The 60,948-nt window shown below is 36.5% G+C and overlaps 4 protein-coding genes across 9 annotated transcripts; 2 read left to right on the plus strand and 2 right to left on the minus strand.

Moving 5' to 3' along the window:
- Nucleotides 1-3,975: 3,975 nt before the first annotated feature.
- On the minus strand, nucleotides 3,976-6,588 carry LOC149940776 (repulsive guidance molecule A-like). Its single transcript, XM_090178492.1, has 3 exons — nucleotides 6,214-6,588; nucleotides 5,654-6,150; nucleotides 3,976-5,578 (listed from the first exon to the last, which is right to left on the minus strand). The coding sequence occupies exons 1-3, from the start codon at nucleotides 6,305-6,307 to the stop codon at nucleotides 4,907-4,909; spliced, it is 1,263 nt and encodes a 420-aa protein (XP_090034618.1). The 5' UTR covers nucleotides 6,308-6,588; the 3' UTR covers nucleotides 3,976-4,906.
- A 188-nt stretch (nucleotides 6,589-6,776) lies between these two features.
- Nucleotides 6,777-9,514, plus strand: ERp60 (disulfide-isomerase A3). Its single transcript, XM_090177239.1, has 10 exons — nucleotides 6,777-7,023; nucleotides 7,088-7,105; nucleotides 7,446-7,515; nucleotides 7,575-7,806; nucleotides 7,877-8,000; nucleotides 8,073-8,186; nucleotides 8,248-8,644; nucleotides 8,709-8,837; nucleotides 8,899-9,036; nucleotides 9,107-9,514. The coding sequence occupies exons 1-10, from the start codon at nucleotides 6,875-6,877 to the stop codon at nucleotides 9,215-9,217; spliced, it is 1,482 nt and encodes a 493-aa protein (XP_090033365.1). The 5' UTR covers nucleotides 6,777-6,874; the 3' UTR covers nucleotides 9,218-9,514.
- LOC149940778 (non-canonical pre-mRNAs endonuclease FASTKD5, mitochondrial) lies at nucleotides 9,187-11,080 on the minus strand. The gene has a single exon (XM_090177240.1). The coding sequence runs from the start codon at nucleotides 10,990-10,992 to the stop codon at nucleotides 9,544-9,546; it is 1,449 nt and encodes a 482-aa protein (XP_090033366.1). The 5' UTR covers nucleotides 10,993-11,080; the 3' UTR covers nucleotides 9,187-9,543.
- A 3,075-nt stretch (nucleotides 11,081-14,155) lies between these two features.
- On the plus strand, nucleotides 14,156-59,317 carry LOC149940779 (aquaporin-9-like). 6 transcript variants are annotated; one of them, XM_090178125.1, is made up of 9 exons: nucleotides 14,156-14,277; nucleotides 48,373-48,540; nucleotides 53,755-53,881; nucleotides 53,962-54,099; nucleotides 54,191-54,312; nucleotides 54,392-54,518; nucleotides 55,530-55,620; nucleotides 57,312-57,508; nucleotides 58,341-59,316. In XM_090178125.1, exons 2-9 carry the CDS (start codon nucleotides 48,436-48,438, stop codon nucleotides 58,358-58,360), a joined length of 927 nt encoding a protein of 308 aa, XP_090034251.1. In that variant the 5' UTR covers nucleotides 14,156-14,277; nucleotides 48,373-48,435; the 3' UTR covers nucleotides 58,361-59,316. The 6 variants fall into 6 exon arrangements, with proteins under 6 accessions (XP_090034251.1, XP_090034247.1, XP_090034250.1 ...); XM_090178121.1 differs by lacking the exon at nucleotides 14,156-14,277 and adding an exon at nucleotides 18,203-18,306 and having other exon boundaries at nucleotides 58,341-59,317; XM_090178124.1 differs by lacking the exon at nucleotides 14,156-14,277 and adding an exon at nucleotides 32,147-32,233.
- Nucleotides 59,318-60,948: the final 1,631 nt, after the last annotated feature.

A 60,948-nucleotide genomic window follows, 5' to 3' on the forward strand; every position in this document is an offset into this window, starting at 1 on the left:
CAATTTCGATTTTCTCATTCATAATAGTCTCAATTCTTTTCTTGACGTAAAGCAATAAATAGATAAACTTAATATTAAAATTTTAGTTTTATGGTGGTTTTATAAATGAAGGGGGTTAGGGTAATTAGGAATGGGGGTCTTTCCATTGTCAATTTTTTGGGTTACGTAATTTGTGAATCAAGAATGCATTCCGGTACAGTCCAGATTAATTTTCTGGCCGTTTTCTCTGGGCAGCCCTTTTGTTTCTAATTTATGTAGAGAACCGATTGTAGGCTTTTTGGAAAGAATACCTTCACGAAATGCGCTAGCACCATTTGGGCGTGAGCAAAAGAACTCTAAAATGACATCACGAAAAAATGAATAAATTACATCGTGCCTACACTTGTTCGACGCGTGATTACACTCAGAATCCAAATTTAGTTACAATTCGAACTTTTAAAGTTATTAACGAAATAGTGACGACGAGAAACATGAAAATTAACCCTAATTTCATTTCATGTGCCCAAGGAAAGTAGAGATTCTAAAAGCATTCTAGCACGCACTTTAAATTTCATCCTTCGTTTATATTAAAATATTAAAAAATAGTGCCGTCATAGTTTTAAAAGTATTTCGTGATACTATTTTTTAACATTAAAAATATTTATTATAGCATTTACGTGGATTTGGAATTAAGGTAGCCATGTGGTCATATTTCGTCGCTTGAAAGCAGAAACCACGTAACGTTTGGCGGGTATTTTGAAAAATATTGATTTAATTATTTGAAAGAATGGAGTATAGTGAACACACGTGGGTCATAAGTAGTTGAATATTTATTATTATAAATTTTATATTTCAGAAAAAAATTGCGGTTTCCGCCACTGGTAAATTAATCGAATTATTTAAATGACTTTCGATAACCAAAATCTCGTAATTCATGTTACGTGGTTTTCCTTTCCGTCGACGATTTTCAACTTCAAGCTTGGATTAGTGTAATAACACTATTATTAAACCAAGCTCTAAGTTTGCCAACAGTGTATTTCTGGTATTTAAGACCTAAACTAACATAATAACAATAAGTATGACAATTACAATTGTTTTAATGCAAATTTTTTTCATCGATCCTATTTTAAACACTGACACTCTCGCCTAGCTCCACCTTGGACTTGCAACTGAACAGAGTAGTACCTTATCGTCCTTGGTGTTAGACGAAAAAGGCATACGACGATATTATCAAAAGTAACCTCCTAATAGTTATTTTTAAAGTCGATAGTTCGAAGTACGATTACCGAAACTCGATTATTAACGTACTTCGTGTCGCTCCCTCTACCGACGGATGCGAGAAAATGTCAAAAATGAGCGATGGCTCTTTCGCGCCGTTATGACTATTTTTTTGGCGATAGAGGGTAGGGCTACCAAATGTTTTGGAGCTTTCCACCACCCTCCTACTCATTCTAGCTTGGTTCCCTGATTAAAAGTCGCAAAATATGACTTGGGCCTAGCTGATTTTTATTATTAATTCTATAAAACTAAAACGTTCCAGAACGAAGTACATTTATAAAGTGTTTAATATAACCTTTTGAAAATCGCGCCATTACCTGGGAATTTATTGCTCAGGGTTCGTACAAAATTTTCGGAATTAAATTCCCTGACATTTCCAGGTTTTAACTGACCATTTTTGTAGAATAAATGAATGGTTTGAGGTAGTGTTGTAAGTCGGAAAATTTTCCGTATTTTTCCGAAAAAAATTAAAAAAGTTTTCATTCCATGATTAGTCTAGTATATTGTTTGCAAATTTAAATAAAGCGACATTTTCGCCTAATGTTTTTCGAATCTGAAAGTAAAACTAAACCTCTAGACTAGTTTAAACTGATTAACAATGTAACACTATTAATGTTTTGTAGTATGTTTACTGATATTAGACATTTTATATTGATAAAAAGTTAAAAACATTAAAAAGTAATTTTGGTTTAAATTTTTTATTTTTCCGATTTGCGGAAACTTTTTACGCATTTTATTTTTGCTGAAAATTAACAACACTAGTTTGAGGTAAAAAATATTTTCTTTCAAAAATGAATTTGTCTGATTTTTTTTGGGGTCATTTTAAAATTCCCTTACTTTTTGGACCATATTCAAATTCCTTGACTTTTCCCTGACATTTTGGAATAATTTTAAAATTCCCCGACTTTTCCCTTTTACCAGGGAGTGTACAAACCCTGTTGCTTTCTATGAACAAATAATATTGGTGCCGTCAACCTATGTTCCACCCTGGACACACTAAACGAAAAGCAATCGCTATTTTTAAACACAATATTACCATTAGCATACTTGGAAAATAAAGAAAACGGCTGTATTCCAAAGCTGAGAACCATTTTACCCTCCAGCGACGAGCTTGTTTTTTTGGAATGTCTTTTAGGGTCTAAGCCAATTCAAAGACGTGCCAAGCTCCCAAAATCAATTATTACGAGTCGACAAGTGGCCTGGCCCGGTCATTAATCAAAATATGTTCGCGGAGCAAAATAACGCGGCTGCAGTCTTATATGATACATGTATTCTGTAAACGATATAAAACGCGTCAGTCATTCAGGATGTTTAAGTCAAGGCTTTTCTCGGTGGCGTCGTGCTAACATGGGATAGAAAGTTTCGCTGTAGCGAGTTGTTTGGCAAAAAGGAAACGACCAAATTGCGTAAAATATATGTAGACGTTTTTGGGGGGTTAAGCCAGTTAGGGTTCGGTTGACTATTTTTTTAGCTGTATAAAAAGCGCGACTTTCCGACGCCCATTCGTACAAACATCGCCATTTCGCCCCGTCGAGTTTGTTCTCAGGTACCACAAAAATAAAAATCTTTTTCGCATTTCCCTCTTTATTTGGATTTTCGTGTTTAAACGGATTTCCTTCTATTTTCGTACCGGCGGCGGCTGCAGGGAGAGGTGTAAGAAAATAAAGCTTTTTGGCAAACTTCTTCTCGTTCAATGAAAATATCCGATGCATTCCCCAATTTTCGTCCCTTCGTCTCTCTTCGTGTAGGCACAGGTGGGGATGGAGACTGTAACGGGGGGGAGGGCTGAGCCCGCTTTTTTCTCGGAACCTTTACTCTGCCCTCCGTAAGATTGGGAGGGGCGATTTTTATAAAACGAACCCACACACTCTTTTGCTAAAGCTCAGGGTCAGAATTCCCTCTCTTTTATATTCTCGCCCATACCCCGCGTTGTGCGAATCTAGACTTGTTTTTTATCATCCTTAATAAAGAAAACCGTTTGCAACGAGTTTCAATCCACGGGGTTCTTTTCTGGAGGTTCGGCGCCCGTTTTCCAAGTGTGAAATATATATATATATAGACGTTCCTACCCAGGTGTATCAAATTATATGGCAGATTCAGGTGTTCATGCCCAAGTTTCATGAATTTGTAAATGCCTTTATAAGGGCTTTGTGGAAGTTTCTTTCTGAGCTTATATCCTGAATTTATTTCACGAAATAAATATATTAACCTTTTAAGTAAATATAGGGATGCCACAATATATTCAGTTTAAAATTCCCTGACATTTTTAAGGCCAAAATTAGACAATTTTTATCTTATCTTTTACATTTATCAGACATTAATAAATATCATTCAATTTATATTCTACTATAAAGATTATTTTTGAACCCAAAACGTTTATTGAAAATTTTAAAAACTGATCAGAACTTTTAAGGAGCTACATAATCCCAGGATTTGAAATTACTTTCAAAACATTTTCATGATAAAATTGGATAGACTTTTTAGGTATTTTTTTTTGCAAATTCCCTGATATGTGGCAACGCTGAAATATGGGATGAGAGGACTGAACATGTTGGAGGTTATTAATCATATGGAGGCCCAGATTCCCCCCCAAAATAAAAAACCATTTTGACATTTCCATCAAAATAACACCTTTTTTGTGACCTTTAAATGAATATTAAAAAAATTCACTGTAATTAGTTGAAAACTTTATTACAAAGATTGTAAATTTGCTGGGTATGCCTAAAAATGTTACGAAATGATATTTGAGTTAGGCATGACAATTAAATTATGGCAAAAAAGTACAATCTAAAATATTGGTATAATATAAAACTATGTTACCTAACACACGCAATTTACATTTTCCATATCTAAGTTGTTTTAATAGGTTCAATATAATTATAAAATCATCTAAAAATAATCTAAAAAATGAAATAATACTATACTGTTATCTACACTATCATATGATAGGCTTATGACACTATACAAAAGTGCCTATAGCGGGCACTATGCAAAAAAATGACAAATTTACAATGAACTCTCAACAAGCACAAAAATCTAATTCGTACTCTATTCACACAGGGCAAACTGGGGTTAAAACTGCGGTACAAAACGAGTACCAATAAATAGGGGTGGTATAAACTTTGTTAGTAGTTAGCCTAATAGTTATAGGCTGATCTAGAGTCAGTTTTGAATGACAAAGAACGAAACTGGAGAAATCACTTATAAATTAAGAGCATTAGCAAATTATGGTCTTATAAAACGCTTGATTACCTTTCAAAATTAGGCTTGTTTGATTTTGAAATTGTGACTATTTACAATGATAGTAATACTAAAAGCCCTATAGTTTTGTTTTTAATGAAAGGAGTGAGAAACGAAAGCCATCTTTGTACTTGTCTATCTTCTAAAATATTTGTACAAAGTGGCTACGAGCTAAATGGAGTATCTGACAGATCTGTTAACTAAGGAAAGTCTCTACGAATATATATATATAGGCTACGAGATATAAGTTAAGATACCCCTTCGAATTTAGAAATGCGTGTCACACAAAAACCATTAAATTTTTGTATAATCCAAATACTAGAACGATATCTGAGGAAGAATATTACACGCAATTGTAAAATGTTTGAAGGGAGAGGAGGAAAACATACAAAACACAACTACCGGGTGATCAAATCCAAATTTGATTGGCGAAAGAGGCTAGAATTACCAGTATGGCAAAAACCCAAGGCCTCCCAGGAGCTCCGTTTTCAATTGCGCGATATTTATCACCGTTTCTCGGGAATACAGGAGGTATTCGAGTTCTGTTGCTACCCGTTGGAGAATGACCAAGACTTATAGCATCTCTCATGGCGTGTCTCGATGCGTATATGATGTTCTCATTACCAGTTGTAAGGAGATCATATACGCAAGCGTCAAAGTAAACGTCAGTTAGGTTGTGAAACCTACAAGCAGCCTCTGCTGAACTTATTGAGTGGGTTCCAATGTGCATTGAATGACTTTCTCCAGAAAAAACTTGGTTAGGGTCTATTATTTCCCTTTTGGGACATCCTTTGGCGCACAATTCTAAAGATTCACCGCTTGAACCTAACATAGCGACTTCTTGTGGCATTCGTATGGCAAACGTTAGATAGCTTCCTACTTGTCGTATAATCATACGAGTATCAATATGACGTATAGTTATTTCTATATGGGCTCCTGGTTCTTCCTCTATAATTTTCACATCCCTACTAGTTCCACTAATATTACTTCCATCGACAAAATATCCTGGAAGATCATTAGTTTGAGCCTCATATGTTTTTTCTGTTGTACAAGGACTATGATCTCTCACTATAACAGTAACCTGCAAAGAGAAAAAATAAACCTTAAGAGATCGTGGGCATCACTAGTATTGGCAGTTAAATCAAACACAACCAACCTTGCTAATCGCTGTTGCATCAGTGTTGGGATTCACTATATCATTTGTCACTTGCACGGCCAAATAAGGATTGTCTATGAGTGGCCAGGCACCTTTAACTTTACAAGTTTGAAATTCATTTAGGAACGTTTTGAAATGAGGATCTCCAAAAGCAGCACAGTGACTGAATTTAGAATTAGATCCTCTATAAGAGCATTCTTCGGGAAATGGTTTTGGTCTTGGAGTACGCTCTGTACTGGAAGGTGGGAGAGACGAAGTGCCTGGTCCTTGAGCTATAATATTGCTGCAGTTATATTCGGCTATTCTCTTAACAACATACGACTGTATGTAATGAAAATCTAAATCTCCTCGACACTTTTTAGCAGTAGCTTCTATGCACTCGAAGTATTTCTGTAGGAGTCCGCAATATTTGTAGTTAGCACCGGGTGAAATGTGTTGATGATCAAGTTCATGAGTATATCTCCTTGAACAAAAGTTTACTCTGCAGTGTGATACAGCTACAGAAAGAATAAATTAAAAACTACGTCGAAATATTACTATACACAAGGAAAAAATAATACCTGATACGTTTCTAATGGCTATAAACGCAAAGACAAGGCTTAGACCAAATTGGATGTACGGAAATCGGCCTTCTCCCCGAGGCCACTGCCCCATTACCGCTTACGCAGAAGCGTAGCAGTATCTCGTACTCGTCCGCACAATAAAAAACTATCAACATACTCCATCTTATAGAAGAGCACGACTGTGAAGTTTAACGCGGCATGACGAATAATACCGCATACTAAATGTTCACCATTAATCCATCGTTTCCGATTTCCTGTCGCATGTATCACAAATCATCAAGATTAGGCTTAACACTATTTATTTCCATACTAAAGAATTGACGCAGCGAAAACATGAACGTCCTCACTCTCTGAATTCCAGATCACCGAACACTGCTGCCAGCCTGTCAAAGGTCTTTCTTCAAAATTTCTATCCGAAAATTTTTATATTCGTGGTGCCATCTATAGTCAAAATATTACGTGTGACGTCATATATGTCTTCTTCCAATAAGAGAGCGACAGCACAGCCTCAATGCAAAACGTAATTTTTTAACTGGACAGGGAAGCACACACGTTGGGGTAATTCTGTCTTCATACGTGTAGGTAACATTCTTTCCGAAAAGAGCCGGCGAAGGAAGATCGCGTTATCTATTTAGTGTTCCTCTTTATTTAAAAGACAATGTATCTCAAATTTATTATTTCGGCATCTGTTATTTATTCAATAATTTCTCAGAGTTATTGTGAAGATGTTTTAGATCTTTCGGGATCTGATTTTGAAGACAGAGTGAAGGAACATGATACCGTCTTAATCGAATTTTTTGCTCCCTGGTAAGCTTTTGCTCAAGGCCTAATTTCACTGAGTTATCTCTAATCAGAACTAATTTTCTTTTAGGTGCGGTCATTGTAAGAGGTAAAAGATTTACTTTCATTTAAAATGATCATCTTTTGTGAAATTCAATTCTCTAGACCATAATTTACAACGTCTTTGCGAATGAAAATGCTCCTTGTTTTTCGATATAATTTAACATAAAAGGCAGTTCTTAGAAAATAGTAAAGAATGAATGATGTAATAGAAATCCATGTATTGGTAATAAAATATTTCCTCCTTTTGGTCAAATTCAGTGACATTTTGCCCCATAAGAATTCCTTTCACATAAGAAGTATTGGTCCAAATTTTATTTGAACATGGCGAGTCATTTGTTGAGAATTGGCAAGTATGCCAATAATTTAAATTTTTTATTCCAACCAAGATTGGCACCCGAGTATGAAAAAGCCGCTTCAGTTTTAAAAGATAATGATCCACCAGTGCCATTAGTCAAGGTATAGTCTGAAGCTACGAGAATTTTCACAACATATGTCTAATAGAAATTATTTTCCAGGTTGATTGTACTTCCGATAATGGCAAGGAAACTTGCTCAAAATACGGGGTCTCTGGATACCCCACCCTTAAAATCTTCCGCCATGGAGAGTTCTCTTCCGAATATAATGGGCCCAGGGAAGCTGGGGGTATTGTGAAATATATGAAAGCCCAAGTTGGCCCCAGCTCTAAAGAACTTACTTCAGTTGAGGAGGCCCAAAAGTATTTAACTAAGGAAGAAGTAGTTATTATAGGTAAGGAAAAATGAATGCCATCTTAAAATTCATTTAAATTTAATTATACCCAAATTTACACAATTATTAGGATTTTTCAAGGATCAGTCTAGTTTGAAAGACGCTTTTATGAAAGTTGCTGATAAACAACGCGAAACTGCCACTTTTGGACATTCTTCAGATCCCGAAGTACTTAAAAAATACGGATATTCCGAGTAAGGCGTCTGTAACTGAAAATAATTTAGATAAGAATCAAGTTCATCAACCTATGTTTTCACCCCATGTAGCCAAGTGGTATTATTCAGACCTAAAAGACTTCAAAGCAAATTTGAAGAAAGTGAAGTTCCATTTGAAGGATCCGCAGATTCGAGCAGCCTTGAAACTTTCTATCAGGAAAATTAGTAAGACAAGCGAGAAAGAATAATGGAATTAATATTTTAACACTTTCTCCTTTCTTTAAAGCCACGGTCTTGTCGGATATCGCACCCAAGACAACCACCAACAATTCAAACCTCCAGTTGTTATTGCTTATTACAATGTTGATTACGTCAAAAACACAAAGGGAACCAACTACTGGAGGAATAGAATTCTCAAAGTTGCCAAGGAATTGAAGGGACAAATGGCTTTTGCCATCAGCAACAAGAACGAGTTTGCTGGGGAAATGGACGAATTTGGCCTCGACAGCAAATCTGATAAACCGGTGATTTCAGCCCGTGATGCCAAGAGCAGAAAGTTCCGCATGACTGACCAATTTAGCATTGAGAATCTTGAAAAATTTGTTAAAGATGTATTAGAAGGAAACCTTAAGCCACACTTAAAATCTGAGCCTCTTCCAGATAATAATGATGTCCCTGTTAAGGTTAGATAAGGGTCAAGTTTGATCCATATCGTAGGAATTATTTAACATTGTGGTTAATTTTTAGGTGGCTGTAGCTGAAAACTTTGAATATTTAGTCACTGAAGCTGATGCTGATAGTTTAGTAGAATTTTATGCACCATGGTGTGGACATTGCAAGAAATTAGCACCAACGTTAGAGGATTTGGGCAAAAAGGTGCATTCTTTGACCTTATTCTTTTAAAGTTACCATACTTATATTTGGCTAAAAACTGTAGTTGGAAAATGAAAAAGGAGTACAAATAGTAAAAATGGACGCTACAGCCAATGACGTTCCACCGAATTTCGAAGTTCATGGGTTCCCAACAATATTCTGGGTGCCTGGTAATAATGCGGATAAGCCAAGGAAATACGAAGTACAAAATTTCACCATTAACGATCTTTATCCATTAAGTTTTACGAATCTTATGAAAAATATATTTGCAGGGTGGTCGAGAGGTGGAAGACTTTCTTAAATACATTGCCAAACATGCTACCAAAGAATTGGACGGATTTGATAGGGATGGTAATCCTAAGAAAGAAAAGGAAGAATTATAGTTTTTTTGATACAAATTAAAAAAAAAACGAAGCTAATATTGGGAAACATAAGGGAAACTTGGAAAAACTTTTGAATGAATGTCTATAATTTCTTTCTTGTCCTTTGTGTATTTTCTACTAAATAACATTGTTAGATAGCTCTGTTGTTTAAGAGCTCATTCCATTTTCACCCTTTATATTTTTCTCGTTGCGTGATCTCGGGTGATGCGATCTAATGAAAGATTTTGTTGTGAGAATGTACCTGTATTTTTTGAGAAAAGACTCGTCAATGAAATAAACATGATGTTTCTTTCCGAATTTACTGTTTATTTCTTCTAAAAATATTATCACATTTTCTCTAATTTGTTAATTAAATACTTTGATCTAGTTTGCTTTGTTGCAAAATTGGCATATTCCGACAATTTAATAGGCACGACTTTATAGCCCAATTTTTCAAGTTGTCTGATTTTTGATTTAGCCTGACCTAAAACTTGTTTTCCTTTGGCATAATAAGTTTGTCGACCAATTAGAACCATTGCTATCCATGTTTTGGATGGTGGTCTTAGTATTTCGCCTACAGGGCAATTCAACGCATCTGCCGGAATAGGTTGAAATTCATCATTTTCTTTAACCAGCAGAATATCTGGTGTAGCGTAATGTGGGGTAATATGCGTTATCATGCAACACTCGTTGACTCGTAATGTTTCATCCAAGTTAGTGGCAATTTCCAGAGTGTATCTTTCATTGAATGTTAACTTCTTTGAGTTTTTTTCAGGAATTTTAGACAAACTGTTGAAAAGATATTTGAATCTTTCAGTCTTATTCATTCTGTTTCCTTCATAATCGGGTAGTTCTATTTCAATTGAGCAATCAATGAAACTTAAATCTCTTCCATAAGCATCACCATGTTTCTTTATCAGAGATTTTAAGAATGACGTACTGAAAACAAAATTCAGTAGTTTTTTCGGATATATGTTCTGGGAACAAAGGGCAAACAAGCTCATTACTAAGCATGATGGATACATTAGAATTTCTTCTTTTCTGTCTTCCCTTTCAAATTGTCTAATAACCATGTCTTGATATTCCGAATCAACATGCCCAAAAAATGCCAAAGAATGGGCCACTTGAGATATTTCTTTTATTCTTACATCTTCACTGTGGTCAATTACTGTTTTGGCAACTTCTTTCAATAATGTTGGGTTATAGACAATGAAATTATCAGCGAGATAACATAAATGCATGCCGACTACGGGGTTACAATTTCGAATTTTTTCAGTGCTGATATCAATTAGTTTTTCAATTGTGTTGAATTGATATGCATCTGAGCTTTTGCGAAAATGTTTCACAAAAGAGGCAAAAGAATAGGGGTCTATACAATCAATGTTTTTCATTGCAGTTTCCATTATAGCTTCCAACAAGATATCACTCTTCATTCTGGTTTTGGTTTTGAAAAAAGACATAACTGCAATAGATAACTCTTGCACTGTTAAAGTACTCATTCTTTTGGTTAGCTCAGTTTCAATTTGAAGCAAAAATACCGGGGAACTAACAATTCTTCTTATATTTATGAGAAATAATGTGTATATTAACTGGCTGTTACTTAGTTTTGATCTGTTATCATTTGAGAGCATTGAATTTATGACATGAGAGTTATATTTATTAATTTTTCCCATTGATAAATGATACCATATATCTGCAATTTCTAATTGTTTGTGTAATGAGAAATCTTGAACCCTGCGACAACATTCATTGTCTAGCTGCTTCCAAATACTGAAATAATTCCCATTCTCAAGCATGGTTATTGACCAGAAATTTAGCCCAAATAGAATATTTCTTAGCGAATCATATTGTAATTCTTTCACATTTGATAAAAGAAGTTTTATGGGATTGATATACCTTGGATTTTCTAAATCCAACTTATATTTATAATTCAAATATGATAAGTTTATAAAATCTTCCCAAGAGTTTATATTTCCTTCTGCTAAATCTTTATGCTTTTTTTCATTTGAAAATATACCAATGTGTTCATCTAAAATGATTTTTTTGGGATGTGGTTTCACAAATTCTGAGTAGTTAGAATTATTTTCCATGTAAGAATGGAGAAAAATATTTTCATTTGCAGGAGCATGGTACTTCTTTATGTTTGTTAAATACCTTCCATTCCACACGTTCAATATTGATGACAAACGAATCTTTTTAAATTTATGAAGTATCATCACATTGAACTATTAAAAATATTAATTGAAACGCAAAAATCAAAACATATTCTATTTTTTAAATCAGTAATTTAAGAGTCGGAGTCAGCGTGAGAAACTGTCGAGTGTCGACCATTGATCCACCATTGCCAGGTCGCGAACAATTATCGATTTCAGAGAAAATAAAATTAATGCTTGTAATTTAAATATGTATTTTGACGGAATGTTCGTGTTAACCCTGGTAAAGTATAAAAATCAAAAGCTTAAATCCAGTGAAGCTCATTTAAAAATATACTAAACACAGCTAGATTCGTAAATTATAGTGCCCACAGACCGAATTATCGAATATAACCTATTATCAAGAATTTATTCAGGCGATTCTGTATCAGGTATATTATCGCATGTTTGGCAACTTTGCAATACCCGGTCTTGATCGTAGCTTTTAGCAGACGATAATCGAAAATGCTCCATGCTACCAGATGCTACGGGACAGATTTGGAAATAGCGGCGCATAGAAAGAGTATAAGATTTCTATGAGCGGGCATCCTGGGGCCAATGGCTCTTAAAAAAAAATCATAGGGCCCTTAAAATAAATCATTCGAAAGGGGGTTTTGGGCCAACGGGGCCCTCAAATTTAATAAAAATCTCTATAAAATAAATAAATATTTTTTTTTACGCGGTCTCAGAAACGCTGCTTTCCTACCCTAATCGAGAGCGAAATCTAGCGTTAAAGTTAAAGTTTTGAACTGGCCAGAGACCTTCTATCTAGATAGAAGTTCTCTGCGGAGAGTCAACGAAATAAGCGGCTGGAAGAGCCGGTTATTTTGTTGATAAACGCAATCGTGACGTCGCAGAACGCGGGAAGGCTAGTTGCAGACGACACGACAGACGATATTTTATAAAATTTACAACAATCGTAAAAACACTGAACGTGGCCGCTATAAATGTTAAAGGTTAACGTTCTTAAGTCAATAAATGTTTGCGTAAATAACGTAACCAATTTTTATTCTCGTATTTTCCCTCCCTGTTTTTAAAACTTTCCCCCTATTTCAACCCCCTAGGCCAGTGGCCCTCAATGAAAATAAACTTAAGGGGGGATGGGTGACCGTAGGGCCCCGTTAAAAATATAAGCAGTCCGTGATATAACTATTTCCAAGTCTTAGTCTGCTAGTATCATAGATATAAGAAATGTATATAAAGGTCTAGATAAATTTCGGGGCGTCTAAGCCTAACATAATATACGGAATTGACACCTAGCAGACACCGAGGAAGGCACGTGACCAAGAGCGCGAGCTCTCTTAGCATTTTAATACTAAGCGCTTGACCTTTCCGCAGGCCGTAGTCTTTAGATACCATCTGTTGGTGACTTTTAGTATAATTTTTAAGCAGGAGAAAATGGCTCTCGCGACGATAGCACGAGCTTTCTTACCGATAGATAGCGCCTTATAAGGATAGCCTGCAGAAATTACGCGTTTCTGCTAGCTGTCACCTATCCTTCTAACATATAGGATCCTTGCTATATCTATGGGTAGTCAAGGATCCTATATGTTAGAAGGATAGGTAGCTTTCCGGCCAGCCCGTGTTTTCAAAACGCCGGCAGCGCCGTCGATATTAAGAGAGCCTCTAAACGTGGGACGTAATGTTTCTATTCCCTCAAGGACAAATTTTGGCGGTGCTTCCTCCATGTTTTGTCCTTGACGGAATCTAAAGACTGATTCTCTATCGCGCATGACCCACCGACGGCGCTGCCATTTTTCGTCCCTCGCCTTTTATCCTTCTAACATATAGGATCCTTGGGGTAGTACAGAAAAACTTCAACAGGGTTGCAAAACCACGGCCAACTTTCATCTCCCGCTATAGCGGCCAACCCTTTAGCCAAATTTCCGCAAGCAAGGCTATAACGAGGGTGGCGCTGCACTCATACAGTTTTTTTATATTGGCTTCAATGCAAAACTATTCTAAAAATAATATTCAGCTAGGGGCGTTCAAACCATACAGATATCTTTGGTTCGTAGGTTAACATAGAAACTTCAACGAATGGGTTGGCCACTATAGCGCGAGATCACAGTTGGCCGTGGAATAACAAACCATTTTCTGATAAAAAAATTCGTTGAGATCGTTGGTAACTTGCATGAAGGAATGGTAACTTGGTATCCTTCTGAACGTTCTTAATTCATTGCACTGGGTTGAAGGGGGACAATTAAATTTTGAGGTACTGACATTCCGGGTGCCACCGCTCCCAATCGTCAAAACGAAAATCGTAACCGCGACGGTGACGGGAGAGGGGGATAGTCCAGCTGATGGAAAGCGGGGACACTAACAACGATGCGTACTTGTGGTCCTGTGGACATATAACTTCCTCTTTGAGCCAAGGGCGTATCCAGGATTTTATTTCAGGGGGGGTTTTTGAGGGAAAATTTCAAGGGGTGGGGGGTGCTGAAGGAAGTTTCACTGATTTTTATTAGGCACCCCCCCAGTCAGCATCCCCCCCCTTAAATACGCCCTTGCTTTGAGCGGTGGAGGGTAATTCAAAGTTGGCCGGCCAGCATGTAGTTGGCCCCCTTTCATCTGTTTTTATTTATAAGCCAGATTCTTTACCGAGAAGTTGCTCCCTCTTTCATCTGTTAGACTGTTTCTATTTATAAGCCTGCTTTTTATTCTCAGCGCTCCAATAGTTCTGCGTGTTAAGATCCGACAACCAGGATATTGTGTTTAAAATGTTGACTATAAGAAATACTTGATTTAAAGTTTTTGAAGAGCTTTGCGGAGGAAACCATTATTCTATCGGTGTCATATTGTCAGTGCCGGATTTACGTATGTGTTAAGTGTGTTGCAGCAAAGGGCCCCGAGATTTGAAGGGGCTAGGTTTCCACTCTCCTCCAAAAGGTATTACATTAAATAATATAGCCTTGCCGACTACAAAATGTTTATAGTAATTTGAACAATTTTCCCGGGCCTGCATGATTTTCCTCTCCCCTCCTAGGTAAGTTATACTTTTCAGTATAAAAACTGTAAATTTTTTTAATATATTATTGAATATAAGATTTTAATTCCACTGACACAATCAAGAATAATAAAGAGATAAATCGACAATCTTCACAAAAGGGCAAATCCAATTTAAACAAGCCTTTGACAAGTTTTTTTTTATGTATAAGTTTAAAGACAGTACTATCTTTATCTCGTTCTTTAAACGAATTCAATTCAAATGAATTTGTATTTGTATAGATATAAAAATATTTCATATTATGATTGCCAGTTTAAATAATTGGTTTAAATGTCAACTTAATTTACTTTTACAACATCAGTTTGCCCTTGAGTAATATGTAATTAAATATGTGCCCCACCTTGACCCCACCTACAATTTAAGGTTGGTGACGGCACTGTTCAAAACTGTGCACGCCACACGGCCACAATTAAAATAAATTTAATTATTTAAATAATCAAAATAACAATTTAAAAAAATTGATAAAATCATAATTTTAATAAGTCTATTTAAACATTTTAGTCGTCATTAGTCTTTCTGTATCAAACATTTTTTATAAAAAGTAGTTGTTTCAATTCTGCCTCGCGTTGTAAAGAATGGCGGATAAGTACATTCATTTAAAAGGTGAACGATACTAAATTTTTATAACATATATGATATTGTGTAGATTATTCGGCTTATTCTCGGGGGTTTCCGGCTTAGCGCAATGTAGCTGTAAGTGCTCAAATAATAAATTACTGATTCCCGTGAAACTGAATATTTGATACCAAAACTTTATGGTCTCCATTAATTTTTTTATAAATTATAATTAATAAATTTGGCGTAGCGAAAGTAGCTATAGTATTACAGTACACACGTTTTATAACGTTGGTCTCTACGTTTCTATATAATTGAGTTATTTAAATATTATTACCATAAACTTATGTTAGTACTCAGATCCTACATAGTTTCACGTACAGTTATACCAATCTAAAAGAGCTACATAAAGCAACACGCGACTATTTTCGGGGAATTAAATACGAGTAAATAATGCCGGTTTTTGTAATGTTTAAATTTAAAATAAGCCATTTAACCTCAAAATTACCAGTTTCTAACACTTAATACCGAAACACCTTTTAAAAGCCGCGACTTGCTTTAACGCCGTTGATGATCTATAACTATGGGGGACCTCCATAAGTATTTTAAGCACAGGTCCTCCAGTAGTCTAAACCCGGCACTGCATATTGTATGTTTCAGGTAATTCAGTTTTATCCTTTTAATTGCATTGATTATGTGTTACAATATAAGTATCGCGTACGTTATTGAAGTGTTAGACTATATAGTATTATGCTGCTGGACTTTCTATCTGTTGGTGTGTTAGATTGAGGATGGTTACTTCCTTCAACGTTTTGGCGATTATCGTTCGCAAAAAGATGGAAGGAAGAAGAAAGCGAATGGGGACTCTATTTTTGTAGGACGTAGAAAAATTTTGTAAATACTCATTATAATTATATTATTGTAAAATTTAATTTCTTAAATACAAAGTCTACTGTAGCTCGCCTTAGCCCCGTTTTCAATTACGATAAATTTCAGGCTTTTCTCTTTTGCTTTTTGGACGCGCTTTTATTTCAAAAGAAGCCTATATCAAATACATTTAGATATCTGCTTCTCGTGACAAAAAAGCCGATAGAGAAGCTTCTCCCGGTTGGTTTTGACGCAAAAGCGTGATTTTTGTTCGCTAGGCTATTACCCAAGGCACCACCTTAGGCCTAAGTCATAAATCGACTTTTAAAGCCATTAATTCAAGTGTCCGGGTTACAATGCGTAGGAGGGTGATGGCAAGCCAACAGCTCCCTACACTCACTATTACCGTTAAGTAATTACAAGGCAATTTCAGTTCAAGTGTTAGGGTAATACCTACAGGAAAATCCAGGGACGGCGCCAGAAGATTTTTCTCAATTGTGCCCCTCCTCCCCCCTGTATATTGACTTAAAAATTTAATTTTGCTAATTTTTATGTAGGGGCCTCCTCTAGTCGATTTTTGAGCCCTTAAGTGAAAACAAACGTAAGCTATAGCCTGTCTCGCCTACCCCTAACGCCGCCCCAAATAACTTTTCGCACGCTTCTCAAAGGGTCAAATTGGGGGCCCTAGGCTAGGTGTGCTCCTATTGTGCAGGCCCGGACTGGCTCATTTGGGGGCACTCGGCTAGAGACTGAAGAGGGGCCCCATACCGGGCGGTGTAGGGGTATGGAATAAAAATATAAATGGTTATTTATAGGACAACAAATAACGTTTAAAGTGTACTAGATTCTACGTACACATTAATGCGTCTAAAGGATCTTTAGGAAAATTTAATTTTAACCAATTTGGGGCCCCTTCGGCCGGGGGCCCTCAGCGATCGCCGACCAGCCAACCTGGCCAGTCCGGGCCTGCTAGGAAGCCTAGGCGTAAAAAATCGTTTGAAAAAAATAACGAGGGGCTTAATACATCATATACTATCTAAAACTATTACAGAAGGTATAGTTTTAACATATGAAAATATCCACAGGGAGTGTCATTTTTACATTTTAAAACGTTTGACCAATTTTGACTGGTGTATGCTTCATCGACTTGAAAAGTGAAGCAAGCCGGCTTGATACTTCTCTCACGCCTGATGAAACTCATAAGAAAATAAAAAAAAACGGTCATAATTCCTGGCGCGTTTTTGATTTTGACAATCCATTCGTGACCGAAAACTATCGCTACGCCCTCTTTTGATTGCCGTCGAAAGCTAGATAGGCAGCGTATTCGCAGACGCTTTTAGCATTTGCGTAAGGATTTACGCATATTAGAGGGCTATAATGAATGAAATAGAAGATATAAAAGGTTCATATTTTAATTTATTTTCATTTAGCACCGTTTGGTGTTTCCTCCATGGTAACACAATTTACAGTGACCAAAATAGTTATCGGAATTGCTTTACTTACTAAAAAAATCTAAAACCAGTTTTCGACCCATATCAAAATTTTGTCATTGAAAAATTCGAATAAAGGGCCACAGAATCATATTTGGAACATTCGTTTCGAATTTCAGGTAGACCCCCCCCCATTGCTACATCGTGATAGCGGATAAAACGAATGATAATACGAATTTCTAAGTTAAATTTCCAAATTTTACAAAATGCCGAAGTTGATTGGCAATATCGAAATTAAAATATCGTGTTTACAGAACGGGACTACAGGAGTATTAGTTTATCCGGGACATTTAGAGCTTAGATTCTTGAGATGCAAAACCTGCCATCGTGGGGAACAGAGGATTTCGTCTCCCGCTTCTCAACGATTTTTACCCACAAATAGGTTAAATTCCCTCCTCGGCTAGAAAAAATGATCTAGCCTTAACCCGCCTACCCTAGTGATCAAAATAGTATCCAACTTTGGGTTGCCAGCAGCTATTTCTGTAGTGCCTCTACTCTCTCCGTGCTAGCGACTACCTTTCTTCCGTCTCGTGATACCTACGTTCGCCGACTTTTTAATTTTAATATGGGATAGGGGGTGGAGACACGTGCCCCTTGTCCTAAGCCTCTGTTAACGCAGCTTCCAAATAATGAGGATTAAAAGAAACATCCCAGAAAGCCTCTGATGATTTAGCTGAATTTTTATCGGCTCCTTAATCACTTTGTATTGTATTTATATCGTGATTAAGTTACTCATTTTTGTCGATAAAATTAAAAGATATGCTTGTTGTGATCAGAGTTTTTAATCGCATGACCTGAGATATTGGTACGCGCTTTTATCGATAGCCCATTCGAACTAGCGCGTGTTTTCAATAATGTTATTTTTTAAGAACTTTAAGCCACAAATTTAGAAGTAGTTTTGTTTCGTGATTTATATCAAGAATCAAGTAACTTAAAGGGGCAATGGCGGAAGACAATAACTATAAATTGATGACCGAAGATAGCGAAGAAGAACAAACGGTGACTATAAAACAGTATTTGATAATTTACGATCCTCTACAATCGCATATTGGGGCAATTTCTGGAAATATTTAAATTTCTAACCAACTTTCCGAAAGAAAAAATCAAAACCTTTTTTTTTCTGGGACCTTTAACGCTCAGGAAACAATTTATATAACTTTTGATTTTTACCTGATAAATCAAATACCAATTTATATGCATATGATTTTTCGTTTTTCCTGGGTGTAGTTTACTAAGTATTGTAAAATTAGTTGAGGAATAACTTTCGAATTTCTCGAAGTTCTACTGAAATTTATTACAGGAGCATAAATGTTTAAAGGACATCGCACTACTTCTATGGGATTTGGCTTTCGACAGATGTTAGATTAGCAATGCCAAAGGCTGGGAATCCAAAGATTACGCGTAATCCCATTAGTACAGTCAAAGGTACGGCTCTGTACACCGATTACGCGGAGTGATCAGCCCCTCGGGCCAAAGCCCTCAGAGTGATCTTACCATACGCGATCCGGCAGGATAAGCATTCCAAGTTGAGGTATGGATTCCTGGTTTAAGATATCTCTCAAATCTTTTAAATGAAAATTTCCAATTTCATTCATTTTAACAATAATGTGTTTAGTTAAACTTGGGAAGATGACTACGTACGTTGAGACGATTTTTATCGTTGCTCCCAAACCTACTCATGCTCGAAGAGTAAGGTCCTTCCGAGGGGCTAGTCACTCCGCGTAATTGGTGTACAAGCCCGTAGCTTTGACTGTACTAATGAGCTTACGCGTAATCTTTAGAGTCTGTATCTTTATCAGTGTTAACATATGTAACATAATTACACTTAAGTGTGCCTCTGTATTAAATATTTAAATGAGACCTTGTTTCACAGCCACCAAAGAAAATACGCACTAACGTCGTGTAAAACTGGTTTTAACTTCCTTCCCTCCCCGCCAGAACTAGTTTTGATGACGATAAAACCACTACTCCCTGATAAAACCGTCATCGACTGGGAAGTGACGTCAATTACGTAATATCCTTGCAACAAGGTCTCATTGAGGAAAAGTTCTTTCTGGCACACTTATGAGTAATTATGTTACATATGGTGTTAAGTAAGCGTAATCGGTGTACAGGCCACGTGACAGTGGTTAGCCCTTCGGGTCCTTCCTCCTGAAAAAAATCAAATCAGGCCGGCATCTCATTGGATCCCTAAATCTGACGTCTTCCGATGTGATTGAAGCGTGTTTCCTCCCCCCCTCACTCGTACTGGGGGAAAATTAGTCCATGATGGCCGCCGATCGTCTCCACCGTCATTATTTAAAGAAACATAAGTATCATAATAACCATAAGGATGATACTTCCTATACACTCTTTTTAGAAACGTTTACTGGGCGCCGCCATTATCGTACAGACAACCAACGAGCAAGCGCTCTACCGCAGAAATTTCATCCCCCCAAAACCGGTTTTTTCATCACCCTCCCCGTAAACTGTAATGTAATGGTGGTCGATTGGGGAGGCGCGTTTAAGAGTCTATTGTTTTAAAGAGAGTTTCAAGGGAGAGCTGTGGGGGTTGAAGTCCATTTAAAAATACGTAATTCGGTCGCATTTACAAAGTTACACCAAGAATGTATTTATTTATACTCAGGGAGAATGAATATGTCGAGATTATTTTTAGCGTTTCTCCAATTCCACCCGTTGGGCCCCCCGGTATGCTCCTCCGCTTTAATAAAATCAAATAATACTGCAATCTCATTGGTTCTTAAAAATTACGTTTTTCGACGCGATTACCGCTGCTACAAGGACGCAAAAAATAAGACCGCCTCATTTTTCTCCCCCCCCCCCCCCCTTAGCGTGACGGGGTTAGGGGCTCAACGTGTCCGTCGATAGTCTCGACATATTCATTCTCCCTGAGTATAAATAAATACATTCTTGGTTACACTTTGACGACCTTTCAGTGACGTTTTTTGAATCGACTTCCGACCCCGTACACCTCCCTTGAAAGACCCTTTAATGTGAATTTTCTTACGGAATCTTTTTTCGACTTGGACTCGTAACCAAACGAAGATGCATATCATCGTCCTTGCTAGTAGTATACTTAGCCTCGGGTATATTTAGACGCTAGGGGGCTTGATTGCGTACTTATTGGTATTATTATACTTATGCTAGAAATAAATATATTCCTGATATTAATTCTTAAGTAAAGGGGAATTGTTACCACCCTGAAATTGGTTAAAAACCATTTAAATGGATAGAGGACGTCCGAAAATGGTTATACCAGAAATTTCATGTTAATATTTCCAGTAATTGATTTATTATTAGAAACCAAATTTCGTGATTTATTCCCGCCTGACTCGAGAATCTCAGAACCACTTGGTTGAACCTACCTGCAGCGCCATCTCGTGAACGAAATATTATTTTCCCCGGTTTTATCGGAAGGGGGGGGGGGGGGGCGCCAAAGCCTTGATACTAAAAATCGTAATTTGTAACTCCCACTCCTAAAATTAGTAAATATACCGAATTTGGCTTTATTTTGTTATTTTTTCAAATTATGAATTTCGACTTCATTGAAACAGAATATTTTATTAAAAATACAGGTAACCGATGTTATATGATATTAGTTGGTATAGTTGAGCAATCGATTTCTTTGAGTCGGTCGGGTTGGGGATATTCAAGCATACGGGCCTGGAGTTTCAGCAACCCATTTTTAGGCGAATGGGGGTATTTAAATCCTAAGTGCGTGACGTTGGGAACGTCGGGAACACAGGAATCCATCCGGCATTTGAAAAAGCAGATGACGAGCGAAATTAAGATCAAAGGCCATTTTTTTTTAACTAGTTAGGTTGGACAGAAAACATTCCAAACAAAAGCTTGTGTGTTACTTTTTAGTTCCACATCGAGAGATATATATATCGAAGTGGGACTATTGCTATGGACGGATTGTCGTTAAGTGTTGTGTGTGTGTTTGTTTGTTTGTAATAATTTGCAGTTTTGGCAAAACCGGGATTCGAACTCACAGTCAAAAGCTTCGAACAATGACGCCTTTACGCTCTCGGCCACTGGAAGCTTCCCAAATTTTGTTCGGAACTTCTACTGTATTCTCGTCAGTTTTAACGGCGCGGGGGGAGTTGGCTAGTTAAGTTGTCGAAATTCTTGTCCGTTTTTACGCCTTATTTTACGTATATTTTCGGAATTTAAGGTCAAGTGAACCTCAAACTTCGCGTCGGGTGGTGGGTGGTGGGTGGTGGGTGGTGGGCACACTCGCTTAAGATGCCTCGCTCGAAAGTGAGTACTCGAATAAACGAGCTCGAAAATTTTAAATGTTCGGGTGGTGAGCAGTGGTAGGTGGGCACACTCGTTTAAGATGCCTCGCTCGAAAGTGAGTACTCGAATAAACGAGCTCGAAAATTTTAAATGCCCTCTTCCCCATATGTACTTATAAATGCTCTAAAAGCCCCACAATGAGATACTTATTTTCTTATTTAAATAAATCAACAAGAGACATTAAAAAACTTCATCACTCGTTACACCAAACAAAAGGTTCAAGACAAACTACGAGTTCAATCCACACTGACGAACTTCCTTTTGGGTAATAAAAGCAATAGAACCATAGAGAAACAATTATAAATTGAAGTCACTATCGGGAGAAGGTATTATATTATTAAGAACACGCGTACGCTTAAAAAGTTAAAGCATTGAATACTCTATTTCCCTTCACACACTTACGTACCGCCATTATTAATTATTGGACTCCCATACTCATCCAAAAACTAATGGCATTCGGACATATGTAGTTTTTATATCTATGAAGGTAAATTTTTATTACGATAAACTTTGCCGTATACCATTCGCAAAACTTAGGTATATTAACTTACAAGTTCACGTAAAGACTACCCGTTTATAGATCTACCACAAATAGATCGAAATTTAAAATATAGCTTTTTGTCAAATTACCTTGCAAGTTAAGTCAAAACCAATATGCATTAATCAAGAATGAATTTATGTACTTAGAATATGGGAGACCAAAAAATCCAAAGCAGTCGGACTTAAGCTTAATTACATTCACGGGTATCTTTTTTTGAATTTGTGCAATAATAGGAATTTTGGTGTTTGAACCATACCCAAATGTTTGACATAAATTTCCTAAAATAAACATATTTGAATCCCAGTTTAAGAATTTCTTTAAATCCTTTTTCCACTAATTTCAATAAGTTAAAAAAATTATGTTTGTCGTGTTTTGCTTACCTATTTCACCTTTGATACTTTACGTCTATCTAACGATAGGACGATAGGAAATCAAATGACCTCAACAGCTTATGAATTGGTTTGCCCACCCGTGTATCCTCAGGGTGGGCGGTGGCCTCTCTTTAACATAGGATGGTAAATAGTATATCTAACTATAGGAAATCACATGGGCTCAACAGTTTTTATATTAGTTTGCCCACCCGGGTCTCCTGATGGTGGGCGGCATCCACCCTTTCACTTAGGGTGGCAATTTATATATCCAACGATAAGAAATCACAAAGCATCAAAAGCTTTGTATTAGTTTGCCTACCTGTGTCTACTAAGGGTGTATGGCTTTGCCCATTCGAATACACTGATGTGGAACTAATATTACGGCCTGGGCCGACTTGTTTCTAAATGAAGTGTTTTTTAAGGTGCATATGGCATCGTGGCCTTCACACCATTTTTTTCAAAGTTAGAAATATGTTGTAGGTGCTTGTGGCAACGTGGCCTTATCAGTATCCTATTTGAAACATAGATGACGCCGTATTTCACCTCGCTAAACGTAAAAAAATTTACAACATTTTTGCTGAACGAAATTTTGACCCACACGTCGGGAAGAGACGTAGACGTTCGCGTTTACGCCTAGAAATGGGTTGCTGAAACTCTCTAATGATCTAAATCTATAAAAATTTTAGGCGCTATAGATATCAATATAGATCCGTTATTGATGAGGTTTGGAGACACGACTGAAAGAGTGATTCGAAGTAAGATGATCAGAGAAATTCTTTATCTCATATTCATTACTAAATGTGCCGAAATAGGCCCTTCAATAAAACATCTTCAAGGAAATCGCCAAGAAGTAATGTTGTAACGAAAAATGTAAGGCATATACGCTAGATATCAAATTTAATCAAATAACCCCTTGCAATTAAAATATAAAATAATATGGTTTTAAAGTCAGTGACAGTGCTTCCAGTTTCCTGCAGGTGCACGTGCTGGTAGCGTAGGCCTGCCGGCGACGATGGTTCCCATTGTCGCTGCCTTTAGTTCGTTTCGCGAAGAGGGACCCCCTGGCCAGAGCCCTTCCTAAACGATTCGGCCCAAACAATATTGACTCGCTTTCCATTTCGGGATTGGCGGGTTAATCCCCTAATCCCTTCAGTTGAAAACACGATTCCCATCATTTTCCTTTTTTTTATTTAAGAAACCAAAAATAACGAGGGTGCCAAGCCTCTTTTATACCATACATGAATATATAAAAACTTTTCCAAAATGTACTGTATTTTGTAAAACGGATATTGGTGTGCGCGAGTTTTGTGGAATGTGTAGTTGGGATTTTTGAAGAAAAACCCGATGACGTAGGGGTGACGTTTTTCATGAACGACTATCTTTCGGACTCTACGGAGAGACGGTAGATCGGAGTGACCGGCCCAGAGGAAGGTGAAGGCAAAAATCTCTCAGAGCCTTTTGAGTGTCGAGCCGCGATTTAAAATATGCGAGACATCCCTGATTAATGAGCGTCGCGTAAACGTCTTTCGGGTGAAATGTGCAATTCTTAAAAAGATAAACCAAATTACCGCGGTCGTCCCCAGTGAGTGCCGTACCAGCCAGAATCGGACGCCGGCTCCAAGCATGGACACCATCAGCAAGCGCAACTCGAACGTTGGAAGAATGGACCGCCGCCGATATAGAGCTTCGCTCGGATAATATAAGTATATTATAAAACTTACAAAACTCAATCTCTGATTGGTTTGGCCTTGCTGCCGTTAATGTAACCTTCGAACGGACCCATATGGGCCGTTATCTTGTTTTAAATAGTGCTAGTCTTGGTAATGCTCATAAAGCGTTAATATATTCCCCCTAATGTTTAAGTGTGCACACACCACTGAATGTGGTTAAGATTAAGGCCCCCTATTCGTTTAAAGAAAATCATTTCATTAAAATTAATTAATTTCAATGTCAGTTATGCAATTTGATTCCATTAAATGTGTGAATGTTTTTGGCAACCCTCTAAAATCTGGTTTACTCCTTATTTTAATTAATTAAGTATTTAAAAATTCCCCTAGACAACGTTTTCCTTTAATTTTGATACCGCTAACCCCGAAAGTTAAGCGAGTTAACCCGGGCCATCATTTTTAATGTGGAGGTTAAAATATTCGAATAAGCTTATTGAGCCTAACGTGCTCTCATTTACGTACCCGACCTATTGGGCTTAATGCCCAACTTTTACGAACCGAATAGGCTTATTCATGCTGTTAAGTTATAATAATTATTAATTCCTCTACAATGTTTACGAAAAGCCAGGACCTGCAAATTACTGTTTATATAGTGCTTTTTGAAATAATGGAGACTTTTTACCTGTACGGTATGCAACAACTGTTTCCTTTTAACCAGGTAGATTTTTACACACAATCCCTAGGGATTTGTGTAGTAGTTTCACGTACTGTATTCGCCGCCGCCGGTGTTCGTTCGCGGTACGTTAGAAGTATAAAAACACATGTTTTATACGTCAATCGATTAGAAATATTATGCCCTCGCCGGAATTGTTAACATTTGTGAGATCGGGGCCCCGGAAGTGTCTTATTTGCTGATTGTAAAGATTTTAGAATTTAAATGTACATAATTTTTTTAAATTAAGACCGACTTGGTTGAAAATTAGATTTTTTGTTAGTACTGATCATTTCTGAACTACGTTTTCGGTTTCATTAAGAAATTTTAATTTTAAAGGCGAACTCGGTGTACACTGCCGTACCTTTGACAGTGCTAAATGGAACTCGCGAACTCTTGAAAATATCTACCTTTAACAGTGCTAAATGCACGAACTCGGTGTACAGATTATCTGAGACTGTCTTACCCCTCTGGTTTACTTTCACTGGTAGTCGGCTAACTGCAATACACATGTGCCATGCAGTCAGCCTAGTTCCAGTGAAAGACAGAGTAAACCGAATATTTATGTAGTCGGCCTTTAAGTGAGATTTCTGACCTATTCGCGGGACCCGGCAAACCGCGTACGACTATCGTGATATTTGAATTTCGTACCAATTGATACAGGCGCCATCTAACTTCAAAAAAAAAAATTCGGCTTGTGTGAAAATTAATTAAAATTAACACGTTCAACGCTTTCGCGTTTCGGTACCTTAATTCCAAAACCAGGTAACTCGAAAAATTCGGTTTGTCTAAAAATAATTTTGTATTACGGTGCTCGCGTTCCGCTACCTTATTTCCAAAACCAGGTAACTTTCAAAATTCTATTTCGATAAAATTCTTCTTGGGTTTATTAAGTACAAGACGATTGAAAATAGGTTCAAATTTAAATTTAATATTTAAAATATATTTAATACAATGGGGGGGGGGGGGGTATTTCAATTTTCGTGACATCTTGTTTGGCATATTAAGGCTAAGCAAAAACACAACGTTCTGTTTGCAGGGAAAAAGTTTCCATTATTTCAACAAGCAACAAATAAACCGTAACTTTCAGGTCCTGGCTCTTGGATATATTACTTCTTGGCGATTTCCTTGAAGAGGTTTTATCGAAGCACCTATTAGCATCGTAGCAAAATATCATCTTAAAGATTCATACGATTAAGGATTAAAAATGTATTTATTAATACTTAGCGATAATGAGTATGTTAAGACGATTCTTAGCGTTGTTGCCCATCCCCCCGAAGGGGTAGTCACTTAAGTAATCAGGTGTACAAATCATAGATAATCACCGGAAAATTGTGAGTAATCACTGGAAATCATTGAAAACGTATGAGTAATCACTGGTAATCATTGAAAACTTATGAGTAATCACTGGTAATCATTGAAAACTTATGAGTACCCCACTGGTGATCATTGAAAATTTATGAGTAATCACTGGAAATCATTGAAAACTTATGAGTAATTACTGGAAATCACCGAAAACTTATGAGTAATCACTGGTAATCATTTAAAACTTATGAGTACCCACTGGTAATCATTGAAAACTTATGAGTAATTACTGGAAATAATTGAAAACTTATGAGTAGTCACTGGAAATCACCGAAAACTTATGAGTAATTACTGGAAGTCACCGAAAACGTATGAGTAATCACTGGAAATCATCGAAAACTTATGAGTAATCACTGGAAATCATTGAAAACTTATGAGTAACCACTGGTAATCATTAAAAACTTATGAGTAATCACTGGAAATCATTGAAAACTTATGAGTAACCACTGGTAATCATTAAAAACTTATGAGTAATCACTGGAAATCATTGAAACTTATGAGTAACCACTGGTAATCATTAAAAACTTATGAGTAATCACTGGAAATCATTGAAAACTTATGAGTAACCACTGGTAATCATTAAAAACTTATGAGTAATCACTGGAAATCATTGAAAACTTATGAGTAACCACTGGTAATCATTAAAAACTTATGAGTAATCACTGGAAATCATTGAAAACCTATGAGTAATCACTGGTAATCATTAAAAACTTATGAGTAATCACTGGAAATCATTGAAAACTTATGAGTAACCACTGGTAATCATTAAAAACTTATGAGTAATCACTGGAAATCATTGAAAACCTATGAGTAATCACTGGTAATCACGGATTGTTTTAGGAAAATCAGTAATCAGGTGTACAAAATAATATCGAGTGACTACCCCCTTGGATCCCCCCTTATAAATAAGATAATGATACCAACTATTTTTCAAAAAGGGGGAAGCCGGCACCTAGGAGCAACAAACACAACACCACACACAAGGAGAACGCAGCGCGTCAAAAGTCGTGGATTTTCTTGTGTACATTTTTCATTGGCTAGACGCTTTAGCGCCTGCTGCCGTCGGAAGGGGAAGATTCGGAAATTGTCTCCCCCCCTTTCCGTGAAACGTTCAGCGTAAAGGCTCGTGACGCTCGTCCAATGAAATTCGTACACAACCCTTCGTTAGCGTGTTTAAAGGCTAGCTGCGTTCTCCTTCTGTTTGTTGCTCCTAGCCGGCACAAATTACCGGGGGTCCGGGTTTGGATTTGTTCCCCAAGTTCATCCCGTAAAGGTATAACTATTATCTCCAATAATAACGGCTCCAGAAGGGCTCGGGCCCGCTCTCGACGGCCCTGAGTGAAGTGGCTATCAACTCCCAATGCTATATCGTTATTATGTGATTGTTGAAATTATCGTTTTCCACTGACCGCGTTTCTTCACATTACCGTCGCCATTTGCCCGTGATAACAATAGCTGCCGCGGGGCTGGTCTCTTGATTGCGGATAAGAACAGTACGGGAACCCGAAAGGATCAATATCTTCACGTCGCGTATCATTCATTCATACCTTATACGTATCTCTCGCGTCAATGAAAAAAAAATGCACCTTCCCAAATTTAATGAGAGAACGTATAAAATATCCAAGTGTCGAGACTGTTTTGCCTTATCTTAAGAAAGATAAAAACTGCAAGCTTAACGCGAATACCACCTCGACCTTGGACAGTTATCTAATCGTCTGTTACACGCGGCTGTGGCGAAGTGATATTCGAACGTGCACAGCTCGCCATTGATTAATAATTGTCGATCTTAAAAACTATTATCGATAATATTTCGTAATTGGGGCATTACAGGTAAAATATTTTTATATTTCAATTAACTTTTATCGCGAGGGTCAAACATTCACCCTTATCAATCACGCTTTGTTAAATAATTGTGGAATTAGTAGAGGTCGGCAGTCGATTAATTTTTATCCATGAATAAAATAAGCTCGGCTATATTTAAATAATATTTATTTAAAATTTTAAATAACCAATAGTTTAATAAAAATTGTAAAATGTTTAAATAATCGAAAGTGAATAAGCCTATTATTTAAATAAAACTAACAATTATTTAAATAAATACCACTTTTATTCAAATAAATGCTTGGTTGCTTAAAAACATAATTAAATAAGTTAAAATGATATTCTTTTTACCAACGTTTTTTTAAATAAATCGGAAAATTTTTGGATAATGAATAAACATTTCCGAACACTAGGAATTAGAAGCGCAATGCGATACGGATTCAAAAGTCTGCCAAAAAGCGGAAATGACGTTGCATTTATATTTTGCTTTGAATAACGGTTCACATTTGCATCGTATATTAATTAAAATCATTGAAAACCTATGAGTAATCACTGGTAATCACGGATTGTTTTAGGAAAATCAGTAATCAGGTGTACAAAATAATATCGAGTGACTACCCCCTTGGATCCCCCCTTATAAATAAGATAATGATACCAACTATTTTTCAAAAAGGGGGAAGCCGGCACCTAGGAGCAACAAACACAACACCACACACAAGGAGAACGCAGCGCGTCAAAAGTCGTGGATTTTCTTGTGTACATTTTTCATTGGCTAGACGCTTTAGCGCCTGCTGCCGTCGGAAGGGGAAGATTCGGAAATTGTCTCCCCCCCTTTCCGTGAAACGTTCAGCGTAAAGGCTCGTGACGCTCGTCCAATGAAATTCGTACACAACCCTTCGTTAGCGTGTTTAAAGGCTAGCTGCGTTCTCCTTCTGTTTGTTGCTCCTAGCCGGCACAAATTACCGGGGGTCCGGGTTTGGATTTGTTCCCCAAGTTCATCCCGTAAAGGTATAACTATTATCTCCAATAATAACGGCTCCAGAAGGGCTCGGGCCCGCTCTCGACGGCCCTGAGTGAAGTGGCTATCAACTCCCAATGCTATATCGTTATTATGTGATTGTTGAAATTATCGTTTTCCACTGACCGCGTTTCTTCACATTACCGTCGCCATTTGCCCGTGATAACAATAGCTGCCGCGGGGCTGGTCTCTTGATTGCGGATAAGAACAGTACGGGAACCCGAAAGGATCAATATCTTCACGTCGCGTATCATTCATTCATACCTTATACGTATCTCTCGCGTCAATGAAAAAAAAATGCACCTTCCCAAATTTAATGAGAGAACGTATAAAATATCCAAGTGTCGAGACTGTTTTGCCTTATCTTAAGAAAGATAAAAACTGCAAGCTTAACGCGAATACCACCTCGACCTTGGACAGTTATCTAATCGTCTGTTACACGCGGCTGTGGCGAAGTGATATTCGAACGTGCACAGCTCGCCATTGATTAATAATTGTCGATCTTAAAAACTATTATCGATAATATTTCGTAATTGGGGCATTACAGGTAAAATATTTTTATATTTCAATTAACTTTTATCGCGAGGGTCAAACATTCACCCTTATCAATCACGCTTTGTTAAATAATTGTGGAATTAGTAGAGGTCGGCAGTCGATTAATTTTTATCCATGAATAAAATAAGCTCGGCTATATTTAAATAATATTTATTTAAAATTTTAAATAACCAATAGTTTAATAAAAATTGTAAAATGTTTAAATAATCGAAAGTGAATAAGCCTATTATTTAAATAAAACTAACAATTATTTAAATAAATACCACTTTTATTCAAATAAATGCTTGGTTGCTTAAAAACATAATTAAATAAGTTAAAATGATATTCTTTTTACCAACGTTTTTTTAAATAAATCGGAAAATTTTTGGATAATGAATAAACATTTCCGAACACTAGGAATTAGAAGCGCAATGCGATACGGATTCAAAAGTCTGCCAAAAAGCGGAAATGACGTTGCATTTATATTTTGCTTTGAATAACGGTTCACATTTGCATCGTATATTAATTAAAAATCCGGGAGTTGAAAACGAATATCGTGCTAGGCTTTATCCAGAAAAATATAATGTATCGGAAATCTCTGCACTTGACCTTGAAGTTCTAACTCGTTTATACGTCTTTACTCGCTTCTTTTCAAAATGTCAAAAAAATCCTTATTTAAATCGCAGCTTGGTCTTTTCCAGATTGCTTTTCCAGTTTGATTGTCATTTAACCACCTTTGAGTATCGCTAATTTCGAATTTAAAGTGAGAAAATATAAAAGAGAAGAAAAATAATAATATAGATCTGTAAAACCAGTATCTGGGAAAGAAATAGTTCTCGGAATTTCAAATTTAGCACAATGCCTAATTACGTCGGAATGGAACTCGGTAATTGGATCTCTGATTATATAGCTCCTTCCAGCTTAGCTTCATCATACGCGCGAAGTTACGGCTGAGAGATAAACTCTGTTCTTTCAAATGAGAAAAGTAGAGGTACGCGAAATGACACTGAATAGAAATATATAACACCCGAAGTTGGATGATGGTTTTTTTTTATATCAGCAAAAACAACAATGTATTCGGGTTAAAAGAGAAAATGCGGGTCTCGTGATTCCCTGAAGAAAAACCACGTCCATCCGCCTTTACCCGTGTAATCTTTCTTCTTTTTCCCGGTAGGGTCGCAGGCTCAATCTTCGTGTAGGCGGAGAATCTCTTCCGGGATCATTAAAACAGAGGCTAAATTTGCCACCACATATTCTTTGCTAACTCTATTACATTCGTGGCCAAAATTGATACCTCGTCAGATATCTCATAAACATTTATCGTAAAACTTTCCAAATGATTAAATTTTTACTAATGGGAAAGTATCATTTGAAATCGTCAAATCATTATGTCTAGTTTTTGGAATCTCATTAAGCTACAAATAAAAACGGCGCGTTAATGGTTGAAGAGAGTAATGTTTCCGAAATCTCGTGATATCTTAATAGACATTTGAGGATTTTTTTATTTTGAAATAAACAACTAGTTATGTTGCCTACGCATTATCATCCTTCCACATTACGTTATAAGATTTCCCAAGATCAAAGATACATTTTAAACAAAACATTTTGATACATAGATAAATTTTATTCCAGTTTTTCATCGCGGGCGTAATATAACCGAAAGCATCTTTGTTTCGGCGAAAACATAACGGGATAACCGCGATACGAGGCCGGTTTTGATACCAATTGACCTTCAAGACGGTCCTCAAAGATCTTCGAAACGGCTAATATACACTTCCGCAATAGGGTTTTTACCCGTTAAAGAATATACCAGTATTCCCATCGTCGCCCTCGTCTAATTAAATGTAAATGAATAGCCGTGGGAAACTAATTTTTTTTTGACATTAACCGAAGAGAGAGAAACGAGATAAAGAAACACCACCCCAGTGGTTTATTTATCAATATTTATGTTTCTGAAAACACATAGTAGAGACGCGTATATAGCTGTAGGGGGTAATACGTGACGACCTAAGGACCGTCATCAACGTTTTTGACGCCTGTATCCGAAGGCTAAGGAAGCTCTAGGGGGCGCTGAAGATGTTATTTACCGGTGTCTCCCTTCCGTTCGAATTAAAATTTCTGGCTCGGGGAAATTGTTTTGGCCATCATAGTCACATTTATTTACTTTTTCTCTCGACTAGTCCTTAACTAGATTTCAAGGGATTCCAGCGTAAATAGTTTCCTGGTTAATTAGCTATAGATGGATTATTTAAGCTCGGATTTCGGAGGGGGCCATTTGCTAAGGGGGGGGGGGGCAAGCGTGTCTGTCGCGGCACTGGGCCGATGCGTCGACTCCGATACATTAAGGCATCCTCTCTTAGGATTGTTGAAGATCGTTTTGCTTGGGTGAGTTTTGCTGCATTAGCTCGGCGTGGTTCCCGGCGCAGTCTGCGCGCGACTGATTCGGAAGGGGCGGAGGCGATTTTCCAGCTTCAATTTCTTTTCTTCTTTCTTTGCCGAGGGCTTTTTAATCGAACGTTTATCCTTCGGTTAGCTTATTTGGCCTCCTTACTTCGTTGGTGATCCTCATCATCTTCCCTGCAGACTCATTCGGAGGTAGGCCTATTTCAAAATTTTTTATCCAAAAGCCACGAGTGCCATTCTGGTGGCTATGGTCCGAGCGTTAGATTTAATACAATTCGGAAACAATTAAATTTATATTTTATCAAGAATTATTTGATGATGGTTTTCAATTAAATTTTTTTAGATATAAACCGTTAATTGTTATTAATTTAATTTAGTACATTTCTAGAAAGGGTTAAATTTTAAATTTTAAACTTTTTTATTAGAAGGCTTGCTATTGGAGTTTAGATTTTACAATTTTTAAAATGTATCAAATGGATTGTAAAATGGCACTCAGTAAATTTCAATAGTTAAACATAGTCAAAGTTATTGTCTGGTAATAATTTATAGTAAAATGTAATGGATAAAATACTATATTTACGCGAAATGGTTCAAAGTTTATTTGCACCCGTTATAGTCATGATTGTATTTACTGATAAATGAATGATTTTAGAAATAGTTTATATTAAATATGTAGACTATTTGATAGTTCTTATCAAAATTGTAATATTTCGTAAACAAGTGCAGTTAAACAAACTTTTGGAAAGTTGACATCTCATAGCATACTACTTTTAAACTGAGTCTTCAAAGATTATAATTGACAAATTATTTAAAATGATTGCCAAGTTAAAAATTTTTTCGTTTGAATTATACGTGAAAGCTAGGAGCAACAAACACAACACCCCACACAAGGAGAACGCAACCCGTCAAAAGTCGTGGATTTTCCTGTGTACGTTTTTCATTGGCTAGACGCTTTAGCGCCTGCTGCCGTCGGAAGGGGAAAATTCGGAAATTGTCTTCCCCCCCCCCGCCCGTAAAACGCTCGTCCAATGAAATTCGTACACAACCCTTCGTTAGCGTGTTTAAAGGCTAGCTGCGTTCTCCTTGTGTTTGTTGCTCCTAGGTGAAAGTATTAGTTTTCAAAGAAATATTTAAATTGAAGACTTTATTTGAAAATCGTCGTTCTGTCATTTTCTCTTTAAAAACCTGTTTACGTGAAAGCAAAGCCGAGTCTACGGTACAGTCTAGTCTCTTCAAAGTTTGCAGAAATTCGTTGGCCATTTAATTAAATATTTAAATTGTTCTCTTTAGATAATTTATTTTAACTATTACGAGACTGTTAACGTCTTTGGCGACGTGTGGAATTGAGTTTAAGAATTTTTTTAATAATAGTATAACTGAGAAGCAGATCACTCTGTTACACGGTGGCCTAATAATCAAGATTAAAAATGTAATATTTATTAATATTTATACAAACAAAGCTACAGATTTGATTTTAATCAGATTAAATCATGATTTAATCATACGAGGGTGTCTTAATAATAAAAGGAATTATTAATATGCATAAAGCTGGACAAATTTAAATGATTTGGGTACATTTGTTCGAATTTCATTCGTCCGAACCAAAGACAGTATATATCCCTAAGTAGTTTTGTCGTATACATGTAAATTTGGGGGGGGGGGGGCTCGAAATTAGTTTTTACACACAATCCTAAGGATTTGTGTGTATTAGTCTCACGTACAGTGTAGCCGTTGCCGATGCCGCCGATGCCGCCGATGCCGCCGTGTCACGCATACCTCTTCAACGGTTAGGGCTAGAAGAGTCAATGATATCTCGTTCGAATGTACAAACATCGGCATTGATAGCCTTTCATCAAGTTTTCAAATCGGAGCCCAAGAAGTTGGGCATTTGCCCAATTTACTATTTTCGGTGATTTCCTTTATGTGGTAGATATTTTCTTTAAAATTAAGTCCGATAACGTTAAAAAAAATATTATTGGATAGGTTAGGATTCACTTGAAATACAACTTCGGTTATATCAGTAAATATTAAATTTAAGTATAGTTTTCGGGGTTATTTACCGGACCCCAATGTTCGTGGTTTTATATTTCCGCCTGAAAGTCGACATAACGTTGCTTAATTTAAGTCCGATTTTCATGAAAGTTATATTTTTGAATAGCTGTGGTTTACACTTAACCTAGAATTGCAAATACGTTCCTTAAATTTAATTCTAAGTAAGGTTTTTTGGGCAGCGTATACGGACCCCCGCAATTTCCAACATTGTAAATCCGCGTGTTTATAGAGGTCTACGCGCCCGTTTCCCTCTGGCGTTTTTCAAGGCGCTTTCAACATATGAGCAGAAGTAACAATTAAGTATGACACTGATCGGCCTAGTCTTCGGCGTATGACCAGAAGTAACAAATAAGTGTGCTCAGAAGTAACAAATAAGTGTGATCAGAAGTAACAAATAAGTGTGATCAGAAGTAACTAATAAGTCACTAGAAGAAATAAGTGTGACACTCAACGGCTGACTAGTAGTAACAAATAAGTGTGATCAGAAGTAAAAAATAAAAGTGACACTGATCGAAGGAATCTTCGATGCTTTCAAGGTATGACTAGAAGTAACAAATAAGTGTAAATATTATACTCCGCAAATACGTTCCTTAAATTTAATTCTAACTAAGGTTTTTTGGGCAACGTATACGGACCTCCGGAATTTCCAACATTGTAAATCCGCGTGTTTATAGAGGTCTACGCGCCCGTTTCCCTCTGGCGTTTTTCAAGGCCGTTCAGAGTGGGCCGCGCTTTCAACGTATGAGCAGAAGTAACAATTAAGTATGACACTGATCGGCCTAGTCTTCGGCGTATGACCAGAAGTAACAAATAAGTGTGATCAAAAGTAACTAATAAATGTGATCAGAAGTAACTAATAAATGTGATCAGAAGTAACTAATAAGTTACTAGAAAAAATAAGTGTGATCAGAAGTAACTAATAAGTTACTAGAAGAAATAAGTGTGACACTCAACGGCTGACTAATAGTAACAAATAAGTGTGATCAGAAGTAAAAAATAAAAGTGACACTGATCGAAGAAATTTTCGATGCTTTCAAAGTATGACTAGTAGTAACAAATAAGTGTAAATATGTTTATATGTGTGACCGTGGATATATTTTGGTTGCGATACCGGCGTTGCAGGTTGCTGTGAATAGCTCAAACAAACTTAACACATTAGAAGGATTGTGTGTATTCCGACCGTCGTACGTCTTGTTTAATCTTTTACGCCTCTTGGTTCAGATTTGAAGGATAATTTCGCGATATTTGGTAAGACCAATCGAATGATACCAATATCAGGTCATATCAATTTCCAAGGTCACCGGAAGTGACGTCACGTGGTTCGTATTTCCGGAAACCCCCCACTTTGACCAGTAAGACCAACAGTTCTTTGTTACAAATCACTAACCTAATTAAAAATACGTTGACCCATCGTTTACCTTATCACATGCTTATTTTGTAATGGGCTCTTGGACTATAATAAACCCAAGCGGAAGTTTTCGAGTTACCTGGTTTTGTAAGTAAGGTAGCGAAACTCGAACACGTTAATTTAAATTAATTTTAAAATCGCTAGAAATTAAATCGCCAACAATTACTTAAATGGGCAAATACCCCACTTTCGGGGCCCCGATCTCACAAATGTTAACAATGCCGGCGAGGGCATGATATTTCCAATCGATTGAAGTATCAGGTGTCTTTGTACCTCTAACATACCGCGAGAAATCGTGTGAACACCGGCAATTAAAGCAACGCGCTTGATAGTAATATAATCGCTATTTCGTCTCGTGATACCTCTAAATTTAGCCGACCAACTAACCAAATAACATTAATAGCCTTAAATCAGGGATCGATGTTTGAAAGTATTTCGACCCTAACGTAAGCGAAAGAGAACAATATATAGGATAGTTATTTTCCCTAGACTTTGGTCTTGATAGGGTCATGACCCTTTGAGCCCTTCGCGCGTCATTGTATAACCGGAATCGTCAATCACCAAAAATATTTCCATATGACGACAGTATGACATCGTTCCTGCTAAAAATATTTTCAATCTTGATGGGGGGTCAGTGTCAAAAGGAAGTGCGAAGTTCAAAATTGTTGAAACGCCTCGAATAAATTTTCAGTTCGTATGGCGTGATGGAATCACGGAGATAACAATTTATTTTCCCCTGGGATGGAGGTCAAATGGCCCTCGATAGGACTATCACCCTGCCTTTAAACTTTACTTTACTTTTGGTATTGATAAGAAAATATAACACGATTTTGTTAAAAACAGCGGAAATTTTCTGGAAACGGAAGGAGTCGCGTTTTGGGGTGAAGGGAAAGTATTTAAACAATTATTTTCACATTTTCGCGGCTAAAATCCAACCGATGGCTTCGTCAGAGACAACGCCTTTAATTGTAAGTGAAATATCAACATAGTATTGACCTCAATCTATAGATGTTCCGAATTACGTACTCCAGTTGGTTTTTGTGCCAGATGTCGCCTTTACAACTATACTAAAAATTATATCATAGCCAAAACGCGAGTGTAATAGAACGACCTTCATTTTCGTCAGTTGATTGCAATTAATCCAGGCGTAATAGTCCGTCATACGTGCTTCCTGGTGTTACGTGCTTTAAGATTTATGGAAATTATGAAGGAGGAAAGAATCGACACTATTTGTACTTCTTTTCAATGAAGCTACTACATTCTTCGTTCAATTTTGAAGAAAAAAAGGTAAGAATTGCAAACAATCGCGCAAGGTTGACTTCCTTTTAACTTGACGATTGTCCGCGTGGTCCTTTAGATCAGAAAAGTATAGTGGTATATAAAACGAATTGACTTCGTATTTCTCTCGTAATGACTTTTTTCAATTGTTGCTCAAATTCAATTTGCTTTCAATTTGCGTCACATCTTTCTAAAAGATATTTAGTACGTAACAATTCTTTCAAATAAATTTCTATATTGAAATTAATGTACATTTCAAAAACCTTCGCGACGATTCTGGCATGTTGATGTACAAACATTTTTATACTTTTCACGATCAATACTGACCATATTTCTGTCATAAAGTTTCTTTTTATTCATTGACTTTTTCTCAGCGTGACTCAATTTTCTAAAAAAAAATGATTTGAAAATTTTATTTCGAAGCGGTCGATTTTTGGTTCCGCGGTCATCGGAACAAGAGGCACGCTGAGGTTTACTTATTTTGAAAACTCGAGTGCCTGTGATCAATAAGCTTGGATTCTTTGACCTCGCAATCATTAGCCACGTTTTCGTCGCGTCAACTCGGATTTCCCATTGTTCTACGGAGGGAAAGCCCTTTTAAAATCCTTACGCGTCTTAATTCGCAAGCACGCGTAATGACGTTTAAATGATTAAAAAAATGTATCTGCCGTTGGACTATTTTGAGTTCCTGCTTAAGCGATCTTATCACGCGAATATTATAGCGTTGTTTATCCCGCCGCTTCGATATATATCAGCATCGACTTTATCAAAACACGACTATTAACGCTGTAGGACTACGTGAAATCGATCCACGGACAGAAGTCTGACTTAAAAAACTTGATAAATATATCTAAATTAGCCCTGTCGATTGATGATATATTTACCAGTAATTTGAATGTCAATCGTTTCCCATAAAATTTCACATTCAGCCAATTTTTAATTGACGTTTATCATTGAGTTTTATCAGAGACGAGGTCAACAGTTTGGAACAAATTCTTTGAATAATAGAAGCCATGGTCACACTATCAGTCGAGTTCCTTTAAGTTTCATTGGTCAAAACAAGCACTTAAAGCGATTTCATCTGGATTTTTGATGTTTGGTGTGACCGTGGCCTAAGGGAGAAACTGTGAGAAAAAAGCGATAAGAAACACACGGGTATTGGTAAATCGATGAACTTTCGGAACTTTAACCATAATCGCGTTTTTGTTAGACATTTCAAATTATTTTTGTAAACAAGTCTTGATCGATTTAAATCGGAAATAAAGTCGCAATATGGAACTGATTTGAGCACTTGCCATATTCTTTAACCTGTTGAATTTGTTAACATCTATAGCAGTGTTCCGAAAAACCTTTTGAGATTTGAACACAAACGCGTGATAGGGTTCAGTTTTCTTAAGACTCTGATTAATCCACTGGCTTTCTTAAGACGCTATTTATAATTATTGTTAAAATGTTTCTAATCAGACTGTACCGGCACCAAGTTCCCTTGTAAGCGAAATAGGTTCGAATTAAATAGAAGTAAAGACAGTATAATTATCAGCTAGGCTAATACCCAAGGCACCACCTTAGGCCCAAGTCATCTAGCGACTTATAATGCCTTTAAACAGGTGGCCGGGTTACAATGCGTAGTATCTTAATATGTGTACCCTAATTAGATTCCGCTACGTGTACGGGATACCACGACCAAACATTAAGAATTCCCTAGTATATTTTAGGCCCTTTTGAGGTGAATGACCTTTGTTGGTCCATATAAAAGTTACCATACGCGAAGTACTTGTGTCGAGATTACGGTAATAGTAAGTGTAAGGAATTGTTGGCTCGCGTGGCATAAAGGGCTTGTCACAACCCTCCTACGCATTGTAACCCGGCCTGTCGCTAGATGACTTGGGCCTAAGGTGGTACCTAGCTGATTATTAAGAGTTGAAAGCGCTGCGCAAATGTCCTTTGGAAATGAGATAACTAAAAGTAGGTGGATCACTAACGCCTTTTATATACGAAGCTCAACACGCTACTGTACGACTTTTCATAGTACGTCGTTGCAAATGTACTAGTAAATCTACCGCGAGATTTTCAAAGCAATTGTACAATTGTCGCATATACTTTTATATTCATATTCCCACGCCCTACGAGTCACCTTGAGCGCATTTTTCAAAGTGCAAACAACATTCGTCTAGTTTTAACCAGATTTTCTTCGAACGACTGCGCCTTAGTCAAATTACAGCTTTGAAACTTTTTGTAAGTGTAGTTTATAATTTATTCATTTAATATCAATAACCCACTAATCGAAATATAAATATAATTTGATATCATTATTGTTGTAACACGCTTTAGTCACTTAGTCTATGTCTATATCGCTTAAAATATTAAAGCAGTAATGGACAAATAATGAAAGAAATACTAAAATATTCAGTGTTTATGCCGAAAATGTCAGCAATTTCGACGAAAACATATTGAGGAAATGATCTATAGTTTACATTAATGACTTCTAGTTAATAATACGCCCTTTCTAAGTGTGCATCGCTTTTCTAATATAGTTGTAAACCAAAAAAACAGGCTAATTCTTTCGTAATACAAAGAGGTACTTTTTTAACAGAACCGTTTGAAACACGCAAAAGATAGTTTAAGCAGCACGTGTTCGAACGTGAACGTGTAGGAAAGGCGTAGAAAAGCCAAGTTGAATCATGTACTACGACGGTGGCCCTAAAACTGTCGGATATACGAGAAAAAGGAATATTTCTTTTTCAGTCTTTACTCGGTAATTGCACGAAATGCTATTGTCAACTATCGCTCGCATGTGAATTAAATGACGTTGATGCATGGTATTGTTTTCGCTAAAGTAAAGTTAAAACTAAACTATATTGCTACTTTCACATTGGTCGGAAAATGAGAGTGAACTATTTTCCGCTCGGTATTCCGTCATATTTTCCGTTCAGTGTGAAACCAACTTAATAGTCTCCGACGTAAATGTGTTTTCGGAGTCCGTTCTCACGGAAGACGCTAATCAATATGGGTGGAAAGCATTAGCATATCCGTGTGGCGAAAACAACTTCTAGGCTCCTTGGCTCCCTTGATTATATTATTGCGAGCACGTTGTTCCAGACCAACGAGTGTGCGTACATTCGGTGGCGTAGCCGGCGTGTGTACCGGTTCGCGAAAGAGGCGCGGAACGGTTTGGTCCCGTTCTTAGTTCGCTAAATGTTCCAATTTCCAAATTGAACAATATTTTTAAAGGAACATTAAACCCAAAAAAGACTGCGCGCGTTAAATGAAGACGTATATCAAAATGCCACAATATGTTTACGACCCTGATTTTGCTCAATCCATGGCCATGATTCCCGGCAATCGCCGGATGTCCGAGTACGGCGCTTACGGGGGATATCCATTGGTAATTATCACTCATTTATTTACGCATTATAATGGCACAAATAAATGCGTTGTAGTTGGCCTACAGGCTCGAGTTTCCGACTAGGCAATATAGGTAAAGCCCCGGCTTCGAACGTTTAGTACTATATTTACTGACGGTGGGGGCCTATGCAAGGAAAGCATAAAAACGCAAAACTCGCATATTACGAAGCTGAACTTATGTCATGAGAATAATGATATGTTTTACTCTTAAACCGAATCAGTGGAAAATCCATTGATTTCATCAGTGGTGGGGCCCTTCTGTTGGTGGGGGCCCATAAGACAGTGCGTAGTAGGCCTATTTCTTAATCCGGCACTGGGACTTACAGTTTATGTATGGTGCCCGGTTGGAACAATTTTGCCTAGGGCCCGGAAAACCGCTAACGCGGTCCTGTTTGACTATGTAACCGCGTAACACTTTTTTAAATAAGTTGCCAATAGATAACCTTTATGTCTGTCCATGGTTGCATGCGACGTTTTTTATTAAGTATAAATGCGAATTTGGCACTTATGAATTACAAGCCCCAAAAAAATTCGTCGATGATATATATAACACTTAAATTGGATCAAGTAAAAACTCTACAACGATTATTTGTACACTATAAAAATTTTAATGAAAAATTAAAAACCGTTACATGTCGATATTTAAATTTAGAAACCCTATATTCCCCATATGTGTAGATACACTTGCTATATTTACCCTGCGCTCTATCCCCCCTCTACCCGTAGTTGTAGTTATTTGATGTTTTTGACCTTTTGTTCATTAGACGTTTATAGCGTTTGAGAACGGTGGCGTACACGCCAATTATGACGAAACATGTAACGCGTTTTTAATTTTTCATTAAAATTTTTATAGTGTACAAATAATTGTTGTACAGTTTTTACTTGATCCATCATACTACACTAGTTCTCAGAATATTGATCCAGAATAACACTTAAATTGCGATAAAAAGTAATGTAAATCAAAAAACTTAATTATTTCGAATTCAAAAGCTGCATTTTGTATATTAATTTTCTGTATAGTGTCACAATTTTGTTTATTTTAATTTATGAGAAAACGTATGTTAACGGTGTCACGACAAAAACTACTGCCTAGTGCTATATTATTCACTAACACAATGTCTATAACCAGGATAGTTCGAAAGTTAGAATTGAAAAATTACAAGTAACATTTAGTAACGCTTACCGGGTGACACCGCCCTTAGTGACGACCCTGATTTTAAGGCAGATCACACAGGCCTAAGTCAACTAGTGACTTGTGAAGCCAATTACCGGTGGCCGGGTTAAATTGGGTGGGAGGAGGCAAGCCCTTCAAGGAACGCTAGCCAACATCTCCCTACATTTAATATTACCGTTAACCTCAACACCTTTTTATGGAAATGGGAAACCGAAGAGCTCGGGGGAAAACCCCTGTAACCAGCAGGGAGATAACTTAAAAACTCAACGCAGAAGGAGTGGTTCCGAGTTTTCACCCAGTGCCACAAGCTGGGATCGAACCCGCCTCCTCTTGCTACAAGGTGCGAGGGGCAGGTCACTTCCATTTTGGGTGCGTCTTAATCATAGTAAAATGGTTAAATCAGGGTAATCAAGATTAAAAAATCTAATCACGATTGAATCACTCTAATCACGAGTTAAACGAGATTTAATTATTCTAATCATGATCTAATCTTTTTATTCAGGATTTAATCATTTTAATCAGATTTAAATATTTTAATTAGATTTAATCATTTTAATTAGATTTAATCATTTTAATCACAATTTAATCATTTTAATTAGATTTAATCATTTTAATCACAATTTAATCATTTTAATCACAATTTAATCATTTTAATCACAATTTAATCATTTTAATCACAATTTAATCATTTTAATCACAATTTAATCATTTTAATCACAATTTAATCATTTTAATCACAATTTAATCATTTTAATCACAATTTAATCATTTTAATCACAATTTAATCATTTTAATCACAATTTAATCATTTTAATCACAATTTAATCATTTTAATCACAATTTAATCATTTTAATCACAATTTAATCATTTTAATCACAATTTAATCATTTTAATCACAATTTAATCAATATAATCGGTCGAATCGAGATTTTATCGAGCGCGGTAAATCCGAAATAATAATTCTAATCACAAATTAAATTATTATAATCAGCTCGTTCTAATCACGCACAATTATAATCATTCCAAACGGTATCTGCCTATTAGCGCAGTTCCCGTTAGCGCAGTTCCCATTTGCGCAGTTCTCAAAAGCGCAGTTCTCAAAAGCGCGGTTCCCCAATAGCGCGGTTTCCCAAAAGCGCGGTTTAATTATCCAAATTTCAGTGTATATAACTTTGAATATGGAATGCCTAGGTTAGGTTAGGTTAGGTTAGCCGGGCGCGCCGCAGGCGCGTAATCACTGTAGGTTAGGTTAGGTGTTTTCAACCCATTTGTTGAGATAGGGAAAGTGTGCAAACGAGAAACCGCGCTATTGGGAACTGCGCAAATGGGATCCGCGCTTTTGAGAACTGCGCTTTCGGGAAACCGCGCAAATGGGAACTGCGCTAGTGGGCATAAGCCTTCCAAACACCAATATAATCATTCTGATTCTCGTTCTAATTTCTAATCGCGATTTAATCATACTAATCACGATTTAATCGTTTCAATCAGGATTTAATCATTTAAATAAAAATTAATCATTTAGTCATTATTAAATCAGATTTAAACATTCTATTAATTGATTAAACATGATTTAATCAACATATTCGTGATTATATTGAATTTAATCAAAATAATCACGATTAAATCGGATTTAATATTTAATCAAGGAAGTGACCTGCCCCTCGGCGAGGTGTGAGTGCTAACCACTTCACCCATAAGGACTTTTACAGGGTGTCCTAATAATCAATATGAAAAATTTAAACATGTTAATAAGATTTAATCATAATTTAGTGATACGCCCTTCGGACACTACCAAATTTTCAATATATTATAGGCAATTGGCTTTGTACGCGAAAGCAAATCAACGGGAGGCAATTATTAAAGGAATAAAAAATAAGACCTAATATTTATCTAAAACCTATTTGGCGTTAGTGGCCAAAAATAGTCCTAGCAGAGAAGGGAGTGCACTATTGCAAAACTTCAATTTTCACAAAGCGCATTGTAATTCCCTCGCTGCGCCCGCCTCTTTACCCCTGCTCGACGGCTCCGCCTTCGTACGTGACTTCACTGTCTCGCAGTTTCCGTTCGCGGGCTAGCATGCATCCCTCGTATACGCCACCAACAAAACGGGTTCGGTGCGAATGCGTGGAAGCCTAGCTTGTTCGGAACTAATTTGACGCTTTCAACTCCGTTGACCATCAAATGCCCATCTGACGTTGAAGCCGCAAGAACGGTATATACGGGGTATTTTTAACGTTTACAAGACGTAATGTATGGAGGGGTGGGGCGTTTGGCCCGTGTCCCCTCAATCTACACGCCTGACGTCATTGTTTTAAATTTAACAGAGAGCGGCACGGCTCCTCTCCCATTTTTCATTACCCTCAAAGTGTATCTATAAGCGCGGCCGTCGGGAGGACACGTCGTTTGTAACTTAAGCGTGTATCTTTTGGCCGATAAAACGCCCCTCCGCGGTCCTCCCCTTCTACGCTTTTCATTTTGGCGACCTTCTGCATTTATTTTTATAACGCCCGGTATACGGTATCCGGGTCGGGTTATGGAATTTCCACGATATTTTTTGGGCTCTGACCCGTAAGGTTCGTCCACGCGCGCTCCCAAGTCGGACTTTCGTAGTGGTGACACGACATTGTCATGATCATGTCGGATGGATTATTCTATGGATACGAGAAACCCGTGATACTCCGCGATTCCTATACCGAAGTACGAACTATCACCGTTATGGTAGGTGGTTTCGAGAATTTACGTCATGAAATATTTATTGGTTGGGAATCGAGATCCAGAATTTTGTTAAATTTTACAAAGGTACACTCTTAAAAAACAAGGTTTATTTTCAAACCTTTAAGGGTTGGTTCTTGTCTCATACTTAACACCTTATAAAGGATGTTATTCTACACCTTAAATTGCATTTTTCCTTTGGGGTGCTTTTGTCATCCGTTTTGGTTCCTTTATTACATCGTTTGTGGTATAAAACTACTCCCTTCAAGGGTTCTTAGCTATTCCCTTCAAGGGTTCTTAGCTACTCCCTTCAAGGGTTCTTAGCTACTCAATTCAAGGGTTCTACAGTACTCCCTTTAAGGTACTAAACTACAGCCTCAAGAGAGCCACCCCCTACCGGGTGTTAAATAACTCTATTTACGGTGTAATATAACACGATTTATACACCTTTTCAAGTTTTAAATTTGGGACAAGCGTATATTTATTAACCCTAAAGAGGGTTTTTTTAAAATATATTTTAGACCCTTATTATACCATTAAAAAACATTTTTTTTAAAGATTGTAATGTAATTGAGAAAACAATTTAAGTTAATGAATTCTGATAGAGATTTTTTGTTCAAAAATAACGAGGCCGAATTAGCTGTGAATGTAGTTTATTTGTAACGATATTCTTAAATGAAGTTTATTGAGACCCGTATTTTGATTAAAAATATGTCGGTTCAAATACTACAATATCTGCGGCCCTTTTTTATCCTGAATCATAATTATTTGAAAAGTTCGACCCAAATCTCACAACGAACGATATTTTGGCATATTTTCAAGCCCTATTTCCGAAAATTCAAACGCCACTTTGGCCCATTAAATAGGAGAGGAAATGTGGTAGATAATTTGTAAAAACACATTTTATTATTAGAAGTAACTTTTACTATTGGTTTTATCCGTACAACAATGGAATATTGAGTGTCTACCATTCAACGCACGCGATAACGAAAACAATCCTTTATCCACCACGACTATATTTATTATATTCTCTTGTCATAACGCAAGATAACTGCGGAAAAATTCGGATTACATTAATAATAGACCCATACTAAGCAAATAAGACTTGCACTGAAATTTTAAACAACGGCCAATAAATATGTATCAGTATTCGTATATTGCGGTGGGATATATGATAAGGAAGGCTAAATCTAAATTGCTATAATGCTCTCTTGTTAAGGCCGTAATGATCAATCGATATAAAAGATATTTGTCTTCTAAAAGGGGTGTGCTTTATTGCCTAAACAAATGACTGTGGTTAAATATCGAATTGCATATTGCGACAATTTCCTTTCTCTTTCTGGCGAGGCCGCACTCAAAATATTTTCACTCTTTCCTCAATCGATTAACCTCGTGTTTTATTCTGACAGTTTTTGCCTTTTTTGGCATTTGTACGTCAATTTTTATTGTGGTCGATAAGTTTTATATACGATTAAATTGTAATAAAGAAAATTTAAAGTTTAACCAACCGTAAATGTTACGTTCGTATGGTTAAAAGCTTGATATAGGTTTGGTTGTTTTAAAATGATAACCAAACCGTGGTGTAAATAACGGCATATAAAGCCAGGCGCTCACTGCTCTTCGTAACGATTCCGTCCCACCTTTCACAAGCCTTTGCTTCGTACCGGAGACAATGCCTTGTGGAAGGCAGGACGGATACGAAACGGAGAGCCAGTGGGTGCCTAGCCTAAGCAGGGTCCCGAATAGCTTCCGGTAAAATGGCCCTCATTATAAAAAGGGGCTCCAAAGTTTCAAGGGCGAGCCCCAGAGACCTTAGTAACACTACTGTAACTAAATATTAACCACAAAATAATATATTGAGTCTTATTGATTATTTTCGACAAAATACTTTATAATGCGATACTAAATATATATTTCCAAAGAGTACAAAACTTTAACGTAACACGACCATAATTTAATAATTAAAGATAAAACATTATTCGTTCGATAAAATGACTTATTTTTCAAGTTCGACTGTTCGAAACTATAACAAAAAAATTGGTCATTGCCAAATGACAATTTCCGCGAAGTTTAGAACGTAAGTTTATTTCGATTGCAACGGAAATCAATGCTATTATTCGTAAATCCATATTTTCCTAATTACGGTACCACCGGGATTATATCTCCAACTTTCGCTCTAATTCAATTAGACACGTCCTAACAAACCCAGTTACAAACTCCAAACTTCTAAAATCGATGAGAAGTTGCTAACCAGTGTTCCTAAAAGGCCACTTTTTTGTTGAGACGTCCAGACAGGTGGCAAATAGTGGCTAAAAGTGGAAAATTGGCAATCAGTGGCTAATAAGGGAAAATTGGTAATACGTGGCTAATAAGGGAAAATTGTAGTAAAAAGATAAAACTAAGCATATTTAAGTTGTTAATAAATTTAATTAGGAATATTACTTATAAGGAGAGTACCCGAGGTGTTTATTGCCGATTTGGTTCAAAGTCGGACGTAATGTAGACCTATTTAAGATTAAACCCACTCGATTTGCCATGGCAACCGAAAATGTTTTTGACCACTTAAAACAAAAAAATCTCCATTTAAAAAAGCATGGGATTTTCTCAGGGTTGGAAAAAATCCGGCTTTTTTTGAAAAAATCCAGACCAGTGGTTTTAATTGGTAATAACCGGTTTTATTTCGGTTATAACCGGCTAAAATATAAACAGTGCCTTTTACATATGTAAGTAGAAATTGACTGCCGTTATTGTCGTAAATAAGGAGCTAAACAAATAAAGCGAAATAACTATATAAAATAACTGAATTCTTTTGATTTCCTCGGGAAATTCTCCCTAGTTTTTGTGTATGACGCACTGACAGAAGCGAGGCAGCGGACTTTGGAACTTAAAACCTACCGAAAAACTGGTAAAAGTAAACCGGTTTCTAAATATGAAACAAAAAATAAACTAAATTTCTAAATACAAACTATTAATTTACTAAAATATTCATATTGTATTTTTTTTTTAAAAAGCCAAAAAATTCTGGATTTTTTCAAGTGGCTAAAACTGGCTTTAACTAGGTGGCTATAACCGGTATGGCTGGTTCTATTCCAACCCTGGATTTTCTCGGTTTCACAGGGTCCTAGCTACGAAAATTTAAAAAAAAATTAAAATCATGAAATGGGTAATTTCGAGTAATTCGGACCATATTTAGGTAAATTTCATAAAGTTTGGGTAAATTGAAACATTTTTGGGGTTAAAATGTAAGAATTTTTGGGGTAAAATAAGGAAAAAATTTAATTATTTTTGTTTTAAGTCATCAAAAACAATTTCGGTTGCCATGGCAAATCGAATGGGTAGTGCAACGTCTCTTTTTGGGAAATTTCATGTCTCATATAGGTCTACATTATGCCCGACTTTGAATCAAATCGGCAATAAACACCTCGGGTACTCTCCTTTGTTAGTTTACACTGAACAATGTTAGTATGAATATTAGAATAAAATAAACTAAACAGAATCTCATTATCCCAGTAGTAAAACCCAATATTGTCCATGTTTGGCCAAATTATCCACTAAATTCACTTTTGTCCAGGCCAGAATTTTCCACTATTGTCCACACTATTGGCCACCTGGATCTTTCCACTTCGGAACACTGTTCATTCCATTTTACCAAGAGAAATTATTTTCTCTTGATTTAACGGAAACTTCTGCACGCGCCGCGAGGTTAAAACAATCTTTCACCGTTATCTTCATTGTCTGAAGTTTAAAACATTGTTAAATAATCGAAGGTGTAGGTACGTTCCAATCAAACTCTTCCGATATCAATTGACGTCTCTGCCGATTTTCCCCGAAACGACCAATCACGGTTCGCTCCCTTTATCTTAAAGATTCTCGAACGAAGAGGGGGCATGTTTATTTCGGTGTCCGTTTCGCTTCGTTGAGGCGCGGCAGAAGGGGTTAAGAAAAATGACGAAACATCTCAAGGGCATCGATAATTAGAGGGGATGAAGAAGAGAAAGACTTCTTATCTACGCAGCCACTGAGCAAACGTACGGAGATTGTATGTCCTTCCAACAACGAGCCAACTTTGTAAAAGAATAAACGGTATATATAAGGGGGGAAATATTTATTTTTATCTAGTGCTCAGTTGAATCAACAGCCCGCTCTTATTTGGTTATGGTTTGTTCCAGTAAGTCGGGGGAATATATTGTCAATGTAATATATTTCAATTCCTTTGTATAAATTATAGAATTTGTTGTAGTTTCAAATTCCAAACAAAAGAAGATTTTGTTTAAAGTTTTCTTTAACCTTTTTCGTTACAGCCCCGTAGACCCAGCGTGTTTCGAAGACACAAGACAGTGGGTCCTCCCGTATCTGAATCGGTCATGTCAGTCGAACAGGAAGATAGAGGGTTTTTCGACCAGTTCAGGTCAAATAGTACCACGTTTAGGGAAGTGCTGGCGGAGTTTCTGGGAACTTTGGTTCTAACGGTAAGTCTATTGTTTTCAATATTTAAGTATTAAATTTATAGAGATTGTATCGTGACTTTGGATCATTTTATACAGCTACTGTTTTTTCTCTTCGGTAAAGACATTTAAGGAAATGGGTTATTTCCAAGTTATAGCTGATAGTTTACTTTCAAAAACTAAAACTTAATTGTTTTCGGGCTATTATTTGACGCATAAAGCTTTCAACCTTAAAAGCTTTTCGTCTTAAAATACAATATTTATTATGCGTAGCGTTCGTAAATGTTGAGAACCTACTGGATATTTAATATTAAGATGCTGAATGGCACCGGTGTAAAAGTACAAAGGTATCTCGAAATTTTATCCACCTAAAGTAATTATTATTTTTTAATGGAGTATAGTCTCATCTATCATAACCTTCCGGGAAACGTGGTAACGTTTGAAGGCAAGCGTGGGTGTGGTCGCGGGATGGGTTCGTGAGATTCGGTGTTCGGCGATTACCATCCCCGGGGACTCAACAATTTACGGGACGCCCCTGTGATTGCAAATTAGCGAGAGTATGAACTTTGGAGCCGTAACAATACGCGCACGCTACGGTAAAGTCTGTATCGAGAGGCATACCTTAATGCAAACTTTCTTGACTGTTTGTTAATAATTTGGTGAAGTGTGTTTAATTTTGAAAAGTATAAACATAGGGCGTTTAACTTAATCCGCCTGTTATATAAACATTTAAGAAACGAAGGGTAAAATTTCCTTCTATAAAAAAGAACGTAAAATCGAGCAATTTATTTGTAATTGCTTCCTCTCTGGAAATCGAGAAGGTTTATATTACACCCTATATATTCAAAGTACGAATGTCTTTATATAAGGCGCTGTTCAGAAATTACGTAACGAAATAAAATAAACCCTTGTAACGAGGAGTAGCAGCCCTATGAATTACGTAACAGATATTCACACCCAGGGGCGTAGGAACGTTCTAGAAGTTGGAGGGGGCAAAGAGAAACGAATAGAGATCTGGGGAATGGTATCGAATTTTTAATGGAGTGTAGCGTCTCCGAATGCATGTGTACATTTTACTACTGTGTAAATTGGCGGGAAAAGACTGAAATTTAAACACAGTTAAGGTTCTATATGCTTTATATGTTTTTAAAATGAGAATTTGAGCCTGTTGAAGATTTCAACTGACCAAAAAGTTGCAGGGGGCAATAACATTAGTTGCCCCTCCCAGAAAGATTCTAGGGAGGGGCATTGCTCCCCCCTTTTCATAAATATTATTTTATTTATTATAATTATATTATTTTTTTTATAAATTCTTTATATTTCTTAACATTTGCATATCAAGTATGAACAAATTTTTTAATTAATAATTTAATTTATAATTATTTATAAATTATTTCATAATGTTTTAGTTATAATTTTACTCATTATTAATTAATATTATAAAATAACTCAGTTTAAAAAAATATCGTTACCGCATTTTACAAAAGTATATTTAGGTGTAGCAATAAATTTTGAAAATTTGGTATTTGTGAAACTTTCGTTTCCCCTCACTAGATGACGGCATCTGACTCCCACTAAAATAAATAAGACAATCGGTAGAACTGCATGGAAATGGAAACTGCGCCGGTTCCAAGTTCTTCCTCGCGTAAATTGGTTCTTGGCATCGTAAACCTTAGAATTAAAATAATTTAAAAACTAATCCTATTTATTTGTAGTTTTACCTCTAGAAACTTATAATATGTGACGTAAGATTTGAGCAACCCCTCCCCCTCCCCACTTTAACATTTAGTAACTTTTTACAACCCCTCCCCCTCCCCACTGTAACATTTAGTTTTGGCCCATCGTTGAACTGGCAATGTATTAATAATACTAAAGCTATCCTGAAGAAACCTAATTTTTATTTTTTTTTCTAATTCTATTGGTTAAAATGAAGGTTCTATATATAGGTATATATATTTTTGTACTTTGCGCCTGCGAATCAATTTTGGTTCCTCCCTGTTTTAAAAGGGATTTATTTGGGCAAATAAACATTATTATTATTATTATTATTAGTAGTAACTTTTTACAACCCCTTACTGCGTTACGTAATTTATGAACGGCCCCTAATTAGCTTTGAACTGATCAAGTGTAAGAGTTGCGTTTGCCTTATCGAATTCTGTATTTTAAGTGGCACGATCTTAATTAATTATCAGGTACCCTTTTCTCTTGGGCTTAAATTTTTATATACTTTTTATTCAATACGTAATTAACTAAAACCAAGTAAAGCAAAAACCCCAATTTAGATTTCTTTAAATTCTTTCCATAAAACTGACCTCGAATAGGATTTTATAAAAACTCAAAAACTATTAACTTTAAAATTTACAAAACAATTATAAGCAAGTGTGATGTATATAAAATAGTTTCATATTTTAACTATAAAATCAGTCGTTTTTCACTGGAATTAGTTTGGTAACTCAGGATACCCCCCTCCGACGAAAGTGTTTACTATAGTAATTAGAATCAAGTCTTTAGTCGCAACCGCGTGGCGTATGCAAAGACTTAGAAAATCAGGCGATTCCAATAAATGGTCTTTGCTTAGCAATTATCTATTGGCTCTAATAAGTCTTTGTAAAATATTTCCCCGGAAATTTGAGAATCGATTGCAAATTTAAAGAATATCAACCTGAGATACAACTTGTATCAAATACTACTAACCGATTTGCATTTCTCTTTCGATTCGGTAGAATTTTAAACACTCGATCAAATCCGCGGTTATCGCTTGAAGTCAAGGGCAACTTTACGCTAGAGAGGTTAAGTACCCGACGTTACGTCAAGCCTTCCTCGATGTTTGGCAGAAGTGATTCTCAGATGTTTCATCAAGATAACTTGGAAATTCCGGCGTCTTAAGTTCCCTTAACCTCTCTCTTTTATATCGCTTTGCGGTGACATGTGCTCTGGCTTTATAATATATTTATCTATCCAATTAAGCCGCCTTATGAAAGCTATTAAGCACCCACTTGATTCCGATATCGAGAAAAATGGAGGTTATCTCGAGGCACTTTTAACAGCTCGGAAAAGGTCTATTTTGCACCGCAAAGGTTGAGGCCGCTACCGGGGTTTGGAAATTCGGTGCCTTCACCATTTATCTCGAGTTTTATGTCGTCAACAGTTTCGAGAAATCAATTTCTTAAGGCGCGTTTATCGGGAAACCCTCGAGAAATGATTTTAAAGAGCATTTAATAGGAATTTTATTTAATTCATAATCCACGTCGCTACTTAGTAATGTTATGACTTAATTATTCTTAGAGAATCGCTTTGAAAACGACAAGGCGGGGAAGTAAAATTGCTCGTATTTTCAAAAATAATGTGAATAAAATTCTAAATAATGTCAAATAATATTACTGTATGTATAGTAAACATGATTAACTAATTGTTTTGGGATACATTTTAGTATTTTAAAAATTCCGGTCATAATTAGAAATGGAGTTAAGCCTTGGCTATAAGCGCACCGGGGTGAAGCGATTATAGCTACGTTCACACTTACCCCCAAATTCGCTTCGTTTAGATAACTGGTTTTTAAAACCAACGTGAGAAATCGCTTCGTGTTGGTTCGGGAAGCAATTCGTCCAAGTCGGTTCGCTTAGAATCGCTTTGAAAACGACAAGGCGAGGAAGTCAAATTGCTCGTATTTTCAAAAATAATGGGGATAAAATTCTAAATAATGTCCAATAATATTACTATATCTATAGTAAACATGATTAACTAATTGTTTTGGGATACATTTTAGTATTTTAAAAATTCTGGTCATAATTAGAAATGGAGTTAAGCCTTGGCTATAAGCGCACCGGGGTGAAGCGATTATAGCTACGTTCACACTTACCCCCAAATTCGCTTCGTTTAGATAACTGGTTTTTAAAACCAACGTGAGAAATCGCTTCGTGTTGGTTCGGGAAGCAATTCGTCCAAGTCGGTTCGCTTAGAATCGCTTTGAAAACGACAAGGCGAGGAAGTCAAATTGCTCGTATTTTCAAAAATAATGGGGATAAAATTCTAAATAATGTCCAATAATATTACTATATCTATAGTAAACATGATTAACTAATTGTTTTGGGATACATTTTAGTATTTTCAAAATTCTAGTCATAATTTGAAATGGCGTTAAGCCTTGGCTATAAGCGAACCGGGCTGAATAGATTTCGCACGTGTGAACCAAGAATTATCGTAGGCGGTCAAAACTGGCATTCAAACCGACCTAAACTGGGTTTTAGGCTCTAGTGTGAACGTGGCTTTATAGAGAAGTTGAACAAACTCTCTATAAAAGCAGGTTTAGGTTTAGTAAACTACAGCTAACTGAATATATGTGAAAAATAAACTGGGGTTTACTGAACCCGGTTTTAGAAGCCTAGTCTGATAAGGGTATTTTATAAGTGTAATATAACTGCATAACTCCACTTTTTATGACGTATAATAATTAGGCTTATTCTATTCATTTGGGCCTTATTTTTAGTTCCACATTGAAATATATTTCGAGTGGGACTATAGTTTTAGCCGAAATGTAGTCAGGTGTTGTTGTCCTAATTCAATAATTTATTTTTCAATAACTATGGATTGGGTCCACCTATTAATACCATTCTTTTTTCGAAATACTTATAAGGCTACTCGCTACCTACCGAGCCAAGATTCGTGAGCTTAAACTATTTAATTACAATTTGGAAGAGCTTTTAATTTCACCCCTTCTTGATATTTTACGCACGTTTCACGAAGTCTGCGTAAGTGACTCAGCGAAATTGTCCGGAAAAATAGTTAACTTAATTTTTTTCCCCAATGAAGATTTTGGGTACGCGTTCTACCTTATTTTAAAACCCAGGTATCTCAAAAATATTTTATTGATGTGGAACTAATATTACGGTTAGGTCGACTTGGTAGGCAGTATAAAATATCGAAAGTTAAGAAAACGGTTGTACAGTATTTAAATAGAGACCCGTGAATTATGTTTTTTTTCTCGTGTACATTGAAATAAATTCCCAAATTTCGCAAATCTACACGAAATTCATAAATATTCCTTTGAAAACAAAGAGACTTTGTCGGCTTTAGCTAGAAAAACCTTCGCTTGATATTTGACTGTCTTACATACTAATATAACAAGTACGTGACAGTTAAGAGTTAATTACAAGTATTAGGCGTGTTAAGAAAACAATGAACCAAAGTTGACATAAGATTAAGTAAGAATACAAAATGATAGCGTTGTTCTTTTCGCAGCTCTGCGGCAACGCCATCGGAGCGGTGGTAGCCTTTCAAGAAGTCTCCAACATCTCGCTGATCGTGGGACCCTTGGGCTGGGGATTCTCCGTCGGTTTCGCCATCTACATCGCGGGAGGACCAGCCGGTAAAGACAAACACTAAAGCTATAAAGAGATGATGACATTTGAACAAAGGCTTATTTTATAAAACGGTTTTCTTCCTCAGGCGCTCATTTGAACCCGGCCGTGTCTTTAGCTTTGGCTACGGTTGGAAAATTTAAATGGTCAAAACTAATTCATTACATGTTGGCTCAATACCTCGGGGCCTTCCTTTCCGCCGGGATCCTCTATGGCGTGTACAAAGGTGAGTTGGGTTAGGTTAGTTATGACGAATTGTACTTATAAATCGATTGAGGGAAAACAGCAAGGTGCTGATCTATTTTCGTATTGCTCAGATTCGTTCGACCGTCTGGACGGGGGAGCCAAGCTAACCGGAAACGGTGGGAATGCAACTTCCAATCTCTTTTCCTGTTTTCCTCAAGATCACGTCAGTACTCTGGCTTGTTTGGCCGATCAAGTAAGTAAAACGGAAACGACCCGTGGCGTATCCTCTCAATCGTGATTAATGTGACACGTGTATCCTTCGCCATCGGCAGGTATTAGGAACTGCTCTTCTGCTAATAGCCGTATTAGCTATTTCGGACGACAAGAACATGAAAGTGGCAAAGGGTCAACAGCCAGTGGCCATCGGGTTCTCGCTGACATGCATCATTATGGCTTTTGGTAAGTAACAATTAAATCACTTAAGGCGAATGTCTTATTTTCACACCCCCGAATAACTCAAAAGGAATATAATTTTTTTAATTAAATACGCTTGGGCGCTCGCAGCGATGTGCAAATTCTCCCCCCCCCCTTCATGAGCTATGAATACATTAATAAGGGTATGTAAATTGTCCCTCCCGTTTACTCTATGATTGACGATTGCCCACCCTTAGAAATGGTCCGCGGAGGCCCACGATACACGCTAAATATTTTTAACGATTGAATTATTATTAAAATACATCATCTAAACACCGACACGCCATCTACTAGGAAACCAGAACACTACAATGTTTAGAGCACGATTTCTAAAAATAATTCATTTTTAGAGAACGTCGGAGCAGATAAATTAACTGGCAAAATTTCGATTAATCATAAAAATTGCGGTTAACCGTTTATCCATGGATATTATCATATGTAACATAATTACTCATAAGTATGCCTCTGTATAACATTTCCATTGAAAAAAATTCAATGAGACCTTGTTTCACGCGGAACATACATTAAGCGGACCCAAAAATGCAAAAATGCTTATAATCCTTGCGCTATTGAAAAGGTTACCATGGAAATTAAATCATGTGATCGCGAGGCACGAACTTAACTTGACATGGGCCAATTGCATGGGCAAAGCCAGAAACGCGCGAGGAATTCTCACTAACTTCCGTTTCCCATCAGTAAAGTTGATGACGCGTATTTCGTCACGGAATTGTAAGTGACGTAAATTACGTCATATCCCGTGAACAAGGTTTCATTACGAAAATGCTTTTATGGCATACTTATGAGTGATTATTTTACATATGATATTATCCATGGATAGAAACGATTTATTATAGGAAAATACAAAAATAACTGATTATTTTTTATATAATTTTTGTTTATGGATATTATCCAAATAAACGGTTAATTTTTATCCAAACTCCGACCTCTAGACTCATTTTCAGATAAAACAACAATTAACTTTAAAATTCATTCCAGGTTACAATTGCGGGGCCCCGTTAAATCCCGCCAGAGATTTGGGCCCACGGGCCTTCACAGCAATCGCCGGATGGGGAAGCAAAGTTTTCAGGTACGTCACCAGATTTTTACCACCGAAATTGATTTTTCGCGTTTAAATGGCTCCCTCTGGCGAACCTATTTAAGGATTATGACCGCCGGAGATACTGTATTATTCGGAAGTGTATGACACGCACTGGCAGGGATGATTTATATGGAGCTAACGGGGATACATTTTGGAACTTGCTAGGAGAAGTAATACGTCATATGGGTTTGAGAAAGTACCGCAAATAGTGCCCCTGCCAATACAATTTCTAGCGTCTAATCCGTTTTCAATCGGCTTCGCAACTCGTGTCAACCACAAACCGGATATTAAGCGCCTAAACGGAAATTCAATTTTTTCTTCATCCAGATGGATTCTAGATACGGTTTACTAGAAACTACTGCGTGAAAACGAGTATGAATAAATAGGCGCTATGCGGTTCTTAATTTGATTGTTTTCCCGAGGGAGAACTTTCTCCTGACCCAAATGAAAACTGACACAATTCTCATTCTTATCACGTAATGTTGATAGTCGTCGACAGTGGTGGAATAAACACGCGCCACTCGGAGTAGCCCACCATTGACATCAACCGCCTTCTAATCTATTCTTAGAGAACGCGCGAGTAATGCAGAAATAGCTAGATATGCACCGAGACAGAGTTCATATGGACCACGTGAGTCATGGCGGTTGGGTCAATTAAGTGTTCGGAAAATTATGTGGTCTGTGAAACCAGGAAGGGTATTTGTCTTGATCTGGCTTCGGGTTTAACTATAGGTTTACTATTTTTAAAAACAAGGCTTAATAAAACTGTTTTACATGTAGCCCAACCTTTTACAAATTAGCCTCATTATATACTCAGTTGCAGGTTAAGAAAGGCAAAATATCTAGTACGTTTGGCGGAAAGATACTAGTACGTGTAGGAATTTCTATTGCGTAATTTTCAAAGTGATCAATAAATATTTAATGTAGATTATTATTTTTAAGCTTAGCGTATATTTAGTATTATGCTCCTGAACAATCATCAAATCGCACGTTTTATGTACCTCAACGTGGTAATGTCGGCATTACCCGTTCTATACTTACCCTGGCCTCACCAAACGGAATTTGTTTAGTTATTTTGTACTTGGTCTGAACTCTTTCGGGAAAAATTAGCAGAATACGAATTTTGATGGTACTGGTTCGTGAGTGAGGTAAAACATGTGGTCGGTAGCTCATCTAATTAATATTTCTAAGCTTTAAAATTAAGTACATTAAAATATTAAGAAGGGTACTTAGATAAATATTTTGAATTTCCCATGAAAGGTATTTCGTCGCCGGTACGGCAATAAACATACATGTTTATACAGTGAATTTTAATCATATAATCAAGAATAAATTTATGTATACTTATGGAGAATGATTATATTGAGAAGAGTTTTCGAGAAAATTTAAGAAAAATGCAAAAACTCCCTTTGTCGAAGACTTTTGTAACAGACTGTACATCCTTGTTATATAATATAGTATTGGGTATCACCATATTCAATCATAAAAATGTAAAACGTAAAAGTTTTTTTGAACATAAGAAAATGGACTATATTGTGGTTTGGGATGAAACGTTGTGGTTTGCGTAACAGTAACTATAAGTCGCTTGAAGACTTGGCCCCTTGACAACCGACTTAACTCATAAAAAATAAAATACTTTGAATTTGAATTAAGATTGTTTCGTTTTAATATTGATCCAGTTATCGGGACTATTGGTTTTGGGTACCTATCGTCGGACCTCACATCGGAGCTATCTTGGGAGCGTGGCTCTACAAACTGATGGTGGAGATTCATTGGCCCTTGGAGCCTCCGGTTAGGGAAGAAATTCGGTTGCCACAATGGAAACACGAATCTATAAGTACCATAAACACAAATGCTCCGTTCGATAACAACAGGGGTAAGCATCCTAACTGTAAGATTAGTTTGGATTCAATGTTTAGATCCATCAGAAATGGGTTAAAAGCTGATTTCTTAGTCTGGATTCAATGTTTAGAGTGGGGATCATATATTATGATGTTTCAAAATGTTATGCAAAAATTTGAAGGAGTTGTAGGGGGTGAGTTGAGAAGTATGCCTGTTTTTTCCCCATTTTCCTACTATGAGATAAAAGAGCGCCAGAGAGCTTCAAAGAGTGGCCAACTAGCCCTTGGATGTAGGCTGCAACAAGCGCAAAACCAAGCAGCAGGGACTTTAAATACGTTTTAAGTTTACTTTTATACGCTGGTTACCTCGATTAGTTTACAAAGTCCTTTTTTACCTATCACACGAACCCAAACCTTCATGTTCGCATTTCCCTGCTGCTTTGTTTTGCGCTTGATGCAGCCTACTTCCAGGGGCTAGTAGGCCACACTTTGAAGCTCTCTGGCGCTTTTTTAACTCATCATAGGAAAATGGGGAAAAAACAGGCATACTACTCAACTCACCCCCTACAACTCCTTAAAAATTTTGCATAACATTTTGAAACACCGTGTATAAACCTATCTTGTGAAAACTAACTTCCCGTACGTCATAGCGTTGTCTGTTCCGTCGACTTCCCTTTAGTATGGGAGAGTTGGACGAAGAAACAGATGACATTATGACGTAGGGGAGTTCGGTCTTCACAAGACAGGGGAAGGGAATTTTCACCCACTGACTTTCGAAATAAATCTATTGATATTCAGTGGTAATTTTTAAATCTAATTAAAGCCAATAAATTTCATTATAAATTAATAATTTGTTCCGCTTTTTAGGTTCAAATCACCACTACTGAAAAGTAGAAGATGGTTAACGCTGTACAAATATATATAAATAAATAACAAACAATACATTGAGTATTTCGCATACTTGAACATTCATGTCTACAAGTGTCGCGCAAATGTGCCAATACCAATATAATAATCGCTCAGTTTTTAAAAACATTCCCCTGACCCCGTTCAACGTATTACATATCCCATGATAGTTTGCCAACTGATTCGTAATTCTTCGGCCACAAGCTAACAATTACTCGAAAATAATTAAATCTACCTGGAAACCGTAGATGAAGAACTTATTTAACAGTGCGTGTTAAATATTTCTATAGTTCGTATATATTGAAGAGATAATTTAAACCTTGTTAGGAAAAATCTCTGGAAAAAAGTTACTGCCAAGACCCATATTCTACAATTTTTGAAAAATAAAATATAAAAGTTAACATTTTATTAAACGAAAATAATTATTTTAAACATATTTTTGCTCTAAAATGTTAATTATTTAAATATTCCCGTACGGTGATAGAAATTTCTTAAAATTGTTATTAAATTTAAATACTACTAAAAAGGTTTTAAAATAATTGAAATACGTAGCTGGATACATAGTTTGGCTCTAAGCGCTCTTTTCCAGCGTAAACGGCTCGTGAAAAACTGGCAAACCTGCTCGGTTAGGGCAAAAAAATAGCCCGTTCACACTTCGAAACTACGTTGGCTAGATAGCCCAGTGAAAACTATGTATATTTTCTCTATAGATTGTATTATACTATTTAAGGATTCGAAGGCCATAGTGGGTCTTAACTCTTAAAAGAATACTAAAGTTTGTAAGTTGATAATATAACGAACGATTGTTTGTTAGAGGAAAGTTTTATGTAAATAATTTATTATCACAAACGTCTATTTTACTATAATCTGTATATCTTAAAATGAACTGTTACAAATATTTGTCTCTTTACCTTGTGATATAAGACACCATTAAATGTGTTTTTCCTTTTAACTTTGAGTACTTAGTTTTTTTCGAGATTTTCAAAAGGTGAAAGTGCAAAATCTAGTAAACGCCAAATTTTAAAATTTCGAGTGAATAGTAAATTTAAGTATAAATGCAAATTGGGCATCTACTGTAAAAATTTAAACTTGTCAATAAAAACGTCGATGACATTTTAAAGTAAATACCATAATAAGTAATGTAAATCGAAACCGAAAAACTTAAATAACTTGAATTTAACAAAATGCCGTTTACTAGAAATTGTTATCTGTCAACCGACTAGTTTTTAGCAGTGCTAATGTACGTGTTGCAGCTTAATTATCTTTCGTTTAAAAATGGCATATAAAAATTATTATTATTATTTATTCGCTTGCTTATTAAAATATACAGTCCACTCATTAAGCATAGCTTGGACATGAAATTTTTCAATTAACGCATCATATAAGTAAAAATGTGTTTTTATTTAATTAAACAGACAATCATATGCCATTAAAATAATTGAAGAATTTTGTTGCTTTATTCACTATACGATTATAATTAAGCTTCATTGTGCAACTAATGTACAAAATATTATAATTAATTTTCGTACTATCGTCTGACTGGTGGACGCCAAATTTATTTTCAAATGAACAATTCAAAATTAGCGCTACGGCTCTTATCGACCCAGTAATAAAACGTGTTTCCCACATCTGCCACCAGATGGCAGAACCGGCTCTATCCATTATATTTCGAGTTTGGTTTATCCGTTGCCTCCGTTATAATAACGGTTTATCAGTTATAGCTTTGACAAAGCGTAACATGTGACCCAATTGTTCAATCAGAATGAATTATACGCGTATGGGCTTTCTTTACAAATAATCAATTTGTAAAGTAAATGTCGTCGCTTCGTTTTATTATCTAGGATAATAATGAATAATTTGGCTAAATATATTTAACAATGCGTAACTCACTTTTCTCAATTAATTATACATTAAATATACAATTTTCGTTATAAAACCAAAATGGAGCAAGCCAGGTAAATAAAAGCAAGGGAAATACAAATATGGAATTAAACCATAAGTTTGATAAAACCAAACCTTAGTCATACTGGCTATTTTTACTTAACACAATGGTTAATTACCATTACTTAAGGGGGAAGTCTACAGTGGCAATTGTCTACTTCCGCGTTATTTCAAGCTGAACTCTTTTAATTTTGTATTTTAACTTATAAAATTAATATTTAAGAATAGAACAGCCTCTTTTTTAGTGACTAAAATAATTGTGACAATTTTAAATTTATAAGTAATTAAGTTATTACGTTTTACTTCGGACCCCCGGAGCTAAACAAGTTGGGCAAGCGCCCAAACTACCCTTTAGTTAGGACCTTATATCTCGTTAACTATTAATATTATAATTATCAAAATTATTTTAAGCACTAGAGGAAGGTTCAGCCTAATAAGTAAAATATAACTAAATTATGTAATTGTTAAAACAGAAACGTTCAGCTTGAACGAAAAAGAGGCTCTTACTGTATTTTTCCCCCTTAAACTTTTAAAGAACCAATTTCAAAAATAAAAGGTCTAAAACTTACCAAACCTAATCATTAATTTAACCGAAAACGGCGCTATTTTGTCAAAATTGAAACTACTA

Source organism: Leiobunum rupestre, chromosome 6, assembly GCF_980474605.1.
Source record: "Leiobunum rupestre chromosome 6, qqLeiRupe1.1.hap1, whole genome shotgun sequence".
NCBI classification, from domain to species: Eukaryota; Metazoa; Arthropoda; class Arachnida; order Opiliones; family Sclerosomatidae; genus Leiobunum; species Leiobunum rupestre.

Excerpts from the sequence above, each read along its gene's own strand:
- LOC149940776 (XM_090178492.1), bottom strand. The coding sequence starts at position 6,307 with ATGGGGCAGTGGCCTCGGGGAGAAGGCCGATTTCCGTACATCCAATTT. Across the intron at positions 6,151-6,213 it reads AGCCATTAGAAACGTATCAG|CTGTATCACACTGCAGAGTA; the intron begins GTATTATTTTTT and ends TTCTTTCTGTAG. Across the intron at positions 5,579-5,653 it reads ATGCAACAGCGATTAGCAAG|GTTACTGTTATAGTGAGAGA; the intron begins GTTGGTTGTGTT and ends TTCTCTTTGCAG.
- ERp60 (XM_090177239.1), top strand. The coding sequence starts at position 6,875 with ATGTATCTCAAATTTATTATTTCGGCATCTGTTATTTATTCAATAATT. Across the intron at positions 8,838-8,898 it reads TAGAGGATTTGGGCAAAAAG|TTGGAAAATGAAAAAGGAGT; the intron begins GTGCATTCTTTG and ends TAAAAACTGTAG. Across the intron at positions 9,037-9,106 it reads ATAAGCCAAGGAAATACGAA|GGTGGTCGAGAGGTGGAAGA; the intron begins GTACAAAATTTC and ends ATATATTTGCAG.
- LOC149940778 (XM_090177240.1), bottom strand. The coding sequence starts at position 10,992 with ATGCTTGAGAATGGGAATTATTTCAGTATTTGGAAGCAGCTAGACAAT.
- LOC149940779 (XM_090178121.1), top strand. The coding sequence starts at position 18,250 with ATGGCGGAAGACAATAACTATAAATTGATGACCGAAGATAGCGAAGAA. Across the intron at positions 48,541-53,754 it reads TGGGAACTTTGGTTCTAACG|CTCTGCGGCAACGCCATCGG; the intron begins GTAAGTCTATTG and ends TTCTTTTCGCAG. Across the intron at positions 57,509-58,340 it reads TCCGTTCGATAACAACAGGG|GTTCAAATCACCACTACTGA; the intron begins GTAAGCATCCTA and ends TCCGCTTTTTAG.